The following is a 71,788-nucleotide window of genomic DNA, read 5'->3' as shown; positions in this document are numbered from 1 at the left end:
ACTGTTATTATGGGGCACTGTGGATATCACTGTTATTATGGGGGCACTGTGGATATCACTGTTATTATGGGGGCACTGTGGATATCACTGTTATTATGTGGGCACTGTGGATATCACTGTTATTATGTGGGCACTGTGGATATCACTGTTATTATGGGGGCACTGTGGATATCACTGTTATTATGGGGGCACTGTGGATATCACTGTTATTATGGGGGCACTGTGGATATCACTGTTATTATGGGGGCACTGTGGATATCACTGTTATTATGGGGACACTGTGGATATCACTGATTATGGGGGCACTGTGGATATCACTGTTATTATGGGGGCACTGTGGATATCGCTGTTATTATGGGGCACTGTGGATATCGCTGTTATTATGGGGGCACTGTGGATATCACTTTATTATGGGGGCACTGTGGATATCACTGTTATTATGGGGCACTGTGGATATCACTGTTATTATGGGGGCACTGTGGATATCACTGTTATTATGGGGGCACTGTGGATATCACTGTTATTATGTGGGCACTGTGGATATCACTGTTATTATGTGGGCACTGTGGATATCACTGTTATTATGTGGGCACTGTGGATATCACTGATTATGGGGGCACTGTGGATATCACTGTTATTATGGGGGGCACTGGGGATATCTCTGTTATTATGGGGGCACTGTGGATGTCACTGTTATTATGTGGGCACTGTGGATATCACTGATTATGGGGGCACTGTGGATATCACTGTTATTATGGGGGCACTGGGGATATCACTGTTATTATGGGGCACTGTGGATATCACTGTTATTATGTGGGCACTGTGGATATCACTGATTATGGGGGCACTGTGGATATCACTGTTATTATGGGGGGCACTGGGGATATCGCTGTTATTATGGGGGCACTGTGGATATCACTGTTATTATGGGGGCACTGTGGATATCACTGTTATTATGGGGGCACTGTGGATATCACTGTTATTATGGGGGCACTGTGGATATCACTGTTATTATGGGGGCACTGTGGATATCGCTGTTATTATGGGGCACTGTGGATATCACTGTTATTATGGGGACACTGTGGATATCACTGTTATTATGGGGGCACTGTGGATATCACTGTTATTATGGGGGCACTGTGGATATCACTGATTATGGGGGCACTGTGGATATCACTGTTATTATGGGGACACTGTGGATATCACTGTTATTATGGAGCACTGTGGATATCTCTGTTATTATGGGGGCACTGTGGATGTCGCTGTTATTATGGGGACACTGTGGATATCACTGTAATTATGGGGGCACTGTGGATATCGCTGTTATTATGATGCACTGTGGATATCACTGTTATTATGGGGGCACTGTGGATATCGCTGTTATTATGGGGGCACTGTGGATGTCACTGTTATTATGGGGGCACTGTGGATATCACTGTTATTATGGGGGGCACTGTGGATATCGCTGTTATTATGGGGGGCACTGTGGATATCACTGTTATTATAGGGGCACTGTGGATATCTGTATTATGGGGGCACTGTGGATACCACTGTTATTATGGGGACGCTGTGGATATCACTGTTATTATGGGACACTGTGGATATCACTGTTATTATGGGGGCACTGTGGATATCACTGTTATTATGGGGGCACTGTGGATATCACTGTTATTATGGGGGCACTGTGGATATCACTGATTATGGGGGCACTGGGGATATCTCTGTTATTATGGGGGCACTGTGGATGTCGCTGTTATTATGGGGACACTGTGGATATCACTGTAATTATGGGGGCACTGTGGATATCGCTGTTATTATGGGGGCACTGTGGATATCGCTGTTATTATGGGACACTGTGGATATCACTGTTATTATGATGCACTGTGGATATCACTGTAATTATGGGGACACTGTGGATATCGCTGTTATTATGGGGGCACTGTGGATGTCACTGTTATTATGGGGGCACTGTGGATATCACTGTTATTATGGGGGGCACTGGGGATATCTCTGTTATTATGGGGGCACTGTGGATGTCACTTATTATGGGGGCACTGTGGATATCACTGTTATTATGGGGGCACTGTGGATATCACTGTTATTATGGGGCACTGTGGATATCGCTGTTATTATGGGGCACTGTGGATATCACTTATTATGGGGACACTGTGGATATCGCTGTTATTATGGGGGCACTCTGGATATCACTTATTATGGGGACACTGTGGATATCACTGTTATTATGGGGGCACTGTGGATATCACTGTTATTATGGGGGCACTGTGGATATCACTGTTATTATGGGGGCACTGTGGATATCACTGTTATTATGGGGGCACTGTGGATATCACTGTTATTATGGGGGCACTGTGGATATCACTGTTATTATGGGGGCACTGTGGATATCACTGTTATTATGGGGGCACTGTGGATATCACTGATTATGGGGGCACTGGGGATATCTCTGTTATTATGGAGCACTGTGGATATCTCTGTTATTATGGGGGCACTGTGGATGTCGCTGTTATTATGGGGACACTGTGGATATCACTGTAATTATGGGGGCACTGTGGATATCGCTGTTATTATGGGGGCACTGTGGATATCGCTGTTATTATGGGACACTGTGGATATCACTGTTATTATGATGCACTGTGGATATCACTGTAATTATGGGGACACTGTGGATATCGCTGTTATTATGGGGGCACTGTGGATGTCACTGTTATTATGGGGGCACTGTGGATATCACTGTTATTATGGGGGGCACTGGGGATATCTCTGTTATTATGGGGGCACTGTGGATGTCACTTATTATGGGGGCACTGTGGATATCACTGTTATTATGGGGGCACTGTGGATATCACTGTTATTATGGGGCACTGTGGATATCGCTGTTATTATGGGGCACTGTGGATATCACTTATTATGGGGACACTGTGGATATCGCTGTTATTATGGGGGCACTCTGGATATCACTTATTATGGGGACACTGTGGATATCGCTGTTATTATGGGGGCACTGTGGATATCACTGTAATTATGGGGGGCACTGGGGATATCTCTGTTATTATGGGGGCACTGTGGATATCACTGTTATTATGGGGCACTGTGGATATCAGTGTTATTATGGGGACACTGTGGATATCGCTGTTATTATGGGGGCACTGTGGATATCACTGTTATTATGGGGCACTGTGGATATCGCTGTTATTATGGGGCACTGTGAATATCACTTATTATGGGGACACTGTGGATATCGCTGTTATTATGGGGGCACTCTGGATATCACTTATTATGGGGACACTGTGGATATCGCTGTTATTATGGGGGCACTGTGGATATCACTGTAATTATGGGGCACTGTGGATATCAGTGTTATTATGGGGACACTGTGGATATCACTGTTATTATGGGGCACTGTGGATATCACTGTTATTATGGGGGCACTGTGGATATCACTGTTATTATGGGGGGCACTGGGGATATCTCTGTTATTATGGGGGCACTGTGGATATCACTGTTATTATGGGGGCACTGTGGATATCACTGTTATTATGGGGGCACTGTGGATATCACTGTTATTATGGGGCACTGTGGATATCGCTGTTATTATGGGGACACTGTGGATATCACTGTTATTATGGGGGCACTGTGGATATCACTGTTATTATGGGGGGCACTGGGGATATCTCTGTTATTATGGGGGCACTGTGGATGTCACTTATTATGGGGGCACTGTGGATATCACTGTTATTATGGGGGCACTGTGGATATCACTGTTATTATGGGGCACTGTGGATATCGCTGTTATTATGGGGACACTGTGGATATCACTGTTATTATGGGGGCACTGTGGATATCACTGTTATTATGGGGGGCACTGGGGATATCTCTGTTATTATGGGGGCACTGTGGATGTCACTGTTATTATGGGGGCACTGGGGATATCTCTGTTATTATGAGGGCACTGTGGATATCGCTGTTATTATGGGGGCACTGTGGATATCACTGATTATGGGGGCACTGTGGATATCACTGTTATTATGGGGGGCACTGTGGATGTCACTGTTATTATGGGGGCACTGTGGATATCACTGTTATTATGTGGGCACTGTGGATATCACTGATTATGGGGGCACTGTGGATATCACTGTTATTATGGGGGGCACTGGGGATATCTCTGTTATTATGGGGGCACTGTGGATGTCACTGTTATTATGGGGGCACTGTGGATATCACTGTTATTATGTGGGCACTGTGGATATCACTGATTATGGGGGCACTGTGGATATCACTGTTATTATGGGGGGCACTGGGGATATCTCTGTTATTATGGGGGCACTGTGGATGTCACTGTTATTATGGGGGGCACTGGGGATATCACTGTTATTATGGGGACACTGTGGATATCACTGTTATTATGGGGCACTGTGGATATCGCTGTTATTATGGGGGCACTGTGGATATCACTGTTATTATGGGGGCACTGTGGATATCACTGTTATTATGGGGACACTGTGGATATCGCTGTTATTATGGTGCACTGTGGATATCACTGTTATTATGGGGGCACTGTGGATATCGCTGTTATTATGGGGGCACTGTGGATATCACTGTTATTATGGGGGCACTGTGGATATCGCTGTTATTATGGGGGCACTGTGGATATCGCTGTTATTATGGGGGCACTGTGGATGTCACTGTTATTATGGGGGCACTGTGGATATCGCTGTTATTATGGGGGCACTGTGGATATCACTGTTATTATGGGGGCACTGTGGATATCACTGTTATTATGGGGGGCACTGGGGATATCTCTGTTATTATGGGGGCACTGTGGATATCACTGTTATTATGGGGGCACTGTGGATGTCACTTATTATGGGGGCACTGTGGATATCACTGTTATTATGGGGGGCACTGGGGATATCTCTGTTATTATGGGGGCACTGTGGATGTCACTGTCTAGCACAGATCTCGGGTTGCTACAATGTATCAATGTTTGAAAATCTTCAGGATTCCGGATCCTTCTTTACAATGAAGTTGATGTCACTTAGACATTACCACTTTCACCCCCGGATTCCAGCAGACGGCAGCACTGGTCTTTCATGTGAAGTTTTGGTGTTACATTGTGGCTGCATATCTCTATTTGAGCTGACACCATGGCACTATCTGGGCACAGTATGGCTCGTTATGGGTCTTGTATATTGTATCTGCGCAGTGAAGAGGTTTTGTGTACCCATTACTGACAGAAAGCAGTGATCAGTACATCAATATTCTACAACGTCAATGAACTTCATTTACTTGAAATATCACAAATATCGTGTAAAATTAGCAGAAATATCCAGTAGGGGGATTTCTACTACACCAAGCCCAGTTATGGGCTCCATGGGCCGGTGTAAAGCATAGTAGGGTGAAGGCCCACTAGAGCCAAGTGTGAAATCAGGATCCAGTTACAAGCCGCAGGTCAGCTCCCCTCCCCCACATGTGACAATCCCATCACCACCATCATTCCAGTACTTTTTATTACATTCTAAATGTCAGGCAGAACCAATTTTTTTTTTTATTTACATGAAATAAAAAGACAAAATCTAATCTACCATCCACTCGCAGTACAGATACAACATTCTGATCCCCGGGACGAGCGTCAATCTGCTACACGGGAGATCCGGAGATGACAGCGTGAGGTCCTGTAGACATCGGACAGTTCTGACGAAGCCTCATAATCCATGATCATATAGAAAAAGAAGCAGATATACCGCTGAGCTCCACCCACAATCTGGAGGTTACAGGGAGGAGGGTCTCAGAAGAAGCCCGAGGACCCCCAGGGCAGCAACGAGGACGGTGTAGGTGGACCGGACACTGGAGACTCCGCTGAAGTTACACAGGTCCGTGCTGCAGCAGGACACCGACGTGGAGACCACAACGGCATTAAATCCAGTTTCTGTGCAGACTGAGGCACATGTCTTAGTGATGCTGGCACCGGAGAGACTCCCTGCAGAGGAAGAAAGAAGACTCGGAGGTAAGGAAAACAACGGAGTTATGTACTGTAAGGGCGGTCACACTATAGAGCTCTGTACTGTAAGGGCGGTCACACTATAGAGCTCTGTACTGTAAGGGCGGTCACACTATAGAGCTCTGTACTGTAAGGGCGGTCACACTATAGAGCTCTGTACTGTAAGGGCGGTCACACCATAGAGCTCTGTACTGTAAGGGCGGCCACACCATAGAGCTCTGTACTGTAAGGGCGGTCACACCATAGAGCTCTGTACTGTAAGGGCGGTCACACTATAGAGCTCTGTACTGTAAGGGCGGCCACGCCATAGAGCTCTGTACTGTAAGGGCGGCCACGCCATAGAGCTCTGTACTGTAAGAGCGGTCACACTATAGAGCTCTGTACTGTAAGGGCGGTCACACTATAGAGCTCTGTACTGTAAGGGCGGTCACACTATAGAGCTCTGTACTGTAAGGGCGGTCACACTATAGAGCTCTGTACTGTAAGGGCGGTCACACCATAGAGCTCTGTACTGTAAGGGCGGCCACACCATAGAGCTCTGTACTGTAAGGGCGGTCACACTATAGAGCTCTGTACTGTAAGGGCGGTCACACTATAGAGCTCTGTACTGTAAGGGCGGCCACGCCATAGAGCTCTGTACTGTAAGGGCGGCCACGCCATAGAGCTCTGTACTGTAAGAGCGGTCACGCCATAGAGCTCTGTACTGTAAGGGCGGTCACGCCATAGAGCTCTGTACTGTAAGGGCGGTCACACTATAGAGCTCTGTACTGTAAGGGCAGTCACACTATATAGTTCTGTACTGTAAGAGCGGTCACACTATAGAGCTCTGTACTGTAAGAGCGGTCACACTATAGAGCTCTGTACTGTAAGAGCGGTCACACTATAGAGCTCTGTACTGTAAGAGCGGTCACACTATAGAGCTCTGTACTGTAAGAGCGGTCACACTATAGAGCTCTGTACTGTAAGGGCGGTCACGCTGTAGAGTTCTGTACTGTAAGGGCGGTCACACTATAGAGCTCTGTACTGTAAGAGCGGTCACACTATAGAGCTCTGTACTGTAAGAGCGGTCACACTATAGAGCTCTGTACTGTAAGAGCGGCCACACTATAGACCTCTGTACTGTAAGAGCGGCCACACTATAGACCTCTGTACTGTAAGAGGGCTCACACTATAGAGCTCTGTACTGTAAGGGCGGTCACACTATAGAGCTGTGTACTGTAAGATCAGTCACACTATAGAGTTCTGTACTGTAAGAGCAGTCATATTATAGAGCTCTGTACTGTAAGAGCGATCACACTATAGAGCTCTGTACTGTAAGAGCAGTCATATTATAGAGCTCTGTACTGTAAGAGCGATCACACTATAGAGCTCTGTACTGTAATGGCGGTCACACTATAGAGCTCTGTACTGTTAGAGCAGTCATTATAGAGCTCTGTTCTGTAAGAGCGGTCACACTATAGAGCTCTGTACTGTAAGAGCGGTCACACTATAGAGCTCTGTACTGTAATGGCGGTCACACTATAGAGCTCTGTACTGTAAGAGCAGTCATTATAGAGCTCTGTACTGTAAGAGCGATCACACTATAGAGCTCTGTACTGTAATGGCGGTCACACTATAGAGCTCTGTACTGTAAGAGCGGTCACACTATAGAGCTCTGTACTGTAAGAGCGATCACACTATAGAGCTCTGTACTGTAAGAGAGGTCACACTATGGAGCTCTGTACTGTAGGAGCGGTCACACTATAGAGCTCTGTACTGTAGGAGCGGTCACACTATAGAGCTCTGTACTGTAAGAGAGGTCACACTATGGAGCTCTGTACTGTAGGAGCGGTCACACTATAGAGCTCTGTACTGTAAGGGCGGTCACGCTGTAGAGTTCTGTACTGTAAGGGCGGTCACACTATAGAGCTCTGTACTGTAAGAGCGGTCACACTATAGAGCTCTGTACTGTAAGAGCAGTCACACTATAGAGCTCTGTACTGTAAGAGCGGCCACACTATAGACCTCTGTACTGTAAGAGCGGCCACACTATAGACCTCTGTACTGTAAGAGGGCTCACACTATAGAGCTCTGTACTGTAAGGGCGGTCACACTATAGAGCTGTGTACTGTAAGATCAGTCACACTATAGAGTTCTGTACTGTAAGAGCAGTCATATTATAGAGCTCTGTACTGTAAGAGCGATCACACTATAGAGCTCTGTACTGTAAGAGCAGTCATATTATAGAGCTCTGTACTGTAAGAGCGATCACACTATAGAGCTCTGTACTGTAATGGCGGTCACACTATAGAGCTCTGTACTGTAAGAGCAGTCATTATAGAGCTCTGTTCTGTAAGAGCGGTCACACTATAGAGCTCTGTACTGTAAGAGCGGTCACACTATAGAGCTCTGTACTGTAAGAGCAGTCATTATAGAGCTCTGTACTGTAAGAGCGATCACACTATAGAGCTCTGTACTGTAATGGCGGTCACACTATAGAGCTCTGTACTGTAAGAGCGGTCACACTATAGAGCTCTGTACTGTAAGAGCGATCACACTATAGAGCTCTGTACTGTAAGAGAGGTCACACTATGGAGCTCTGTACTGTAGGAGCGGTCACACTATAGAGCTCTGTACTGTAGGAGCGGTCACACTATAGAGCTCTGTACTGTAAGGGCGGTCACACTATAGAGCTCTCTACCGTAAGAGCGGTCACACTATAGAGCTCTGCACTGTAAGAGCGGTCACACTATAGATCTCTGTACTGTAAGAGCGGTCACACTATAGAGCTCTGCACTGTAAGAGCGGTCACACTATAGATCTCTGTACTGTAAGAGCGGTCACACTATAGAGCTCTGTACTGTAAGAGCGGCCCCTATTGGACATTCTATGGGATGTACTTATATTATAATTAGTGATGAGTGAACGTGCACGGTTATCAATTGAGTATCTCGATGTTCGGATGTGCTCGTTATTCGGCGAGTAATGGGCGGTGATCGATGTAAACTCGAGTAACCGCTTCACATCTGTCCTACCTCTTGTGCAACCAATAAACATGCGGCGATTGCCTGCGCATCACTGTAAAGCCATAGCTATCTAGGTTGTGGCATTACTGAGATTGCAGGTCGTGTAACATCATCAGGGGATTATAAAAGGACAGGCGCCACCCGGCTCTGCACACTGACGCCACTGCACAGCTCCGTGACCCTCCGTAGTGGAGGGAGAGATTGCTTGTCCAGGCCTGTGTGTGCACAGTATAATGAATCAGAAGCCTGTAGTGGTGATACTGGTGCTGAAGCTGAACCATCCTAACAGCCCTTCTAAGGGATAATCATTTGTGTCACATACAATCTGCATTTAGCCAAGGGAGAGTCTCAGGAGCAGGGACAGTGACAGAATCCAGTCTGTAGACAGGGATTAGGCCTGTGCAGTCCCTTGCAAAATATTTAGATGCAGAATTTTTGCTTTTTTGTGTGAAAAAAATTGAACATATTGTGATCCATTAAGTATTATGTGCTTTGTGGTACATTTTGTTGTTATAGAACACTCAAATAGTGTTGAAATTTTTTCTGGATTAAATTATTCACCCATACAGTATTCCGTTGTCTCGGGTACATTTCTGTGTTAACTAATACTCAAAAAGTGTTTAAAAAATGTCTGGGTTACATTTCTCAGCAATACAGTATTCCCTGGTCTGGGGCACATACTGTGATATATATAACACTTAAAAAAGGCATTTAAATATGTTGTTGGGTTAAATGTCTCACTCATACAGTATTTATAACACGCCAAAAAAGTGTTAGCGTTTTTTGCTGTACGTTCATTCATACAGTGTAACATGTGGGTGACAAAGATGGCAGAGCCACACTAATCTCCGGAAGAAGTGAACGGAGGACTGTTGGAGCCAGAGGAAGCTGGCAAAACAGCACAGGTGGCAGAAGTCTGTGGTCCAATTTCCCAGAACCGCCAAGGCCCGAAACTAGGGTCAGTCCTTTAATGGTGGGGTTCTTGTGGACTAGAGATCCAGGAACTGGTGAACGGACTTGTGAGGCCTAGGCTGGTCAGAAGAGACAAGGAGGTGAGCAAGAAGCAGGTCTGGAGAAATGTAATTGGGCCCGCTAACAGCATGGTACCGAGAGTTGGCATCACCGGGGGGGTGGTCGATACTTACGATCGTCAGTGGAGAACGGGGTCCATTGAAGAGTTTAGGACCTCGTCTCACATCTCGTTCAACCATCGGGCAGTAGAGATGGAATACTTGCCTCGAAGGCTGCAAGAGCTGATGGCTGCAAACACTGTTATGGTCCTCAAAATGGAGGGGTAACATCGCTGGTATGCAGTGGGTGTGATGCCAGAAGGAAGGAAGCAGGATGAACCCTTCTTGCGAAATGAACAGGCCTGGGAGAGGCTCCTTGAGGCGGCTCAAGACAGGGCTACAACCACCCCGAGAGATTATACTGTCCTTGGAGTTCCCCACATCCTATGCGGGAGTAGGACATGGTGCAGGTGACTCAGGGGTTGATGCCCACTTCTATATGTTAAGGGTTTGGGCACTACCGGAAGCTGGGTCACTTACAGCCCAGGCTATTTCTGGAATCAATTAGTCATCTAATACAGTTTAATGTGGTTATTGGTACAGTGTTATGTAAACTTTAAAAAAAAAAAAAAAGGTAAAAACTTTGGCTGGTTTAAATTTCTCAGCCACACACTATTCTGTGGTCTGGGGTAAATTTTTGTGATACCTAACCCTCGAAAAAACATTCAAAAATTTATCTGGATTCAATTACACATCCATAGAGCATAATGCGTTCTGCAGCACATTTAGTTGGTATATAACCCTCAAAAAAATTGTTCAAAATGTATTGAATTTATATTGCTCACACAGAGTATTATGTGTTCTTGGGTACATTTTGGCGGTATCTAACCCTCATAAATATTGTTCAAAAATGTATCGAATTTATATTGCTCATCCATAGAGTATTACCTGCTCTTGGGTACATTTCGGTAGTCTCTAACCCTCAAAACAAGTTGTCAAATTTTTTTTGGTATTGCTCATCTATACATTATTACTAGTGATAAACGAATATACTCGTTACTTGAGATTTCTTGAGCACGCTCGGGTGACCTCCGAGTATTCTTTAGTGCTCGGAGATTTAGTTTTTCTTGCCGCAGATGAATGATTTACATCTGTTAGCCAGCATAAGTGCATCTGGGGGTTGCCTGGTTGCTAGGGAATCCCCACATGTACTTATACTGGCTAACAGATGTAAATCATTCAGCTGCGGCAAGAAAAACAATCTCTGAGCACTAAAAAAATACTCGGAGGACCCCGAGCGTGCTCGAGAAATCTCAAGTAACGAGTATATTCGCTCATCACTTATTATTACGTGTTCTCGGGTACATTTTAGTGGTGTATAATACTACAAAAAAAAGCAGTGAGAAATGTATCTGGATTCAAAAACTCATCCATACAGTTTTATATTTTTTAAAAATAACCTTGAAAAGATGTTTATGGATTCAATGATTTATCCATACACTAATATACCAGCGAAATGTAAAGAGAACTGCGTTAAACTCACAAAAAAAGCTTCCAAAACTTATTACGGAGTCAGTGATTCATACATTTAGGTTAACATGCTTTGTGTAAAACTACGGTTGGTAAAAAAATTTAAAAAAACGATTGGCTTCGTGCAGTTCACATTATTTTTGGTAAAAAAAAAAAATTGACTGTCATATATACTGTAGAACCTGCTTTGTGTGAAATTTTGTTGGTTTGTAATAAAAACCAAAATTAGTTGCTACAGGTGTACTTTCTTAATATTTTAATGAGGCAGTCCAGTTGGTGCATGTATGACCCTGCTTGTAATTTTTGGCAGGCTTTGCACTTAATGCATAGCCTTTGTGTGTTCAGGAGACCAGTACATGAGAACGTGACCAGAATGTGTATGAGGCCTCCTTTATGTCTAATATAGGGTGTATCTGGGTCCCTCAGTCCCTTATTTTTGGCAGTTCTTGCTTCCTTCACACATTACACTGAAAGATCCAGTTTTTTACTAAAAATTTCAATTTTATAGCTTTTTTTTTTTTTTTTTTTTTAAATCTTTTTTTAAATTTTGTTTTATATACAAGTCATTATACAGGAAAGAATGTTCCTTTACATTTTTTTCCTGTAAAAGAGCCTTCATTGGGGGACACAGGTAACCATGGGTGTATGCTGCTGTTGCAAGGAGGCTGACACTATGCAAAAAAAGGAAAATAGCTCCTCCTCTGCAGTATACACCGACCGACAGGTAGGAAGTACCTCAGTTAGTGTTAAAGCATTAGGAGAAGCAACCAAAACTCATATGTACCAATCCAACAACAGAGGCACATAGACCAAATAATGGTACAACATATGTACCAATCCAACATGAAGACACATAGATCAAATAATGGTACAACATACCAAATAATGGTATCACATCTGTGCCAATGCAACAACAAAGGCTTATTTATGTTACAAACAGTTAGGAAGGGTGCTGTGTCCCCCAATGAAGGCTCCAAGAAAGATTTTACGGTGAGTACCAAAAATCCCTCTTTCTTTATCGCTTCATTGGGGGACACAGGTAACCATGGGACGTCCCAAAGCAGTCCCTAGGGTGGGAAACCGGAAAATTCAAGGAATAAATGGGCTCAGGTCGGTCGGTGCAAAACTGCCACCTGCAGCACCTTCCTTCCCAGGCCTGCATCAGACGAGGCATGGTATGAACCTTGTAAAGACTAACAAAAGAGGGCAAATACCTTACAGTCTGGAAAGCCAAATCCTGGTGACAAACAGCTTAGGAGGCCCCCACCGCAGGGTGGAGTGATCCTTCAGCCCCAGAGGAGACTGCACCGTCGGAAGAGGCTGTTTGTCCTGGAAACGGACTGCCTCACGGCAATAGAGAAACTAGAAGCTAGGAGCCCTTTAAGGCAACCTTCAGAGATGATGAGCAGGGAATCAGATTGACGAAAGGGAGCAGTCCTTGAAAGGTAGACTCGGAGAGCTGTGACGGAATCCAGCTTGTAGAGGGACTTCTCCAGGGGATGGACTGGAGAGACACAGAAGGAAGGACAATGACTTTGTTAATGAGAAAGGAAAAGACCACCTTGGGAAGAAAGGAAGGGCCAGGCCCGAGAACCACCTTGTCCTGACATAGGATCAGGAGCAGGGAACGGCAGGACAATGCCGCTAACTTGGAAACTCTCCTGATGGACATAATTGAACAAAGAGAAATGTCATGTGTTGAATGGGCTAAAACAGGGGCGCGCCTAAGACAAGATTAAAATCCCATGGATTTATCAGAGGACAATAAGGAGGAGCCAGGTGGGCGACTCCTTGAAGAAAACCAAGAATGAAAGGAAAACGGACCTAGGGACCAGACCCTTGTCCATACTCCACCAAAAGAAGGCCTTTCAGTATTTGTAGTAGATACGCAAGGATGCTGGTTTCCCGGTCCCTAATCATGGATATAATGGAACTAGAGAGAGTACAAAGGAGGGCAACAAAATTAATAAAGGGGATGGGAGAACTACAATACCCAGATAGATTAGCGAAATTAGGATTATTTAGTCTAGAAAAAAGACGACTGAGGGGCGATCTAATAACCATGTATAAGTATATAAGGGGACAATACAAATATCTCGCTGAGGATCTGTTAATACCAAGGAAGGTGACGGGCACAAGGGGGCATTCTTTGCGTCTGGAGGAGAGAAGGTTTTTCCACCAACATAGAAGAGGATTCTTTACTGTTAGGGCAATGAGAATCTGGAATTGCTTGCCTGAGGAGGTGGTGATGGCGGACTCAGTCAAGGGGTTCAAGAGAGGCCTGGATGTCTTCCTGGAGCAGAACAATATTGTATCATACAATTGGGTTAGTAACTGGCTTAGTGATAGAAAGCAGAGGGTGGTTATAAATGGTATAGTCTCTAACTGGGTCGCTGTGACCAGTGGGGTACCGCAGGGGTCAGTATTGGGACCTGTTCTCTTCAACATATTCATTAATGATCTGGTAGAAGGTTTACACAGTAAAATATCGATATTTGCAGATGATACAAAACTATGTAAAGCAGTTAATACAAGAGAAGATAGTATTCTGCTACAGATGGATCTGGATAAGTTGGAAACTTGGGCTGAAAGGTGGCAGATGAGGTTTAACAATGATAAATGTAAGGTTATACACATGGGAAGAGGGAATCAATATCACCATTACACACTGAACGGGAAACCACTGGGTAAATCTGACAGGGAGAAGGACTTGGGGATCCTAGTTAATGATAAACTTACCTGGAGCAGCCAGTGCCAGGCAGCAGCTGCCAAGGCAAACAGGATCATGGGGTGCATTAAAAGAGGTCTGGATACACATGATGAGAGCATTATACTGCCTCTGTACAAATCCCTAGTTAGACCGCACATGGAGTACTGTGTCCAGTTTTGGGCACCGGTGCTCAGGAAGGATATAATGGAACTAGAGAGAGTACAAAGGAGGGCAACAAAATTAATAAAGGGGATGGGAGAACTACAATACCCAGATAGATTAGCGAAATTAGGATTATTTAGTCTAGAAAAAAGACGACTGAGGGGCGATCTAATAACCATGTATAAGTATATAAGGGGACAATACAAATATCTCGCTGAGGATCTGTTTATACCAAGGAAGGTGACGGGCACAAGGGGGCATTCTTTGCGTCTGGAGGAGAGAAGGTTTTTCCACCAACATAGAAGAGGATTCTTTACTGTTAGGGCAGTGAGAATCTGGAATTGCTTGCCTGAGGAGGTGGTGATGGCGAACTCAGTCGAGGGGTTCAAGAGAGGCCTGGATGTCTTCCTGGAGCAGAACAATATTGTATCATACAATTATTAGGTTCTGTAGAAGGACGTAGATCTGGGTATTTATTATGATGGAATATAGGCTGAACTGGATGGACAAATGTCTTTTTTCGGCCTTACTAACTATGTTACTATGTTAATTATTAGGTTCTGTAGAAGGACGTAGATCTGGGGATTTATTATGATGGAATATAGGCTGAACTGGATGGACAAATGTCTTTTTTTGGCCTTACTAACTATGTTACTATGGTCTGAATGACCAGCCGGGAAAAAACCAGCCTCCCCCAGGACTATGGCCTCAACGGCCATGCTGTTAAAGACAGAGACTATGAACTCTGGTGGAAGAGGGAGCCTTGAGAGAGAGGATCTGGACGGCCTGGAAGCTTCCAAGGGGCGTCTATGAATATATTCACCGGGCCTTTCTTGACCAATCCGAAGATAACAGGAATATAAGGATCCCTTCTTCCTTTATCCTTTTCACAACTATCGGGCCGAGGGGAGAGACGGAAAAGGAGAGAGCAGATGGAATTGTGACTACGATATTACTAGAGCATCGTAACAGGTGGCTAGCAGGTCCCGGGATCTGGCTACAAACCAAGGAACCTTGTAGTTTATCCAAGACACCACGAGGACAACGTCCGGAGAGCCCCATTTCAGCATACAGTATATGGATGAAGACAGAAGGGCTGAGCTATTGGCTGCCCGAAGCGAGACCCAGATGGCTCAGAAAATCGATTGCCCAGTTTCCTACCCTCGGAATGTGCATGGCTGATATGGCGGAAACATTACCCTCTGCCTCTCGCAGAATCCTTGTTAACTCTGACTTCACTTGTTTGATGCCAGTACCGCCTTAACGGTTTATGTAAACCTCGGCCATGGCATTGTCTCTTGGTTCTCCAGTGTCTCTGTGCTGTGTGACGAAGAAAAAACGGCTCCGCAAAAGAGGAGACTGGCGTTGTTGGTGAAAACCTGCCACTAGAGAGGAAAGAGGAACTTCCTTTATAGAACTGATGTCGACGGCGTCACCAGATGAAACACTGCCTCACTCAGAGGAAGAAGCACAGGATTGTCCGTGGAGACGACCAGAGAGCCCGCTGAAGGGGATGGGCATGGAACTGGGCAAAAGGAACGGTTTCTGAGGCCACAATCCATTTCCCCTAAAACTCCTATGCAGGACCATAGGAGAAGAGAAGCTGATCGCTTTAGAGTACAGAAACCCCTGGCAGAGGGATGAAAAACCTTCTCCATTGGGAGGAAGAGACGGGCTTGGGTCATGTCGAACCCATACCTAGAAACACCAAGTACTGAGCAAAGGTGAGTGGACTTTTCTCTGTTTATAATGTAGCTGAGATGGACCCGAATATGTAGAGTAAACTGAGGACTCTTATTGCAGTCACAGAGAGACGGCTCATTGATCAGAAGATCGTTTAAGTAGGGAAATATGAAAAATCCCTTAGATAGAAGAATGACCCTGACTGCTGCCATGACGTAAATAGTCTGGGACCAGAGGCTAGGATGAAGGGGAGGGCCGTGAGCTGATAAGGACCCTCCTAGATCGCACATCATAGGAGCCTCTGAAGCTAAACACAAACAAGAATGTGAGGAAAATTCTCCCGAGTCCATGAAAGTGATTACCGAACTTAGTTACATCGTCCTGAAAAGACAGGACCGAACGTGACCGGTAAACCGCTCAAGGACTAAAAACAGAGGAGCGTTCTATTCTTTCTTAGTCACGAAGAAAGGCGGAATAGAACCCCGAGCACAGTACGTTCCTGGGGACGGGTACAAACACTTCTGTGAATGGCAGGTAAAGACTGCCTGAAGAACTGCTGGGGCCTGCGACGTATGTCTTGACGGGCGAAAAAACAAAAGGAACTTCTTCCTGGGGGAGAAGAACGGTCGATATTGTAGCCGGAAGTCGCTATCTCTCTCGAGGTTGAAGCAACCTATTCCTATTAAAAGGACATTAGGTTTGGACTGGAAAAGCGAGGTGTTTTTCCCCGCCAGTGGCATCCAAAACTGTTGATCCAGCTTGGATCCAAAAGATCTAGAGACTTGGAAGGCAAAACCAGGGAGGCCAGAGAATGCGACGTATGGCAAAGATGCTGCCGGTAGTCGTGACAGAACAACCAGCCGCATCAAAAGGGGAGCGGACATGAGATATTTGCTGGCATGGACAATCTGATCAGCCAGATCTGGCATCCCATCCGGAGGAGCGGCCGCTAGAATACCTTGACAAAAAGTATTCTTGCCCCGACAGACATGGAATTTGACACCCAGGTGTAGGCAAATCTGGGACAGAGAGAGAGGGGCGCCAGCTGCCTCCAAGGCTGACTTAACCAAGGATTCAATCTATCTGTAGAATCCTTAAGGGATGCACTGATCAGTAGAGACAAGGCTGCATAAGAAGACCGGCGAGAAGCAGGCGGATCTACCTTAGGCATTCTGCCCATTTATCAAGAAGGCCTGGTCTAAAGGGGTAGAGGACGTGTAGCTTTCTCCTACCTGGGAGGCGCTTTTCAGAGTTTTCCGAGTGTTTAGACATAGCCATGACAAGTTCCCTGATCAGGCAAAATTCCGGGAAAAACATTTTTACCCATTTGAAAGTAACGGAGTGCTCGTGAGCAGGAGCCTCATCCTCCCGTAGGTTTAGAAATTTGGTATTTTGCCAAGATGAGGTTATTGAGCATAACTTGCATCTTTCAGGTCTGGTCCATATCGGACTCAGACTGGGAATCCATATCCGACCCAAAAACCGCCTCCGAGGAGGGGCATGGGATGAGGAATGCATCCAGGAGAAAGTAGAGGGACCAGCCGGTTCTTTTGCTTTGTACGCAATCTGTCCCTGTGAAGGTCGCGGTAAGGTGCGTGCGAATCACCGTGAGAGGTGTTCAGAGCACTGGTGGCAGAAGACAAACGTGAAAGACGCTCCAGGACCTGGACCAGGGATTGTGAGAGTTTGGTCAGATCTGAGACCGACTGTGACCTGGCAACAGCCCACTCCGGAAGGAGGGGAGTGCTCTCATCCCAGGTGTTAGAGGGTTTATCTGAATGCCACAAGCATCGCAGAATATAGGGACAGGAATGGGCCTCCCTGAGATTGGGCGTAAGTAGTAGGCTAGGGCTACAGCGTGGAGAGTTAAGCCCTTGTGAAGAGAGAAAATAACCAGTCTGAGCTGGTCGTACCTGATAACAGAGACCGCTGTCAATGTTCAGGCTGCAGTGTCCTCAGAACCAGTAGGTTAATGATGGACGCCTTTTGTGCCCTTCGGAAGGCGATTGTGGCTGCACGATTCTTCATACGGTTTCGAATCTTCACTCAACCCGAGATACACTATGTCCCCCTTCCCTGTGGGGGGGCGTGAATCGGGAGAGAGGGATAGAGAAAAAACACTCTCTCATTAGGCCAAGAGACGGGGCCTCAGCGTACGGCGTCCCCTAATGAGCAGAAAGTCCCGTAACAGGGCATGGCTAAGCGGAAGGCGACCGCGGCTACACAGAGTCTGGGGAAAAGGCCCCAACGCCGGGGGCTAAATTAACGGGTACATATAATTATGCGAAGCCTCCACACCGACAATGACAGGACCGGAAAATGGCATTAAAGAAGGTCCTAGTCCGGTATGAAAATTGGCTACGTCTGACAGTGTCAGGAAGTGGGGGCCCCAAAGTTGGGGACTAAAATAGAAAAGGACATGGAATTATGTGCAGGGCCGGTAAATGAAGGTCCTAGTCTGCGTCTGGTGGGAGTAGGGGCCCTTCCATGGACTGTGCCACCAGAGGAGTGGACCGGGTAGGGGGGAGGAGGTCCCTTGATAGGGAGAAAAGCGCGCCATAAATATGCGCGCTTAATGCGGAGGGCGTTAAAGCACTAGCTGAGGAAAAGATGGCCGTTGTTGTTCAGTGACGTAATGTTCTCTGCAGCGTTCCGCGGGTAAACGGTGAGTCAGGCGGGTAGATACCAGGGACAGAGAAAAGGACATACCTGAAAAAGGTGAGTCCCGAATCCCTCTTCACTGACGAGGATCACATCAGGAGCCCTCAGGAAGGGTGAGGGTCACTGGAAACCGGGATCCTCCTTCTCGCACCGTCTCCGGATGGTGCAGAAGACGGCATCAACCCCTTACAAGGGGGAGGCCACCACTGGTGACCACCGTCTTCCTCTCAGCCCTCTCCGAGGAGAGGGGTGAGGAGGGAAATGGCAAGGACTGGCCCCCGGAATCAGCCCTGGAGCACCCGTGAAGGTGACAGGGGATAAAGTCCTGCCAGCGGGCCTGAGAGTTGCGATGTGGGTGACACCACACTGCTCGCTCAGCCGCCTAATATGGGAAGGCAGGGTGAGAAATTACACCCTGTTTCCCTGAAACTGTATCTGAAAGACAAAGGGAAATTGTTAATAAAACACAACACCTGTAAGGAAAAAAGGATTAGCTGCGGATCTGGGAACAGATCCAGGTCTGCCTCCTACAGACACTAAGCTTAAAGGGAACCTGTCACCCCCCTCAGGCGTTTGTAACTAAAAGAGCCACCTTGTGCAGCACTAATGCTGCATTCTGACAAGGTGGCTCTTTAGTTACGAATGCCTGCACACGCTGAAATAATCACTTATAAAATTTGCCCCCACATACCCTGAATCCATCCGGGAGGCGTGACTTTACTTTCTAATGAGACGGAGCACAGCAGTCACTTCTGGCTTGTGGGCGCCGCCTCCTCTTCCTGCATTATAGTTCCTGGCGCCTGCTCTGTAAGTACGAAGGGCAGCGCAACTGCGCATGCCCAGAAAAAAAACTTATAGAGTAGGCGCCAGGAACGATAATGCAGGAAGAGGAGGCGGCGCACAAGCCAGGAGTGATGGCTGTGCTTTGTCTCATTAGAAAAGAAAGTCACGCCTCCGGGACGGATTCAGGGTATGTGGGGGCAAATTTTATAAGTGATTATTTCAGCGTGTGCAGGCGTTTGTAAGTAAAGAGCCACCTTGTCAGAATGCAGCATTAGTGCTGCACAAGGTGGCTCTTTTAGTTACAAACGCCTGAGGCAGGCGACAGGTTCCCTTAAGGATATGTGCACATGTTCAGGATTTCTCGCAGAAAATTCCTGAGAAGTCCGGACATTTTCTGCAAGAAATCCGCAAGAAAACCGCATGTGTTTTTGCCGCGGTTTTTTCCGGACACTTCCCAATGCATTTTGGAGTGGGAAATCCGCAAAAAAACGGAAAATTAATGAACATGCTGTGGTTTTTACCGCGATGCGTTTTTTTCGCAGAAAAAAACGCATCATGTGCACAAAACATGCAGAATTCATTCTAAATGATGGGATGCTTATTGTATGCGTTTTTTTTGCGGTTTTATAGTGTTTTTATCGGAAAAAAACGCGAAAAAAACGCAACGTGTGCACACAGCCTTAAACTGAGGTACTTCCTGCCTGTCGGTCGGTGTATACTGCAGAGGAGGAGATATTTTCCTTTTTTTGCATAGTGTCAGCCTCCTACCGACAGCAGCATACACCCATGGGTACCTGTGTCCCCCAATGAAGCAATAAAGAAATGCAATTTCTCATGGGTTTGGAATGTTTTTTTTTGTCAGTCCTTAAAGTGGAGTAAAAGTGTGACCCCAATAATCTCAGCAATGATCTGGGGGTCAGAGATGCTTCCAGGGGTCTTCCCCATGCTGTTCTCCTTCCATTCTGCACTTTTTCCATCCATTTGAACACTTTTACTGTCCGCCAGACCTCTCTGTAGGGTCAGCCTGCGAGTATTAGGAATATTCTCGATTCGAGTAACGAGCTCCCGAACATTCTGCTGCTCGCTCATCTCTAATTATCATGGATCATTACTATTTGACAGCGACGAATCCTGTCATTTCCTTCACACCCGTATAGTTCCCTGTGGATATATATTTTGGGTGGATTATAAATTCCCACTCACCGATCCCGCCGGCCACCACGGAGGTCATGCAGTAGGTGCTGGTGGAGGAGCAGTTGGTCGCCGTCATGCAGTTGGTGTTGCTGCTTTGTCCATTGCACGTGTAGCAACTTAAGGAGTAAACTAAGGGGAACAAGCACGTTGTCTCATTAATGATCATACATCATCCAATAGGAAATGTCCTGGACTAGAACCCCCAGTATCCTGGCTATGAAGCCCAGTAATACAATGTCTCACTATATTAAAGGGCTCACCTGTGCCAGCACAGAGGGCAGCGACCAGCAGGAGGCTTGTGTAGGCGGCCATAGCTGTGAGCTGAGATGCACTGTGGATACCGCCTGACAGCTCCTTATATACACACCCGTAATTACAGGTCAGTATAGAGGTCGCTGGGAGCAGCACTGGGGGCTGGTGGTGTTGTGGTAACTGCATCACACAAGGGATCACCGACAATCACAGTACAAGACTGAGACGCTCATCAGCGGGGGAACGGGTCTTAAGGAAAAAAAAATTAAATAATGACTCGTGGCCCAAAAAAACACTCCTCAGCTTGGGCCACATGATCAGTTGCAGCGATCCCCAGTGATGGCGCCAATCTCACCCCAAGTACCACAATCTATAGAGGCACCAATCAACCCCCAGGATGGGCAACGGAGCCATGGCCATGAATGACGAGGAGCAAATCTGGGGGCTGCAGTGGTAAAGTGTCCACTTGGTACCCCCAGAGTCAAGCACAGAATCAGTCACGTACACTGGTGTAACTTTCCTGACACCCACTGCTCCAGAAACAAAGTAGAAAACTATGGCATTCCGAGGGAACTCGGGGCAGGTAGTCAGCGGGTGGATCAGCCGGAGGGTCGCCAGCGGCCAACGTTTTGGTCAGATCCATACCTTTGTCAAGGTCCAAGTGAACATGTGTAACTGTCTCCATGAGTCTTCTTGGCACCCACCGAAACGTCCTGACACCTACTAAAATCCCCGAGTCGTGCCGACACCCTCTGCTCCAAATTCTGACACCCACTAATTCCTTTACAATCCCGACACCTTCAGACTCAACGGAACATCTTATTTGGAGTCTTTCAGCTGCTATTGAGGACCTCTTGAGATCCGTCACCCACTTAACCCTTTCCCTATTAGAATCTCACAAAAAAAAAAAAAGCTACAATAAAATACAACATGATCCCAGCAATCAATCAGTGCACCCCCCCAATCACACCTCTGTCCGGTCTGCGGCTCACCGGATCGGTCATCCTATCAAAGCCTCTTACGGAAAGAGAAAATACAGAATAAAATAAGGAAAGACACCCATAAAAAAATTAAAAAAAAGAAAAAGAGGCGGACATGTTACATTCCCCAAAATAAAGAAAAAGAAGCTCTGCAGAAAGTTTTGAGAAACTGTCACCGACTACAGTCCAGGACCTCCTGATGGACGATGGAAACAGAACGTTCCGCCGAGTTCTCTCATATCTATATCACCCATTCTGACTCCATCTGGCGGAATCTCTCTGTATCCATCTCCTCCATTCATTCTACAATCACTACTTTCTTTATAACCCCTAGCCCGCATTCTCCGTGTCCCTCCTCAGAGGCCGTCCGCCTCGCTCACATCACAACGCTGCTGTGGTCTCCGGGCGGTGACAGACCTGTTGGGAACTTGTCCTGTCATCTTCTGTTCTGGAGATTACAGGTGTCCACACTTTCTTTGTCCAGTTGTGCTGTCTTTGGTCACCAGGACGCCGACACACAAACATGACGGGGCCGGGAGACGCTGCTGCATCTTCACAAAGATGAAAGGAGTCATCGGCCTGTGACGCTTTCCTGAGTAAATAAGTGGCCTCCATTCATGTATTGTGGAGGCTTTTCCTCCCCTGATCTCATTGAGAACTGTGTAATACCTTGTGTCACCTGTGGGGGTGCTGCAGGGAAACTTACAGCCCGCAAGCACCAGCGATCACAAATTATACTTTTTTTTTTAATTCTTTAAATGTGCAGCGAAGTTTAGCCCCATTTGTTCCAGGATTTACTTTTTTCCTCCACTTCTCACTGGCAAGAAAAAAAAAAAAAAAAATCACAGACTCGGTCCGGCAGATTCATTGCCCTAAGCTGAACAAGAAACAAGGCGCAAAACATCTGCAAATAAGCAATGTGCAGTGTTCTATGGGGGGACGGCGATACTTTAGGTTTCATTAACAGCTCCAACCCAGTAAAGCCGGTTTCATGGCTCCAGGTTTGGTTTTGTGATCTGGACGGACCGGGGGTCTCCTGACCTGAACTTTTCAGGTTCATTCATGCCTGAGGCTGCCGAGTCTTGGTCAGGAGACCACCCTACCTGTCCTGATGGCAGCACACAGAGGTATGAACCCCACCTTACTGAAGTGCATTCCTATAGGTCTGCGCACACATTCTTGCACCCAGTATAATAGTAATGAACGTCCCATGGCGGAGACAATCAGCAAGAAACAGGAGGAAAGTATGGGGATGGCTGAGAGAGCCAGAGCTGAATGCCTCCTAGTAACACTTCTGCACAACACTATCACTAAGTGCAGGATTAAATAATACCAAGGCCTAGAGCAGCCGAAACATTAACCCCTTCACCCCTGAGACATTTTCCATTTTGGCGCTTTCATTTTTTTTTTTTTGCTCAACTTCTACTCAGAGCCATAACCTTTGTTTTTTCCCATGAATATGTCTGTGTGAAGGCATGGACTGGGAAAGAAAAAAGGAAAAAAAAAATTTTGTGTGCCGAAACTGAAAAAAAAAAAGTGCCATTCCAGAATTGTTTTTTGGGATTTTTTTTATTTTATTTACCATGTTCTGTACATGCTAAAACTGACCTGCCGTTATGAATCGCCAGGTCATTTCGAGTTTGCAGACACCAAACACGTCTAGGTTGTTTTTTCAAGTGGTAAAAAAAAAAAATTCTGAAGTTTCCAAAGACGCCAAATTTTCCGAGCTTTTGTTGTCTCCATGTTTCGTGATCTGAGGCTGGGTGAGGGCTTATTTTTTGTGTGCCAAGATGACGTGACATGACCTACGATGTACATATATGTCATTTGTCATTAAAGGGTTAAGACCACTTAATATCCTGTAGGTAGTCGGAGGCATCACCTTGATTCTTAGACCATTACCAGACGCAAAAAATGGATGAAAAATTAAGAAATACACAAATATATTCATTGTATTTGCCCACAGCACAGAGAGAACAAAATAAAGAACAGAAATAAATTAAAGCAATGGCCGTCGGCACAAAAACATATTAAGATTTCATCTGCATAATAAACAAATGGATTCTCACTTCTGCAGAAAACGTAGAATGTGAGTATAAAAAAAAAAAAAAAGACTTGGAAATCCCTGAGATCCAAGAGATCTACAAATGATCCCCCATGATCAGAAACCCTCGCATCTTCCTCTTATGCCAGCATGTAAAGCAGTCCTATCTGCTCCTGGGAAAACTGGGTGATAATCCTCTAATACGGGAAGTGTGACGTAGCTTATCCAGCAGGCAGGACGCTAAAACTCGAAGTCCTCATTGGTCATGTCGATGGCCCAGGCAAACTTCTCTCTCTGCGTCTTGTTGTAAATCTTCTCGATGGGCACGCCGTACTTCTTACACCTGCAGAGGACGGAAAAGGTGCGATGTGGTGTAATGACTCACGGCAGCCACAGTCGTGGTACAAGGTAAATTACATACATCCAACAGGTTAATCGTGGGTTAATTAGCTCTTAAAGGGGTTGTTTATGACGGATATATAAATGGCCTTGCCTTGGGATAAGTGGGGATCAGACACCTGGGACCCCCGATGATCTGCTAATACCTGGTGCTGTGGACCCCAGATATACAATGGAGAGAGTCGAAGTGGCACAACGCCATACACCATAGTGGCCATTCTCCGGTAATGCACTCTGTGGAGATGGGGATGGTGGACCCCAGTGTCACATAAGAACCTATCAATTACTTACTTTGTATGGGTGACAAAGATCAGCCCACTTCATCGTCGACTTCTGCCCATTACATCACATATATGGGGCTGAGCTGTAATACCACACACAACCACACAGACCAGAGTGGCGCTGGACGAGTCACATATGGAGGTGCAAGTGCGTACGATGCTAGGCACCGCATGGACTTACCAGGCCACAGTAATCCTCGGGTCCAGATAGTTAAGCTTGGACGTGCCCAGAGCAACCTGCTTGTTCTCCTCCTTGTCGGTTGCCTGAAGCTTCAGTTTCATGAGCTGCTCCTCCAGCCTCTCGCGTTGCTTCTTCTTCTTCTCCATCTCCCTGGGGAAAAATAATCCCATCTCAGCGCAAAATATATAAAATTTTAGTCACATCCAGAGTGGCATTCACGATTCTGCAGTTTTATACTCCTGTCACATACGGAGCTGCAATCTCAATTTTAAGTAGTATTTTACTCCAGTCCTATCCAGAGCTGCAATCACAATTCTGTAGTCTAATACTTCAGTTCCATCCAGAGCTGCAATAGAAGTCCTTACTACTGTCAGTACAAAGGCACTAACCAGCTTTGGATGTGACTAGAGAATATGAGGTCCGTTGAGGAGCAGAAAGTTGAGCTCAGCCCTTACTTTTTGGTGCGGTCGAGATTCTTTGCCTTGTGGTCGGCTTTCGCTTTCTTCAGCTCCTTCTTTGCCTCTTTTACTTGCAGCTCCTTTGCGTCAATCTAGAATGATTAGTGCAGGGTAAGGCAGGATGTGATATCAGGTCTCGGGTGATAGGACCGGTTCCCCGCAGACAGGCCCCTCCGGATCACACATCTTTTTTGTACCTTGGCCTGTAGATTTTGCATGGATTTTTCAAAGGTCTTCGGTAGCGCCCTCTGATGGTTACACAGAAGCGCGACGGCTCGATTTGCGCGGTTGTAGGACAGGATCTTGGCTGCGACGTTGTCTTCCTCTGGAGAGTGAAACAAGACAATGGATCAAGTCCTGTCTGTCTGAGCAGAATCACAGTTACATGCAGAAGGCACCGGACTCATCTCTTTCCTCCCATTAAGGGTTGTCTACTACAATTATATTCTATTCCCAGCGTAAAATAGAAGACATACTGCTCCCCCGCACCGATGCCATTCCAGTGATGCCGGGGCTCGTGTGACACTGGCTGCAGTGATTGCCTAGCATCATAATAATGTGTCACACAAGCCCCGCAGTCAGTGCAGCAGCGCTGATGAGGTGGGAGGACAGTATGTGATATTTTTATTCTATACTGCAGAATATAGAAGAGAAAAACATTGCTTTACGGATTATTCTGGTTTCTTATATTGTATAGTGGTGGCTGAAATTTTTTTTTATCAACGCCATGATGGAAAGCAAATCTTAAACCTCTCAAGAGAAACCCCCGATTACATGACCTGGCGGGGTTATAGACTACCTGTGGGCACGTACCGTTCGTGAGCGCCTTCAGCTGGTCCTGGAGGGTAATGGAGGCGTTGTACGTCCTGAACACTTTTGCTGTCAGTCCGTCCATCAGGTCTTGGAGGTGTTTGTTTAGATTGGAGGTCTGCGGGAAAAGACATGTTTTATGTTTATAGCTGAATAAAGGATCTCTTCTGGTGGGGGGAATGCAAGAGGCCGGCCGGTGGGGGAGAGCGGAAAAAGAGGTGACCAGAAAAGGGGGCGAGGAGAGAAGCAGGAGCCTGAAAGAACATGGATGGGGTGCAGAGAAAGCCAGAAAAAGGGAGAAGACGAGAGCGGCAGCAGCTGGTGACCCTCTTCCGGCTGACAACATATGCACGACTCGGCTGAGTCCAGTTGTCGGCCACACAGACACTGCTGCAGGTCTCGCCTTCCGTGTGTGAACACGACATATACTCACGTTCAGTCTATCAAACAGGTCGTCATCCGGGTTCTTATTCTCCATAAAACGCTTCAGGTTCTTGAACACCTGAAAAGAGATTTACGTCAGACTCGTGTCCAACATCTGCACAGAGACCGGATGCGGCCAACAACCAGTGAAGGGTTCAATGTAAATCCTAATTATTTCGGTCACTTTCTGCCATACTTTGTGCTACCACTTGTCTTTGTTTCCAAGATCCCTGAAGCTGCCAGCGAATTGGAACAATGCTTACATGGCTTTTAGTCACTGGATGTAGAGACCTTTTCACAGCGGAAAGCCTGCGACAATGTGTCAGTGTAGATCACAAAGGACTGTCTAGGCCGATACACTGGCAGGTGAGGAAACTCGCCCATCAGAGAATGGTCTGCAGTAAACCCTCCGCTGTGAGAAGATTTGGACCAGTACAGGGCGACACGAGGAAGCTTCTCACAGCAAGCGGAGATCTTGACATACAAAGTATAATGAGAACGTGATAAAACCTAAGTTCCGGCAGGATGAGGCCTAGGGCTGCACACATCTAGAAGACAACACGAGCGGGTCCGGCCGTTACCTCCTTCTCCACGGGGACCTTGTTGTAATATCGGATTGAATCTTTTCCCAAGAAGTCAAACTCCACCACGTAGTGCTGGCCGTCCATCTCCGGGTACAGCTGGATGTGCTCCACCCTCAGGGAGCAGCAGCCCACCGTGTCCGCAGTCTCGCCCTCCTCCTTCTCGTTGCCCGCTCTAAGGGCCAGCTGTGGAGGGAAGATAACGGTCACCCCATCTTCATACATTTAATAACTCACAAGTCACAGATTAATAAAATAACAAAGGGACATAAAAAAATGGCACGGGATATTAGCAGTGTACCTTATCAATGAAGTACAGCGCCACCGCTCTCTGCCGCTTCTTCATCTCCCGGGATTTCCAGTCCAGGCGATACTGGGATCGGATCTGAGTGACCACGCTCTTCAGGCGGCGCGCCGTCTCGTATTTCTGCCAGTCCTTCTCCCCCTGCAGCAGATAAAGGATCTACATACACGGCACTGACAACAGACGCACACGGTTTACATCACTGCATTTTGAAAGCAGCGACTTTTTCCGTTGACGCAACTGTAGATTTTGTTTTTTGTGGCATAAGTTTGTTGTTTTTTTTATATAACATTTCAGATATTCTTAAAAAAAAAAATTTCTTTTAACTAAAAAAAAAAAAAAGAAGAAAATTTGCCTATTTCCCCCCATCCACAACTGTCTGCAGCATCATACATGGGCACGAGACACTAGGAGATGCCCACACCTGTTACTGCCCAGGACTCCCCCTGGTTGATTACTCTAGGTCAGAGCCAGGCCGTCAGGTACATCAACCAGAAGCTGAAACCCAGACCATAAATTTGACTCTTTAATCTACTCCTACATCAAGTGGAAAAAAAATAAATAAATTTTGGGCCATTGCGACTCCTCCCGAAAAAAAACAAAAAAAATAAAAGCAGCTAAACCATTGCACATAGCCCAAAAATGGTACAATAATACATATCGTTCGGCTTACAAAAGACAAATACGGAATATGGAAAATAGCGACAAATTATTATTTTTTTAACCTCTTAGAAATTAAAAAAAACCTTACAGGTTTGATATCACTGCTTATGTTCTGTGCGGGAGAATCCCGTCACCAGGTCATAGTTACTGCAAAATGCCATAAAAATGAAACCTAAAAAACAATGGTGGAACTGTGTTTTGGGGGGTTTTATTCTCCACCATTTCTTTTCTACAGTAAAGTGAATGGTGTCCTTCTAAACTACAGGCTTGTACTGTAAGAGACAAGCTTCATACAAGGGAGGACGATGGAGAAAATAAAACGTTATGGCTCTTGGGAGAAAGGGGAAAAAGTGAAATGCGAAGGTTAAAATTGGCTGACGGAAAGGGGTTAAAATGCACATTCACCACGAGGCGCACATAGCCGGTCGGTAAGGTTTCAGCCATACCAAATGTGTGTCTTTTTTAGGTTGCTACTTTTTTTTTCCAATCCCAGCTGTCTTTAATGCCACGACCCTCCACCGCTGGCCAATTGCAGGCGGATGTTGGCAGTATATTACAGCTGGCACGGTTCATCTCCTGTGCCCAGGCTCCCCAGGAATTTTAGGTCCATGGTCCGCACCTGCAGGCGACTGCTCCGGAGCCGTAGTATTCAGATTGCTGGGAGTGATTATTAGGGAATATTTACAGCACAGACCAACGATAAATTCTGCGTTTCTCACCTTCAGTTTGGAGCTTGGATTCAGCATAATGTACTTGATGGATCCCTGAATGTTCTCCGTCCAGGATGCCAGCCAGGTGACCGCGTTGTCGAAGCGCACTTCCTTCCACTTGTGACCGGGGGGAGGCTCTGGGATCTTGGCATCTCTGTAGTGATGAGAGGAGACGCACTCATTTTTTAAGCTGTATAATATAAGTCCTCTAGCTCGTCACTTGCAAAACTACAGGTTCCAGCATGCCTAGACAGCCTCACAGGAAGGCTGGGAGCCGTAGTTTTGCAATGGCTGCCGAGAACAGACTAACTGTCACTCACTTGCTGCAGTTTATGATGACGTCCTCCGGCCTTATCCGCAGCTTTAACATTCCCATTTTGGGGTGATCTCCTCGGCCTCGGAACAGTCCGGGAGGCTCAATCTTGAAGTTTCCAATCTTCTCTCGATGCCCGTCCAGGGTGCAGTACCCATACTCCTCCTGAATCTTATTTGTCTCTTCTTTCAATTTCTTGAAAAATTTAAAGAAAAATATAAGAACTTTATGATTTAGACCTCAGACGACTGACAACACAGATCCAGCTACAAAAGCTCCAGACAAGCAATCATCCAAGATGACACCACCGCTGCCGGCAAACATACACGTGGCCACAAATCTGATGTCGGTTTCTGGTGGCTTCTGGGTCTTTGTGCATCACCTCACCACCTGCATGCTCGACCCACATCCCCTCCCACCTCATCCCTAGCCTTTCCATGGTCTTCGTCCCAACCCTAATGCACCTCTTCAACCTCTCACTCACAACAGGTGTCTTCCCCTCATCCTTCAAGCATGCCAAGATCACACCCATCCTCAAAAAGCCCTCCCTCGACCCATCCTCTGTGTCCAGCTATCGCCCGATATCTCTTCTCCAAATGCCTCCAAATTGCTGGAGCAACACGTCCATCTTGAACTGTCCTCCCACCTCTCCTCCTGCTCCCTCTTTGATCGGTTACAATCAGGCTTCCGTTCCCATCACTCAACTGAAACTGCCCTAACTAAAGTCACCAATGACCTACTAACTGCCAGGAGCAAGCGACACTACTCTGTCCTCCTCCTCCCGGACCTGTCTTCTGCCTTCGACACTATGGACCACTCCCTACTGCTACAGATCCTCTCATCTCTTGGCATCACAGACTTGGCCATATCCTGGATCTCATCATACCTAACAGACCAAACATTCAGTGTCTCCCTCCCCCACACCACCTCCTCACTTCGCCCCTTGTCAGTCGGTGTTCCTCAAGGCTCTGTTCTAGGACCCCTACTCTTCTCCATCTACACTTTCGGCCTGGGACAGCTCATAGAATCCCACGGTATGCAGTATCATCTCTATGCTGACGACACGCAGATCTACCTATAGGGACCTGACCTCACCTCCTTACTTACCAAAATCCCACACTGTGTTATCTCGGCCTTCTTTTCTGCTCGCTTTCTACAACTGAACATGGAGAAAACAGAATTCCTCATCTTTCCCCCATCTCACTCTACCCCTCCACCAGACCTAACCATCAATGTCAATGGCTGCTCACTTTCCCCAGTCCCACACGCCCGGTGCCTCGGGGTGATCCTCGACTCTGCCCTCTCTTTCAAGCCATATATCCAAGCCCTTGCCTCCTCCTGTCGTCTCAAACTCAAAAATGTTTCCCGGATCCGTGCTTTCCTTGACCGCAACACCGCAAAAACACTAGTGCATGCCCTTATCATCTCCCGCCTCGACTACTGCAACCTCCTACTCCCTGGACTCCCCTCTAGCACTCCGACACCCCTCCAATCCATCCTACACTCTGCTGCCCGACTAATCAACCTGTCTCCCCGCTATTCCCCGGCCTCTCCCCTGTGTCAAGCCCTTCACTGGCTTCCTATCGCCCAGAGACTCCAGTTCAAAACCCTCACACTGACATACAAAGCCATCCACAACCTGTCTCCTCCATACATCTGTGACATGGTCTCCCGATACTTTCCTACACGCAACCTCCGATCCTCTCAAGATCTCCTTCTCTACTCCCCCCTTATCTCCTCTTCCCATAACCGCATCAAAGACTTCTCCCGTGCTTCCCCATACTCTGGAACTCTCTACCCCAACACATCAGACTCTCGCCTACCATAGAAACCTTCAAAAAGAACCTGAAGACCCACCTCTTCCGACAAGCCTACAGCCTGCAGTGATCCTGAAGTTACTGAACCGCCGCACAACCTGCCCTACCGTCTCCTAGCGTATCCTCACCCACCCCCTGCAGACTGTGCACTCGCGGGCAGGGTCCTCCCTCCTTATGTACTCATGTGCCTTGTTATCGGCTCATGTTTACAGGTGAATACGAGGCAAAATAGACAAATACATTAAAGCGCCATGGAATAAATAGCGCTATAAAAATGTATAATAATAACAATAATACATAATCACTCCTTCCTGCTTAATGACGTATACATCCGTCACAGTGTCGGTAGATGGAGCAATCTCAGGACCCGTGTTATACAGACAGCACCTGCCTCTAACAGCAGCGATCAGCGCTACCTCCCATCGCTGCTGTCAGACACTGACAGGAGGATTAAGGTGGAGAGATCGCGAGATGCGACCATTCTGCCGTCCTTCTACCCCTCAGCTACATATAACTGCAGGGACTGCCAAAGCAGCCAGAGGCCTACAGAAGGCTCCCACCATCTTTATATTCCTAGGATTCATGGGACATCGTTATTATATTATATACTGCAAAACAGAATGCCGATAGCTTGTATACCGAACAATCACCTCCTTTTCCCCCCAACTTAAAAGTAAAGAAATGTTAATTATGTCTCCTGGAAGAAAGAAATGAAAAAATATTCCGGTAGTGAAGGAGATACAGAGCTTTCCCACAATAAACACTTAGCTATCATATATGACAGGTAAGCGGATCGTAGCGCCCAGCTCTTTGCCCATGAAACGACACCCTCTATACACATTTTCATAGTGGTCCCTCTCACGCAGGACAAGTATGAAGGTGTACATCAAAAAAGTGCTGTGCCCACAAAACACTCCAGGAAAAAAAAAAAAAAAAAATCAGAAGCGAAGGGAGAAAAAGAAGAGCCGTGGTGGAGAAGAAAATGAGAGAAGTGGTCGTGGAGGATTCCTACTGAGAGGATCAGAAGCCACTGTCTGCAGACCAGACATCACCTCAGGAGAAGTGTGAGGTCTTCTAGTGCCAAAATCAAAGACGTGTCTGATAACATAAGAATGTATTTACCCTCTCTAGCTGACAACTTTATCTTTCAAAAGGTAGAAGAGAGAACAAGAGGATCTGCAATCATGGACCTAATTCTTAGGGTACCGTCACACTATACGATTTACCTACGATCACGACCAGCGATATGACCTGGCCGTGATCGTAGGTAAATCGTAGTGTGGTCGCTGGGGAGCTGTCACACAGACAGCTCTCCAGCGACCAACGATGCCGAGGTACCCGGGTAACCAGGGTAAACATCGGGTTACTAAGCGCAGGACCGCGCTTAGTAACCCGATGTTTACCCTGGTTACAAGCGTAAAACTAAAAAAATACAAACAGCACATACTTACATTCTGGTGTCCGTCAGGTCCCTTGCCGTCTGCTTCCCGCACTCACTGACTGCCGGCCGTAAAGTGAAAGTGAAAGCACACGTCACCGCTGTGCTCTGCTTTCACTTTACGGCCGGCAGTCACAGTGCGGGAAGCAGACGGCAAGGGACCTGACGGACACCAGAATGTAAGTATGTGCTGTTTGTTTTTTTTTTAGTTTTACGCTTGTAACCAGGGTAAACATCGGGTTACTAAGCGCGGTCCTGCGCTTAGTAACCCGATGTTTACCCTGGTTACAAGCGAACGCATCGCTAGATCGCATCGCTAGATCGGTGTCACACACACCGATCTAGCGATGCCAGCGGGAGATCCAGCGACAAAAGAAAGTTCTAAACGATCTGCTACGACGTACGATTCTCAGCAGGATCCCTGATCGCTGCTGCGTGTCAGACACAGCGATATCGTAACGATATCGCTGGAACGTCACGAATCGTACCGTCGTAGCGATCGAAATGGCAGTGTGTGACGGTACCCTTACCGACAGGGAGGAAATGGTTGAGGAAGTAAAGGTGACTGGGAATTTAGGAGGCAGCGATCGATCGTAATATCCTCAAATTTTGCATTACAAAAGGAGGAAGACCAGCGAGGACTCACAGGCAGATTTGAATGAACTCAGAAAAAAGGTCCAATGGTCGGATGTTCCAAAGTATGGAAAGGTCCAAGAAGAATGGAGATTATGCTAAGTGAAATTCTCACGAATTGGCAACAATCCCAAAAAGAAAGAAGAATTGGAAGCATTTAAAGAGACCAGGATGGATGAACACAGAACTTAATCACTTGTGAAAAAGGAAAAAAATGTATATCAGATGGAAAGAGGGGCAAATCTAAAGAAGAATATAATGCGGTCTGCAGGGAATGCAGCACAAGAGTTAGAAGAGCAGTAATGAAGTGAGGCTTGCAAGGGAGACCAAAGTCAGCAAAAAAGGATCTTGGGGGTTTGTCAAAAGCAAAAGAAAAGGCAAAGAAGCGATAGGATTTTTACAGGATGACAAGGGTGAAGTGGCCAAAAATGATGTTGAGAAGCCAAACATTTTCATTACTATTTTGCATCTGTGATCTCTAAGAAAGCAAATGCAACATCAACTGATCTTCATGGTGCCATCAAAGGAATAAAGGAATCCACACTATCCATAAACCAAGAGATTGGGAGGGAACACAGATAATTTACATCTCCTGGTCCAGATGAATTATATATAAAGATCTGTGAACAAATTGTGTGCAAGTACTTGGATAAGAATACAGTAATTATCCAGAGCCAGCATGGGTTTGTAGCAAACTAACGGGCTTATATAAGAAGAGATCAGGACTGGTCCCGAGATTTATGAGGAGAGCGACAGGTAAATGCCCCTTGTGTAGAGACGGTGACCTGAGCTGCGGACCCCATAGCTGCAGACAGAGCGGTGGGCCTCACCTGCTTCTCCTCTTTGGGTAAAGCTTTCCGAGCCTCGTTCTTATCGTAGAAATACTTGTGTATCTCGGAGAAGTCGCACTTGTACAGCTGCTTTATGGTCTTCTTCTCTTCTTTGCTCATTTGCTAAAACCGGAAAAAGTAAATATTTTATAAAACAAGCTGCAATGTTGTATATATTACAGCTGTACGCTGGTCCTGCAGACACATTATAGTCCACAGGCACCGGACTAGAGCCTGCGAACATCCCAGCGCCTTCCATCATCAATGGCTACTTTCATTAGTCGGACCAGCGAACGTCAAGTGTGGAATGACAGGACTACTAATCAGAAGGACCCAGGACACCAGCAGTTAGGACGCTGTCCGCAGGGATCAGTATGGTGGCCACAGACTACCAATGGGGCAGCAGGGGTCAGTAAGGTGGCCACGGACTACCGATGGGGCAGCAGGGGTCAGTAAGGTGGCCACAGACTACCGATGGGGCAACAGGGGTCAGTAAGGTGGCCACAGACTACCGACTGGGCTGCAGGACCTGTGCACCAACCTATCTATATACTTTCTATGCGGCACATCCGGTATACTGCCACAATGAGGAAACACGCAGAGTCCTGCATGGAGGATGCTGCGAGTCCTTGCATTACAGATATCCCAGGCAAGTTCATGGTTCCTTCTCCTGGTGCCAATAACCAGCACAACCCCCACCTATAGCCTGAATTGGGCTACAGATATCAGGATATGCATATTAGACGGTCACAGGAGACTCACTGTTTTCCAGTCGGTGAAGAAGTTCTTCTGGAAAATCTCCTTTGTGGTGTATTCGTGATCCAGCATCTTCCCATAGAAGGTGGCCACTTCCTCAGCTTCCAGGCTCAGCTTCATGGGCTCTCCTGGATCCGGAGAACAGTGAAACGTGTCATATCTTATGTGTTCTGAGAAGCCATGTGTAAGATCAATGCACACTGGACAATCGGTGACACCAAGTCATCAGATAGACGGGAGCTACAGCCGACAATCCAGTAGTTACACCTATGCTCCTATGGGTCACGTATAAAGAATATGTCAGTAATGACAGCAGTAAAATAACGGGGAACGTGACACGCACACCCTGCAGGTCACCAATGATTTGGGGGACTGTCATGCAGAAATAAATGGTCTTTAGCAGCACACCTTGGGCATGTCGGACCCCTGTCTCGGTATCACTCATGCACTTTACTTGTATGAGGTTGCATTTCGGGGCAGGATTTTCACTTTTTGCACAAGGCTGGGTAGAGATACTGTGAGATTTATTAACATCGCTTTCCTCACAATTTGTGTACCGGGGGCCATGCTTTTCTATATTTGTAGTGGGTGGCTAAAACCAAACTGATAGATTTGATCTATACTCCTGGAATATTCCTGGTGTAGAGAGAAAAAAATAGGCCTCTAATGTAATGCGATAAGGGCTAGAAAAAAAGATTTACTCACCTTCCTCAGGTCCAGTGCTGAGTCTCCACTGCTGTTGTCTGCAGTGTCATGTTGACGGCTCTGCAGCCAATCGCTGTGCTCATGTAGATGTCACGTGTCCCTATCCTCAGAGATTGGCTGCAGTGCTGTAGACGTGACACCAGCGCTGCAGATGAACAAAAATGCAACAGTCGGCGCTGAAACTGGGGAGGGCAAGAAATCTTTTTTTCCTTAAAGCTACTAAAGTCTATAAAAGTTTTCTGGAAGGCGACAACCCCTTTAATGCCTCCCGTACAAATGCCTGCTGGAGGGGTGCAGGTAAGCAGTCTCCGGAGACGACCCCCCGCAAGTGTGGGCTCCGCTTACCATCGTACAGAAAGCGCACGTCGTCTGGCAGCGGCTCGTACCCCGGAGCGAAGTAGGGTCCTCGATGCTCCAGAAACTTCCATTTCACGCCGTCCTCATAATTCTTCTCCTCCCACCTAGGACACAAGAGTTACACATCAGTCATAAAGAAGGAGATCGGTTTGTGTAAATGGGTCTCGATATTGGGGTGCACACGCTGCTTGTTGCTGCTAGGTTGTTACAATGTATCAGTGAACCCTGGAGAGAAATTCCTGCTGCTTCTGAACTGTAACAAGTCCATCAGCTGCTGGTAAAGGACGAGGTTTGGTTGCTGAATGAAAATAAAGAGATCTTTTCTCCCAGGAACAAAGCAGGGTCTTAGTTTTCACTTCTCACTGATTATTAAGTAGTGAAAAGTTGCAGAATTGAGCACAGACCGTGCTCAGACACGGAGCACATCCTCACCAGGGTCTGACCGCCGGCTTTCTGCTCCGCACCGGCAGCGTAGTCACAGTCAGGAGCCTCCATCCAGGCGGCAGCGTGCAGCAGGGCCCGAGGGCGAGCCGCAGCCGGCAGCCATTGCTGAGCATGTCCCACACATGTCTGCAACATCCAGCAATGACCTCTCTCCGGGGAAAGAGGCTTCCTGGAAAGCAACCAATCAGCTCACAGCTCTGCAGAAGGCATGATGGGAAATGTAGTTTTGTGGTGTGAGGCCGCACATGACCCAACAGCAGGGACAGTACAGGATGAGGAGCAGGAATATCAAGTTAACCCCTTCCTGTACAAAAATGGAAGCGGGTGTTTAAATTCTATACAAAGGCTGAGGACCCCTCAGTTATTACTGTGCAGTAAATACGACCTGAGGACAATTCTTCACGTCAGGGCAATTTAGTGGTTAAAAATTATTTTTGTGCGTCACCATTTTCTGAGAATTTTTATTCCCTATAACTTCTAAAACTTTGTTTCTTTTACTCCATTTAGTCTTCATAGGTTACTTGGACCTGAAATACTACAGTATATAGTAAAATGACAAATCCATGTGGCGAGCCATGGGGTGGATTTTATAGGAGCACCGAGATGGCAGTGACGGGACATGGCAAACCCAGTAATGGCATAAACGGGACATGGCAAACCCAGTAATGCCATAAACGGGACATGGCAAACCCAGCAAGGGGAGGCTGATGAGCGCCATAACAATGAAAATGCAGAGGTCATAGATTGGCAATTAAATGGTTAAGCAGCAGCGATCGGAGCCGTCAGTGGCAGGCGCCACCTGTGTGACACGACCTGAGCCGGCTCCGTACACCCACATGTGATCTACACACACCAGGCACCGGTCTCGTGGCAGATTCCAGGAGCCCAGAGGGGCAGATCTGTGCCCGATAACAGCGTGGTGCAGGCTGTCTGCAGCATTCCCACCATCGTAGGCTGTCTGCAGCATTCCCACCATCGTAGGCTGTGCACAGAGCGCGGCGGGTCCCTTCAGTACGAGGCCTCTCCCTCGTAGGTGCTGGACGGCAGCCAGGAGAGGGATGATGATTATCTTACAAGGTGTGAGCACCCGGAGGTATACAGGCCCCCGGGGACTCTCCTGTAAGCTCAGGATCGTGCTCGCAGCTCACACTATCTGCAGATATCAACCACATCCGGGCTAGAGTTACGGAAACTGCGGCTCCACCATGCCGATCTCACAAGGGAAGGATTTCTCCCAGCGCAGGAGAGAAGGGATCCCTGATCCGCCAGAACCAGGTGCAATAACCTGGAGGACAGTGACACCGGTGACGCTGCATCTCCAAAACCCGGCCGCTTACAGTGCGTGCCCTATACTCAGGAGTAAGCGGGTGCACATCGTTGGCAGACGTCCCAGCACACAGGACGTTATTAAAGGTTTATTCATGAAGTGAGGGCAGTGATAGTGAGGACACGAATTAAATCCACCCAGAAAAAGGCAGATCTTGTGCTGAGAGACAATCCCGTGATCACAATGTCCATCACCGCTGCTGACAGGATGTGACCACCAATAGTATGAGATCACCCTGGTGGAGTCCTGCAGCCGCAATAACCTACAGATGTGAAACTACAACTCCCAGAACGCACCGACACCACTGCTCACTCACCATTTCCACTTGGAATCTTCTTCCTTCGTCTTCTTGGCTTTGGTTTCGTCCTCCTCGTCCACATTCTTCCTCTTTTTGCTCCTTGTTTTTCCTTTCTCCTCCTTCTGGGTCGTCTGATCCTTCTCAGGATCCTGCTTTGCCTTCTTGTGGCCGGCCTTGGAGTCCTCCTCTTTCTGCGATTCTTCCACTTCCCGCTTTATTCCTTTAGTTTCCTCCCTTTCACATTCACTTTGTCTTTTGGAGTCTTTATCGTCGCCCTTTTTCTGCTTGTCCTGCTTTTCGTCAGATCCCTTCTTATCCCGGGACTTGCTCTTGGACTTCTGCTTCTTGTCTTCGAATAGATCCAGGTCCACCAGGGTCATCTTCAGGACACTTCCGTTCTCTTTTGGAGGCGCCTCGGTGTCTCGGGTCTCCTTTTTTACCTGATGTTCTTGTTTGCTTTTTCCTGAGCGGCCCTCCTTAGATTTGGAGGAGTCTTTGTGCTTCTCATCATTCTGTTTGCTCTTCTTGGGGACGTCGCTCCTTGTCTTCTGGTCCCTGTCTTTATCCTTAGTCTCCTTTACCTTGCCCTTCACTTTCTCCTCTGTTTTGCTCTTCTTGGGGACGTCGCTCTTTGTCTTCTGGTCCTCGTCTTTATCCTCAGTCTCCTTTACCTTACCCTTCACTTTCTCCTCTGTTTTGCTCTTCTTGGGGACGTCGCCCTTTGTCTTCTGGTCCTCGTCTTTATCCTCAGTCTCCTTTACCTTACCCTTCACTTTCTCCTCTGTTTTGATCTTCTTGGGGATGTCGCTCCTTGTCTTCTGGTCCTCGTCTTTATCCTCAGTCTTTTTTACCTTGCCCTTCACTTTCTCCCGTGCTTTGCTCTTTTCGTGATCCGCCTTGTCTTTTCTCTCATGATGATCCTTTTTCTTTACTTCTTCATTATGCTCCTTGAGCTTTTTGTCGGCTCTTCCATGCTGATCCCTTTTCTTAGACACATGCCCCATTTTCTCAGCACGGTTCTCTTTTTCCTTGAGGGCTTTGGTGCCGCTGTTATTTTCAGAAATTCCAGAGCTACGCGACTCACCAGTATAATCTCCGTGATCCTTTGGTAGATCCTTGTGATCGTTTTCTCCATTAGTGCTCTCAACAGGCAGATCATCAGGTATGTGATGGAGTTGTTGGGCATCACTTTTGTGCTCAGAAATCCTAGAGCTACGTGACTCCCCGGCCTGATCTCTGTGATCCTTTGGTAGATCCTCGTGATCTTTTTCTCCATTAATGCTCTCGACGGGCAGATCATCAGGTAAGTGGTGGAGTTGTTGGGCATCACTTTTGTGCTCAGAAATCCTAGAAGACGCCAACTGGAAAAGAAAAGCATTGGATGAAACCACAAACATTTTGGCTCTGGTTCTACAGCGAATACTGGACCTTAAACCCAATAACCCTAAAGCCGCCAGTCTCATTAGGGAGAGACATCTGCATCACTCTCTGCTAAGGATTTACAGGAGGCGTCAGAGGGTCGGACATACTCCCAAGATACCAAACCTAACGGGACGGCGTCTGCTGCGTGGCGAAGTTGTACCACAATGTATTTGCACGAATTTGGCCACAATGTGAGTTGTGCTGTGTAAGCTGCGACATCAGACCACAGCTGACGACGCCACATCCGACATCCAGCCGGTTGCACAAGCAGAACATCACAAATCTACTATATAATTGTCTAAGAGTCACTTCCGTCTGTCTGTCTGTCACGGATATTCATTGGTCGCGGCCTCTGTCTGTCATGGAAATCCAAGTCGCTGATTGGTCGTAGCAAAACGCCCACGACCATTGCCACAACCAATCAGCGACGGCCATAGTCTGGCAGTGGCCGCTGCTTTACTGCCCTGCAGTCAGCGCTGAGCGCTCACACAGGGTTAATGCGGCATCAATAGTAAAACGACCTAATGTTACAAATAATAATAATAAAATTTTAAAAAAAAAGTTATTCTCACCCCCCGATGTCGCGCTGTCCTTGGCAGTGCAGGCGGCAAGTTCCGGTGCCAAGGATGCTATGCGAGAAGGACCTGCCGTGATGTCACGGTCATGTGACCACGACGTCATCACAGGTCCTGCGCTCATACCAACCCTGGGATCGGAAGGTGCAGCATGCACCGTACATAGGCGCCAGGAATTCAAGGGGCCCTCGGAGCGTGAGTATATGTTTTTTTTTTTTATTTGAAGTCTTTTTTAACCACGCATATAGTGCCCACATTGCTATATACTACGTGGGCTGTGTTACATACTGTGTGGGCTCTGTTATATACTACATCTCTGCAATATACTATGTGGCTGTGTCGGTTCTGTTATACACTACGTGACTGGGCAATACACTACGTGGCTGTGCAATACACTACGTGGCTGTGCAATACACTACGTGGCTCTGCTATATACTACATCGCTGACCAATATACTACATAGCTGTGCAATACACTATGTGACTGTTATATACTACATGGCTGTGCAGTATAGTATGTGCTTGTGCAATATACTACGCGGCTCTACAATATACTATGTGGCTCTGCTACATACTACGTGGCTGACCAATATACTACATACCTGTGCAATACACTACGTGGCTATGTTATATACTACTTACCTCTGCTATATGCTACGTACGCTGTGTTACATACTACGTAGCTATGTTATATACTACGTCACTGTACAATATAGTACGTAGCCTGTGCTATATACTACCTACATATTCTAGAATACCCGATACGTTAGAATCAGGCCACCATCTAGTTAGAAATATTGCTTTAGTGCTGCTCCTTCATGTTTTTTTTTCTGCTTGCTATTCTAAACAATGAATTAGGATTGTCCGCCATGCCGTCTACCGCAATCTACAAAGTACGTGTGAGGGGCGACCCAGCAATGGAAACAAAAGGTCCCACGTACCGCTTGCTCCTTGTCAGGTTCATTCTCCGAGATGTCACTCTGCCTGGAAATTAAAACACAACAGTGAATAACCAATCTATATAAATACTAAAAACGGGACCGATCGTTGTGAGATCAACCTCGGGTAAAGGTGACTTCTAGTGTTATGGAATTAAACCTTATTCAGTGAATTTGTGAAAATCTCAAAACTTAAGAATCTGCGCTTCAGTTCTTTACAAAATCTCTGCTTGCAGCCAGTGAATGAGGACACCCCATTTGACATCTGCAGTAAGCCCGTCCACATTGAGTCCTGCTCTCAGCATACACAATGCTCGGATGTATCCGGACTAGCAGAGACTTGTGCGACTGCTGCCGCCCATATGTTCCACTCAGCGAAGAGCAAGACTAGATATGTCCAGAGTTTACAGAAGTCACAGACTCAGTCACTGACAGCAAGCGGAGGTTCAGAATATAGTGAGAAATGGAAAGACAACGCTTAGGCCGGGTTCACACTGCATTAGCAGCAGCCCGTTCAGCACATACGCTAGCGAGCTGCTGTAACGTAAGTGCCGACGTTACATCGCGCTAGCGCAGACAGAGCATCTGCTAGCTCTATCTGCGCTAGCAGTGACGGACAACGCTGCAGTCCGCGTCTCAGGGTCCGTCACTCAATGACGGCACATCCCTAGCGCACGCCCATTGTGAGTGTGCGCTAGCGATGCGTCCGACATTGCAGTCAGTGGCGGCCGTAACGGACTACGTTACACCGCATTTATGCCGCGGTGTAACGTAGTCCGTCTAACGGACTGCTTAGACGCAGTGTGAACCCAGCATTATTAGCAACTTCTCATTTAGAACAGATGACATTTTATTAATATAAAACCCCTTTAATGGGTGGAATGAGGGCGGGAAGAGTTTTCCCCCCTCCTTAAAACCTTGTGAATTCCAATTGTAGAAATAAAATGCTATATATGCTCCAGAAACATTTTACATTGCCAAGGTACAAGAACACATACAATTGGGGAATATTCGTATACATGGCACCAACTTATCTGAAAAGTATTGACAAATAGGATGCGACTAAAGCCCCCCCATACACATTATTTGGGCTCACGACTGCAATAGTCGAGGCATGAGGCCACAGTACGCTCGTGTGCATTAGCCCTTACTCTTACAGGTAGGGAAGATTTGGTAACTACGACACCAGATCTGCTCTATGTAAAGCACCACCAGCAAGTCATGTGCAGGATGATTGATCACTCTGCAAGAATCCTATCATGGGAAGACACTACTAGACTATTGTAGTTATTAAGGTTGAAGGAAGACTATAAGTCCATCTAGTTCAACCCATAGCCTAACGTAACATGCCCTAACATGTTGATCCAGAGGAAGGCAAAAAAACCCATGTGGCAAAGAGTAAGCTCCACTTTGGTGAAAAAAATTCCTTCCCGACTCCACATACGGCAATCAGACTAGTTCCCTGGATCAACGCCCTAACAAGGAATCTAGTGTATATACCCTGTAACATTATACTTTTCCAGAAATGTATCCAGTCCCCTCTTAAATTTAAGTAATGAATCACTCATTACAACATCATACGGCAGAGAGTTCCATAGTCTCACTGCTCTTACAGGAAAGAATCCACGTCTGTTATTATACCTAAACCTTCTTTCCTCCAAACGCAGAGGATGCCCCCTTGTCCCTGTTTCAGGTCTAAGATTAAAAAGATCATCAGAAAGGTCTTTGTACTGTCCCCTCATATATTTATACATTAACATAAGATCACCCCTTAGTCTTCGTTTTTCCAAACTAAATAGCCCCAAGTGTAATAACCTATCTTGGTATTGCAGACCCCCCAGTCCTCTAATAACCTTGGTCGCTCTTCTCTGCACCCGCTCTAGTTCAGCTCTGTCTTTCTTATACACCGGGGACCAGAACTGTGCACAGTATTCTAAGTGTGGTCGCACTAGTGACTTGTATAGAGGTAAAATTATGTTCTCCTCATGAGCATCTATGCCTCTTTTAATGCATCCCATTATTTTATTTGCCTTTGTAGCAGCTGCCTGACACTGGCCACTGAACATGAGTTGGTCATCCACCCAGGTCTTTTTCATTGACGGTTTTGCCCAGAGTTTTAGAATTAAGCACATAATTATACATCTTATTACTTCTACCCAAGTGCATGACCTTACATTTATCCCCATTAAAGCTCATTTGCCATTTATCAGCCCAAGCTTCTAGTTTACATAAATCATCCTGTGATATAAAATTATAACAACAGACTTCGCCAGGTACCGATTTTCAGATTCCTCTTGCAGTACGTTGTGGTTTTCATCTATGCTGGAGGTTGTCACTGGCAGCCTAGGACAGAGGGAAAGAGGATTATTTCTGCAATATTAAACATGGCAGCCGGCTTTGGCAGTGCGCCCTCTGGAGAGCTGAACTTTGTGGTCACAATGCAGGATTATTGTGCTGACAAAAAGGGCTTCATATGTTCCCAGAGAAATATATATTTTTGGTGAACGTGAACATATATACACACACATACATGCACATCTACTATATAATTGTCTAAGGGTCACTTCCGTCTTTCTGTCACGGATATTCATTGGTCGCGGCCTCTGTCTGTCATAGAAATCCAAGTCGCTGATTGGTCGTGGGCATTTTGCCACGACCTTTCAGCGAAGGACACAGTCCGGCGGAAAAAAGGCTGCTCCTTCCTCCCGTCCCTGCAGTCAGTGCCCGCTCCATACTTGCCTCCAGTCAGCCCTCACACAGGGTTAATGGCAGCGTTAATGGACCGCGTTATGCCGCGGTGTAAGCACTCCATTAACGCAGCTATTAACCCTGTGTGACCAACTTTTTTACTATTGATGCTGTGTATGCAGCGTCAATAGTAAAAAGATCTAATGTTACAAATAATAATAATTAAAAAAAAGGTTATTCTCACCCTCCGACGTCGCCCTTTCCTCGGCAGTTCAAGCGGCAGGTTCCGGTGCGAAGGATGCTATGCACGAAGGACCTTCCATGACGTCATGGCCATGTGACCGTGACATCATCACAGGTCCTGCGCTCATACCAACCCTGGGACCGGAAGCTGCTGCGTGCACCGCACACAGGCGCCAGGACTACAAGGGGCCCTCGGAAGGTGAGTATATGTTTATATTTTTATTTTAAGTCTTTTTTAACCTGTTACATACGTGTCTGGGCAATATACTACATGGCTCTGTGCTGTATACTACGTTGCTGTGCAGTATACTACGTGACTGGGCAGTATACTACGTGGCTCTGTGCTGTATACTACGTGGCTGGGCAATATACTACGTGGCTGGGCAATATACTACGTGGCTGGGCAATATACTACGTGGCTGGGCAATATACTACGTGGCTGGGCAATATACTACGTGGCTGGGCAATATACTACGTGGCTGGGCAATATACTACGTGGCTGGGCAATATACTACGTGGCTGGGCAATATACTACGTGGCTGGGCAATATACTACGTGGCTGGGCAATATACTACGTGGCTGGGCAATATACTACGTGACTGGGCAATATACTACGTGGCTGGGCAATATACTACGTGGCTGGGCAATATACTACGTGGCTGGGCAATATACTACGTGGCTGGGCAATATACTACGTGGCTGGGCAATATACTACGTGGCTGGGCAATATACTACGTGACTGGGCAATATACTACGTGACTGGGCAATATACTACGTGACTGGGCAATATACTACGTGGCTGGGCAATATACTACGTGGCTGGGCAATATACTACGTGACTGGGCAATATACTACGTGACTGGGCAATATACTACGTGGCTGGGCAATATACTATGTGGCTGGGCAATATACTACGTGGCTGGGCAATATACTACGTGACTGGGCAATATACTACGTGACTGGGCAATATACTACGTGGCTCGGCAATATACTACGTGGCTCGGCAATATACTAGTAGGCGGAGCTAGCGGCGGAGGTGCAGCCGAGGGCGAGGCTTCACGGAGGTAGTCCAAAGCTCCTCAAAACGCTAATGTGAAACCGGCCTTAGTCCAGGTCTGGTAGGAGATCCCTCAGGGTATCATCCGCCACCTCATCAGGAGTAGACCCAGGCATTGTGGGGAGGTCATACAGGCACGTGGAGGCCACACACACTACTGAGCATCATTTCCTTGTCTTGAGGCATTTCCACTGAAGTTGGATCAGCCTGTAATTTAATTTTCCATTTTGATTTTGAGCATAATTCCAACTCCAGACCTCCGTGGGATATTAGTTGTGATTTACTGTGCATTGATCATTGGTTTATTGTTCTCAACACATTCCACTATGTAATGATTAAAGATTTACAACTAGAATATTTCATTCAGAGATATCTAGGATGTGGGATTTTAGTGTTCCCTTTATTTTTTATTTGAGCAGTGTATATGTACACATCCAGCCAGGAACATACAATGGGGAAATTAAGAATCTGATCCACTGATGATTTTGCAAGTTTTCCCACCTACAAAGAATGGAGAGGTCTGTAATTTTTAGCGTAGGAACACTTCACCAGTGAGAGACAGAATCTAAAAGTATAATCACACTGTATGATTTTTAAATAATTTGCATTTTATTGCATGAAATAAGTATTTGATCACTGACCAACCAGCAAGAATTCTGGCTTTCACAGAGCTTTTCATCTTTCTTTAAGAAGCCTCCTACTCTGCTCTCATTACCTTTATTAATTGCACCTGTTTGACCTCGCTACCTGCATTAATGACACCTGTCCACACACAATCACACTCCAACCTCTCCACGATGGCCAAGACCAAAGAGCTGTCTAAGGACACCAGGGACAATATTGTAGACCTGCACAAGGCGGAGATGCACTACAGGACAATAGGCAAGCAGTTGGTGAGAAGGCAACAACTGTTGGCGCAATAATTATACAATGGAAAAAACAGATGACAATCTTCCTCGGTAGGTTTGGGATTCCATACAAGATCTCGCCTCAAGGGGTAAGGAGGATTCTGAGAAAGGTCAGGAATCACCTCAAAACTACAAAGGAGGACCTGGTCAATGACCTGAAGAGAGTTGGGACCAGAGTGTCAAACATTACCGTTAGTGACACACAGGGATTATAATTCTGCAGGGCATGCAAGGTCCCCCTGCCCACCCCAGTACATGTCCAGGCCCGTTTGAAGTTCACCAATGACCACCTGGATGATCCAGAGGAGGCATGGGAGAAGGTCATATGGTCAGTGGAGTCAAAAATAGAAGTTTTTGGTATCAAATCCACTGGCCGTGTTTGGAGGAAGAAAAAGGATGAGTACAACCCCAAGAACACCGTCCCAACCGTGAAGCATGGTGGAGGAAACATCATACTTTGTGAGCGCTAATATGCAAAGGGGACAGGACGACTGTATCATATTGAAGGGAGAATGGAGCATTGAAGATGGGTCGTGGCTGGATCTTCTAGCATCACAAAGACTCAAAACACACAGTCAGGGCAACTAAGGAGCGGCTCCATAAGAAGCATTTCAAGATCCTGGAGTGGCCTAGCCAGTCTCCAAAACTGAACCCAATAAAGAATCTTTGGAGGAGCTGAAACTCCATGTTGTCCAGCGACAGCCCCAAAACATGAAACATCTGGAGAAGATCTGTATGGAGGAGGGGGCTAAAATCGCTGCTGCAGTGTGTGCAAACCTGGTCAAGAGATACAGGAAACATCTGACCTCTGTAACTGCAAACAAAGGTTCCTGGACCAAATATTAAGTTCTGTTTTTCTATTGCATCAAATAATTATTTCCTGCAAATTATGTAAAAATCCTACAATGTGATTTTTCTGAATTGTATTTTTACATTCTGTCTCCCACAGTTGCAGTGTACCTACGATAGACAGACTGCGGAGACCCTTGTGTCGTAACCAGTGCCTTCCCCCCTTCCCCTGATCCCGAAAAGACAACACGAGCAGGCCTAGATGGGTTGAACGAGTCGGTCACAGATTATTAATTTGATAAGCAGGGAGGGGCAATTACATTTCACAACAGGCTCACAGCCGTGCGCCCAGTCTGCGACCGACGGGCGGGCAGCCAATGAGCAGCTACGAAGCTTCGCCCCTCCCTCCACTTCCGCTGTGACTTAATAATAACAGTATTATCATCATCAGTTTTAAATTTCAAATCTGAAAACATTTTCCTTTATCCTAACAGCACGAAACATCAGTGAATATTTAAGGGAGGGAGGGTGGGACAATTGCTTCAGAAGGTCAGGCGGGGAGAAAGAGGAAGGTGCTGACCCCGACACCTGGATTTACCCCTTGTGGGTGTGGCCGGATGCCCCTTCCTCTCTTCCCATTGGTCAGCTTGGCGTCCCAATTAGTGCATCACCTGGCGGAGTAGTGTGAGGGGGGAATAGGCCCTGCACATTTCCCTACTAGCTTTCCATAGGGGCTCCGCAGTCCGAGGCACATTCCCTATGCATTACATATATGTCCAGCTCAGGAACTGCTGAGATCAGGAAGTTTGGACTCCATTAATGTGACCCTGGAATACATACCCGTCTTCCTCTGCGGGGTGATGCGTCTTCATTGCACATTCAGAGTTTCGAGCAGAATCCAAAAATTGTTCAGAGGTGCTAAAAGGAATAGTAACATAGTAACATAGTTAGTAAGGCCGAAAAAAGACATTTGTCCATCCAGTTCAGCCTATATTCCATCATAATAAATCCCCAGATCTACGTCCTTCTACAGAACCTAATTGTATGATACAATAATGTTCTGCTCCAGGATGACATCCAGGCCTCTCTTGAACCCCTCGACTGAGTTCGCCATCACCACCTCCTCAGGCAAGCAATTCCAGATTCTCACTGCCCTAACAGTAAAGAATCCTCTTCTATGTTGGTGGAAAAACCTTCTCTCCTCCAGACGCAAAGAATGCCCCCTTGTGCCCGTCACCTTCCTTGGTATAAACAGATCCTCAGCGAGATATTTGTATTGTCCCCTTATATACTTATACATGGTTATTAGATCGCCCCTCAGTCGTCTTTTTTCTAGACTAAATAATCCTAATTTCGCTAATCTATCTGGGTATTGTAGTTCTCCCATCCCCTTTATTAATTTTGTTGCCCTCCTTTGTACTCTCTCTAGTTCCATTATATCCTTCCTGAGCACCGGTGCCCAAAACTGGACACAGTACTCCATGTGCGGTCTAACTAGGGATTTGTACAGAGGCAGTATAATGCTCTCATCATGTGTATCCAGACCTCTTTTAATGCACCCCATGATCCTGTTTGCCTTGGCAGCTGCTGCCTGGCACTGGCTGCTCCAGGTAAGTTTATCATTAACTAGGATCCCCAAGTCCTTCTCCCTGTCAGATTTACCCAGTGGTTTCCCATTCAGTGTGTAATGGTGATATTGATTCCTTCTTCCCATGTGTATAACCTTACATTTATCATTGTTAAACCTCATCTGCCACCTTTCAGCCCAAGTTTCCAACTTATCCAGATCCATCTGTAGCAGAATACTATCTTCTCTTGTATTAACTGCTTTACATAGTTTTGTATCATCTGCAAATATCGATATTTTACTGTGTAAACCGTCTACCAGATCATTAATGAATATGTTGAAGAGAACAGGTCCCAATACTGACCCCTGCGGTACCCCACTGGTCACAGCGACCCAGTTAGAGACTATACCATTTATAACCACCCTCTGCTTTCTATCACTAAGCCAGTTACTAACCCATTTACACACATTTTCCCCCAGACCAAGCATTCTCATTTTGTGTACCAACCTCTTGTGCGGCACGGTATCAAACGCTTTGGAAAAATCGAGATATACCACGTCCAATGACTCACCGTGGTCCAGCCTATAGCTTACCTCTTCATAAAAACTGATTAGATTGGTTTGACAGGAGCGATTTCTCATAAACCCATGCTGATATGGAGTTAAACAGTTATTCTCATTGAGATAATCCAGAATAACATCCCTCAGAAACCCTTCAAATATTTTACCAACAATAGAGGTTAGACTTACTGGCCTATAATTTCCAGGTTCACTTTTAGAGCCCTTTTTGAATATTGGCACCACATTTGCTATGCGCCAGTCCTGCGGAGCAGACCCTGTCGCTATAGAGTCACTAAAAATAAGAAATAATGGTTTATCTATTACATTACTTAGTTCCCTTAGTACTCGTGGGTGTATGCCATCCGGACCCGGAGATTTATCTATTTTAATCTTATTTAGCCGGTTTCGCACCTCTTCTTGGGTTAGATTGGTGACCCTTAATATAGGGTTTTCATTGTTTCTTGGGATTTCACCTAGCATTTCATTTTCCACCGTGAATACCGTGGAGAAGAAGGTGTTTAATATGTTAGCTTTTTCCTCGTCATCTACAACCATTCTTTCCTCACTATTTTTTAAGGGGCCTACATTTTCAGTTTTTATTCTTTTACTATTGATATAGTTGAAGAACAGTTTGGGATTAGTTTTACTCTCCTTAGCAATGTGCTTCTCTGTTTCCTTTTTGGCAGCTTTAATTAGTTTTTTAGATAAAGTATTTTTCTCCCTATAGTTTTTTAGAGCTTTAATGGTGCCATCCTGCTTTAGTAGTGCAAATGCTTTCTTTTTACTGTTAATTGCCTGTCTTACTTCTTTGTTTAGCCACATTGGGTTTTTCCTATTTCTAGTCCTTTTATTCCCACAAGGTATAAACCGCTTACACTGCCTATTTAGGATGTTCTTAAACATTTCCCATTTATTATCTGTATTCTTATTTCTGAGGATATTGTCCCAGTCTACCAGATTAAGGGCATCTCTAAGCTGTTCAAACTTTGCCTTCCTAAAGTTCAGTGTTTTTGTGACTCCCTGACAAGTCCCCCTAGTGAAAGACAGGTGAAACTGTACAATATTGTGGTCGCTATTTCCTAAATGCCCAACCACCTGCAGATTTGTTATTCTGTCAGGTCTATTAGATAGTATTAGGTCTAAAAGTACTGCTCCTCTGGTTGGATTCTGCACCAATTGTGAAAGATAATTTTTCTTGGTTATTAGCAGAAACCTGTTGCCTTTATGGGTTTCACAGGTTTCTGTTTCCCAGTTAATATCCGGGTAGTTAAAGTCCCCCATAACCAGGACCTCATTATGGGTTGCAGCTTCATCTATCTGCTTTAGAAGTAGACTTTCCATGGTTTCTGTTATATTTGGGGGTTTGTAACAGACCCCAATGAGAATTTTGTTACCATTTTTCCCTCCATGAATTTCGACCCATATGGACTCGACATCCTCATTTCCTTCGCTAATATCCTCCCTTAAAGTGGACTTTAGACAAGACTTTACATAGAGACAAACCCCTCCTCCTCTCCGATTTTTACGATCCTTTCTAAACAGACATGACTGACAGCCCGGGAGCCTGTAGACCGCACCCATCCTCTTCTGAATTTATAAGTATCGGGACAGCAGGCATTCACTAGCAGCTGCTGCAGGACCATCACTCGGGGTACATACCGCCAGAGGACCGGATGCTAAACTCATCCTACCGGCACCCGCCCGGATCCTGCGCAGGCCGCTCAGTCATCAGAAGCGATGGTGTCAGTGTTCTACCAACCGCCGGACTGCTGCGGCCTATGATTGGCTACCGCGGTCAGGTGACTTGGGAAGCGCTTCATAGACCGTTATTAATGACAAGCTGCTCAGTCACATGAGCCCTGCAGCCAATCACAGGCCACAATGATCTGCACCTTGTCTCTGCGGAGAATGCAGAGCGGCCTGTGCTGGACCCAGGTGGGGGCCGCGAGGTGACGATGACTGAATGTATGTTTTATATAAGTAATCCCATGTTTTGCCTGCAAAAATACTCTTTTATAAAAGCTAATACCATTGAGAACTAAGCACTACACGTAGTAGGGCCCGAATTTACAACTAAATGCAGAAGAGCCAGAACTCAAGCTTAAGAAGGCGCAATTAAAGGGCATTAATAACTGACATTTAAAGGGGAAGGTCCAATGGTGAACATTGGGGTCCAACTAGAAACCCCTCAGTGGCATCTTTAGCTTTCATCCTACCTGACGTCATGTATGATCTTATCAACAACCACAATACAAATGTCAGTGTCACAGTCCTCAGCACAAAGGGTCATTAACAGGATTCATCACTTGTTCCCTCAGATGGTGGGCTCAAAAATCAGACCCCCAACAATCAGAATTACGGCGCATTCTAGAGCAGGGGTGTCAAACTGCATTTCTCGAGGGCCGCAAACCATGCGCATTTTCAAGATTTCCTTAACTTTGCACAAGGTGCTGTAATCATTATGTGTGTAGGTGATTAAATTATCACCTGTGCAGTACAAGGAAATCCAGAAAACATGACCTGTTTGCAGCCCTCGAGGAATGCAGTTTGACACCCCTGCTCTAGAGAACCACTATGAAAGTTTGCATGCAGTGAGGCCTTACCAAGACACAAAATTTTCCTGGATCAGCTTCTCAGAGGATGCAGCTTGTTCAACCTACAGATATAAAAGAGAAAAAAAAAATAAAATATGCAGGTGCTCCGCGTGCCGTCGCCCCGGCGCTCCGCGTGCAGTCACTAATAACCTATTAAATGGACATCAATGGTTTCCACAAGCTCTTCTCCCCTACAGTGTCCGCACTAGTATGTGTGAATATATTCTCTCAAGAACAGGGCCTTGTCTACCTCAGCCAAGGACACAGAGGTGGCAGTGCACGTGCGGCTGTCTCCTCCATGTCGGCACCTGTGCATTGGGCCAGGATGGTGGTCAGCATCATGTCCTCACAGCACTGGGATCCCCGCTATGGTGGTCAGCATCATGTCCTCACAGCACTGGGATCCCCGCTATGGTGGTCAGCATCATGTCCTCACAGCACTGGGTTCCACGCTATGGTGGTCAGCATCATGTCCTCACAGCACTGCGATCCCCGCTATGGTGGTCAGCATCATGTCCTCACAGCACTGGGATCCACGCTATGGTGGTCAGCATCATGTCCTCACAGCACTGCGATCCCCGCTATGGTGGTCAGCATCATGTCCTCACAGCACTGCGATCCACGCTATGGTGGTCAGCATCATGTCCTCACAGCACTGGGATCCACGCTATGGTGGTCAGCATCATGTCCTCACAGCACTGCGATCCCCGCTATGGTGGTCAGCATCATGTCCTCACAGCACTGGGATCCACGCTATGGTGGTCAGCATCATGTCCTCACAGCACTGGGATCCACGCTATGGTGGTCAGCATCATGTCCTCACAGCACTGGGATCCACGCTATGGTGGTCAGCATCATGTCCTCACAGCACTGCGATCCACGCTATGGTGGTCAGCATCATGTCCTCACAGCACTGGGATCCACGCTATGGTGGTCAGCATCATGTCCTCACAGCACTGCGATCCCCGCTGCACAAACTTTCCATCTCCTCCCACCCTGAATAGGTGACCCGATAGGAAACTTAGGGTTGCGATACAGTGAAGGACGATGAGGTTTGTACAGCGCTGCAGAATATGTCGGCGATATATCAACAGTAGGAAATATCTCTATACAAGTAGGAAATAGCTCTATACACTTTTTTTTTCATCTTTGGAGGGAGCCGTTTTCTCACGCAGGACATAAAATAAATAAATAAAACCAGCATTTCCAGGTTGCTGAAAACACACAGCTTTGATTCTTTTTCGGCCAATTCTGGATTCCGCCCTTCCACAGGCAGCACGTGGTCACGGGTCTGCCCTGCCATATATGTAACCCGTCAGGTGTGAACGCGGCTGTACAGTTTGGAGGTCCCTCCTCCTGTAACATTACACAGAATCTCTCATTGCTTACTTCCATACGCTCATTGTGTGACTGGTGATGAGAAGAGGCTCCGTTCTTTTCTCCGGGTTCTTCTTTACCGCGGTCTCTTTTTTGGTCTCCGTTAAACTTTTGCTTCCTAAACACAAGAGAAACTAAATGAGCTGGGAGCGCCACCTGCAGACTTAAATGTGGCAGTGCAGGCATTAGGTAAAAAAAAAGACTATAGAGTGCAGTGAAAAGCAGCAATGGAAAGAGATTAACCACTATTTCACAAACTTGGAGATCGCCCCATGGGATAAATAAGTGACCTGTCAGCAGTGGGGGATCTGCCTCTTGATAGCAGGCATCTCGTCCGATCTAACCTAACAGCTTTGCTGGGATGTTTCTGACTCTGCAATATACAAACAGTTAGTGACTTAAAGGGGCGCTCCGCTGTGGACAATCCTTTACATCAGGAAGGACCAATGACAATAGTAAAATTAGAGGAAAGCTGCTGCCAGGACCCAGAGATCAGCAATAATCTGAAAAACCAAACAGATGCTTAATAACCCTGCACCATCCCTGCAGGGAGGATGAAGCATTGCATCTGTTCCTGGGTAATGAGCAGTTTTTATATGAAAAATATATATATATATATTTTAAGTGCTTTGGGTTGAACAGAGCAGGTCACAAGCAACTGCCTCCCAGATTTGTCTGCCCGCCCATTGTCGCCTCCTTGACTTGACTGACAGCTCATCACTCTCTGATTTCCTTGTGTCTTCACACAGGCTGTTAATCCAGCTAAAGAGGCCGGTGCTGGGAGGGAAACAACCTCAGGAGGCAGAGGATCGGGAAGTGGTCTGTAATGAGCAGACCCCACATCCCCTGTGAATCTACGGAACCGAACTTACAGCTCAGAGAGCTCTGCAGCGATCTTGGCCAAATTCACACTGATGACACTGCGTGCATCAAAGGGGACGGAGCCCACTGTCAATGAGCAGCCAACACAAAGGGCACTATACCAGTTTTAGATCCTCCGATTTCTGGCACAGAACTTCCTCAGCCACCATTATCTAAAAGAAAATAAAAACACACAGTCACAATTCAGTTTTTTACCTTGTCAATAGACATCTAAGGCTGATGGATAACAGGGAGGGAGCCCAGGGGGCCGCAGAGCTTCTCACCCCAGTCAGTGTGAGGCTATGTGAGCACGTTCAGCATTTACTTGCAGAAGTTTCTGCATCTCTTAGCAGGAAAAACGCTGCTGAAAAAAAAAACTACTGCAAAAACTTAAGGAAAATTACTGTAATGGCTGATAACAGGGAGTAATAGATTGTAATCACCTCCCCCAGTAATGGCTGATAACAGGGAGTAATAGACTGTAGTAACCTCCCCAGTAATGGCTGATAACAGGGAGTAATAGATTGTGGTCTCCTCCCCCAGTAATGGCTGATAACAGGAGTAATAGTCTGAAGTAACCTCCCCAGTAATGGCTGATAACGGGGAGTAATAGATTGTAGTCTCCTCCCCCAGTAATGGCTGATAACAGGGAGTAATAGATTGTAGTCTCCTCCCAGTAATGGCTGATAACAGGGAGTAATAGATTGTAGTAACCTCCCCAGTAATGGCTGATAACAGGGAGTAATAGATTGTAGTCTCCCCCAGTAATGGCTGATAACAGGGAGTAATAGACTGCAGTCTCCTCCCCAGTAATGGCTGATAACAGGGAGTAATAGATTGTAGTCTCCCCCCCAGTAATGGCTGATAACAGGGAGTAATAGATTGTAGTCTCCTCCCCCAGTAATGGCTGATAACAGGGAGTAATAGACTGTAGTAACCTCCCCAGTAATGGCTGATAACAGGGAGTAATAGACTGTAGTCTCCTCCCCAGTAATGGCTGATAACAGGGAGTAATAGATTGTAGTCTCCTCCCAGTAATGGCTGATAACAGGGAGTAATAGATTGTAGTCTGCTCCCCAGTAATGGCTGATAACAGGGAGTAATAGATTGTAGTCTCCTCCCCAGTAATGGCTGATAACAGGGAGTTATAGATTGTAGTCTCCTCCCCCAGTAATGGCTGATAACAGGGAGTAATAGATTGTAGTCTCCTCCCCCAGTAATGGCTGATAACAGGGAGTAATAGATTGTAGTCTCCTCCCCAGTAATGGCTGATAACAGGGAGTAATAGATTGTAGTCTCCCCCCCAGTAATGGCTGATAACAGGGAGTAATAGACTGTAGTCTCCTCCCCAGTAATGGCTGATAACAGGAATAATAGACTGTAGTCTCCTCCCCAGTAATGGCTGATAACAGGGAGTAATAGATTGTAGTCTCCTCCCAGTAATGGCTGATAACAGGGAGTAATAGACTGTAGTCTCCTCCCCAGTAATGGCTGATAACAGGGAGTAATAGATTGTAGTCTCCTCCCCAGTAATGGCTGATACCAGGGAGTAATAGACTGCAGTCTCCTCCCCAGTAATGGCTGATAACAGGGAGTAATAGACTGCAGTCTCCTCCCCAGTAATGGCTGATAACAGGGAGTAATAGATTGTAGTCACCTCCCCCAGTAATGGCTGATAGCAGGGAGTAATAGATTGTAGTCTCCTCCCCCAGTAATGGCTGATAACAGGGAGTAATAGACTGTAGTCTCCTCCCCAGTAATGGCTGATAACAGGGAGTAATAGACTGTAGTCTCCTCCCCCAGTAATGGCTGATAACAGGGAGTAATAGATTGTAGTCTCCTCCCCAGTAATGGCTGATAACAGGGAGTAATAGATTGTAGTCTCCTCCCCAGTAATGGCTGATAACAGGGAGTAATAGATTGTAGTCTCCTCCCCCAGTAATGGCTGATAACAGGGAGTAATAGACTGTAGTCTCCTCCCCCAGTAATGGCTGATAACAGGGAGTAATAGATTGTAGTCTCCTCCCCAGTAATGGCTGATAACAGGGAGTAATAGACTGCAGTCTCCTCCCCCAGTAATGGCTGATAACAGGGAGTAATAGACTGTAGTCTCCTCCCCAGTAATGGCTGATAACAGGGAGTAATAGACTGCAGTCTCCTCCCCAGTAATGGCTGATAACAGGGAGTAATAGACTGCAGTCTCCTCCCCAGTAATGGCTGATAACAGGGAGTAATAGACTGCAGTCTCCTCCCCAGTAATGGCTGATAACAGGGAGTAATAGATTGTAGTCTCCTCCCCAGTAATGGCTGATAACAGGGAGTAATAGACTGTAGTCTCCTCCCCAGTAATGACTGATAACAGGGAGTAATAGACTGTAGTCTCCTCCCCAGTAATGGCTGATAACAGGGAGTAATAGATTGTAGTCTCCTCCCCAGTAATGGCTGATAACAGGGAGTAATAGATTGTAGTCTCCTCCCCAGTAATGGCTGATAACAGGGAGTAATAGATTGTAGTCTCCTCCCCAGTAATGGCTGATAACAGGGAGTAATAGATTGCAGTCTCCTCCCCAGTAATGGCTGATAACAGGGAGTAATAGATTGTAGTCTCCTCCCCAGTAATGGCTGATAACAGGGAGTAATAGATTGTAGTCTCCTCCCCAGTAATGGCTGATAACAGGGAGTAATAGACTGTAGTCTCCTCCCCCAGTAATGGCTGATAACAGGGAGTAATAGATTGTAGTCTCCTCCCCAGTAATGGCTGATAACAGGGAGTAATAGATTGTAGTCTCCTCCCCAGTAATGGCTGATAACAGGGAGTAATAGATTGTAGTCTCCTCCCCAGTAATGGCTGATAACAGGGAGTAATAGATTGCAGTCTCCTCCCCAGTAATGGCTGATAACAGGGAGTAATAGATTGTAGTCTCCTCCCCAGTAATGGCTGATAACAGGGAGTAATAGATTGTAGTCTCCTCCCCAGTAATGGCTGATAACAGAGAGTAATAGACTGTAGTCTCCTCCCCCAGTAATGGCTGATAACAGGGAGTAATAGATTGTAGTCTCCTCCCCCAGTAATGGCTGATAACAGGGAGTAATAGACTGTAGTCTCCTCCCCCAGTAATGGCTGATAACAGGGAGTAATAGATTGCAGTCTCCTCCCCCAGTAATGGCTGATAACAGGGAGTAATAGATTGCAGTCTCCTCCCCCAGTAATGGCTGATAACAGGGAGTAATAGATTGTAGTCTCCTCCCCCAGTAATGGCTGATAACAGGGAGTAATAGATTGTAGTCTCCTCCCCCAGTAATGGCTGATAACAGGGAGTAATAGATTGCAGTCTCCTCCCCCAGTAATGGCTGATAACAGGGAGTAATAGATTGCAGTTTCCTCCCCCAGTAATGGCTGATAACAGGGAGTAATAGATTGCAGTCTCCTCCCCCAGTAATGGCTGATAACAGGGAGTAATAGATTGCAGTTTCCTCCCCCAGTAATGGCTGATAACAGGGAGTAATAGATTGTGGTCTCCTCCCCCAGTAATGGCTGATAACAGGAGTAATAGTCTGAAGTAACCTCCCCAGTAATGGCTGATAACAGGGAGTAATAGATTGTAGTCTCCTCCCCCAGTAATGGCTGATAACAGGGAGTAATAGATTGTAGTCTCCTCCCAGTAATGGCTGATAACAGGGAGTAATAGATTGTAGTCTGCTCCCCAGTAATGGCTGATAACAGGGAGTAATAGACTGCAGTCTCCTCCCCAGTAATGGCTGATAACAGGGAGTAATAGATTGTAGTCTCCCCCCCAGTAATGGCTGATAACAGGGAGTAATAGATTGTAGTCTCCTCCCCCAGTAATGGCTGATAACAGGGAGTAATAGACTGTAGTAACCTCCCCAGTAATGGCTGATAACAGGGAGTAATAGACTGTAGTCTCCTCCCCAGTAATGGCTGATAACAGGGAGTAATAGATTGTAGTCTCCTCCCAGTAATGGCTGATAACAGGGAGTAATAGATTGTAGTCTGCTCCCCAGTAATGGCTGATAACAGGGAGTAATAGATTGTAGTCTCCTCCCCAGTAATGGCTGATAACAGGGAGTTATAGATTGTAGTCTCCTCCCCCAGTAATGGCTGATAACAGGGAGTAATAGATTGTAGTCTCCTCCCCAGTAATGGCTGATAACAGGGAGTAATAGATTGTAGTCTCCCCCCCAGTAATGGCTGATAACAGGGAGTAATAGACTGTAGTCTCCTCCCCAGTAATGGCTGATAACAGGGAGTAATAGATTGTAGTCTCCTCCCAGTAATGGCTGATAACAGGGAGTAATAGACTGTAGTCTCCTCCCCAGTAATGGCTGATAACAGGGAGTAATAGATTGTAGTCTCCTCCCCAGTAATGGCTGATAACAGGGAGTAATAGACTGTAGTCTCCTCCCCAGTAATGGCTGATAACAGGGAGTAATAGACTGTAGTCTCCTCCCCAGTAATGGCTGATAACAGGGAGTAATAGATTGTAGTCTCCTCCCCCAGTAATGGCTGATAACAGGGAGTAATAGATTGTAGTCTCCTCCCCCAGTAATGGCTGATAACAGGGAGTAATAGATTGTAGTCTCCTCCCCCAGTAATGGCTGATAACAGGGAGTAATAGATTGTAGTCTCCTCCCCCAGTAATGGCTGATAACAGGGAGTAATAGACTGCAGTCTCCTCCCCAGTAATGGCTGATAACAGGGAGTAATAGACTGCAGTCTCCTCCCCAGTAATGGCTGATAACAGGGAGTAATAGATTGTAGTCACCTCCCCCAGTAATGGCTGATAACAGGGAGTAATAGATTGTAGTCTCCTCCCCCAGTAATGGCTGATAACAGGGAGTAATAGACTGTAGTCTCCTCCCCAGTAATGGCTGATAACAGGGAGTAATAGACTGTAGTCTCCTCCCCCAGTAATGGCTGATAACAGGGAGTAATAGATTGTAGTCTCCTCCCCAGTAATGGCTGATAACAGGGAGTAATAGATTGTAGTCTCCTCCCCAGTAATGGCTGATAACAGGGAGTAATAGATTGTAGTCTCCTCCCCAGTAATGGCTGATAACAGGGAGTAATAGACTGCAGTCTCCTCCCCAGTAATGGCTGATAACAGGGAGTAATAGACTGCAGTCTCCTCCCCAGTAATGGCTGATAACAGGGAGTAATAGATTGTAGTCTCCTCCCCAGTAATGGCTGATAACAGGGAGTAATAGACTGCAGTCTCCTCCCCAGTAATGGCTGATAACAGGGAGTAATAGATTGTAGTCTCCTCCCCAGTAATGGCTGATAACAGGGAGTAATAGACTGTAGTCTCCTCCCCAGTAATGGCTGATAACAGGGAGTAATAGATTGTAGTCTCCTCCCCAGTAATGGCTGATAACAGGGAGTAATAGATTGTAGTCTCCTCCCCAGTAATGGCTGATAACAGGGAGTAATAGATTGCAGTCTCCTCCCCAGTAATGGCTGATAACAGGGAGTAATAGATTGTAGTCTCCTCCCCAGTAATGGCTGATAACAGGGAGTAATAGATTGTAGTCTCCTCCCCAGTAATGGCTGATAACAGAGAGTAATAGACTGTAGTCTCCTCCCCCAGTAATGGCTGATAACAGGGAGTAATAGATTGTAGTCTCCTCCCCCAGTAATGGCTGATAACAGGGAGTAATAGACTGTAGTCTCCTCCCCCAGTAATGGCTGATAACAGGGAGTAATAGATTGCAGTCTCCTCCCCCAGTAATGGCTGATAACAGGGAGTAATAGATTGCAGTCTCCTCCCCCAGTAATGGCTGATAACAGGGAGTAATAGATTGTAGTCTCCTCCCCCAGTAATGGCTGATAACAGGGAGTAATAGATTGTAGTCTCCTCCCCCAGTAATGGCTGATAACAGGGAGTAATAGATTGTAGTCTCCTCCCCCAGTAATGGCTGATAACAGGGAGTAATAGATTGTAGTCTCCTCCCCCAGTAATGGCTGATAACAGGGAGTAATAGATTGTAGTCTCCTCCCCCAGTAATGGCTGATAACAGGGAGTAATAGATTGTAGTCTCCTCCCCAGTAATGGCTGATAACAGGGAGTAATAGATTGTAGTCTCCTCCCCCAGAAATGGCTGATAACAGGGAGTAATAGATTGTAGTCTCCTCCCCCAGTAATGGCTGATAACAGGGAGTAATAGATTGTAGTCTCCTCCCCCAGTAATGGCTGATAACAGGGAGTAATAGATTGTAGTCTGCTCCCCAGTAATGGCTGATAACAGGGAGTAATAGACTGTAGTCTCCTCCCCCAGTAATGGCTGATAACAGGGAGTAATAGACTGTAGTCTCCTCCCCCAGTAATGGCTGATAACAGGGAGTAATAGATTGTAGTCTCCTCCCCCAGTAATGGCTGATAACAGGGAGTAATAGATTGTAGTCTCCTCCCCAGTAATGGCTGATAACAGGGAGTAATAGATTGTAGTCTCCTCCCCCAGTAATGGCTGAAAACAGGGAGTAATAGATTGTAGTCTCCTCCCCCAGTAATGGCTGATAACAGGGAGTAATAGATTGTAGTCTCCTCCCCAGTAATGGCTGATAACAGGAATAATAGACTGTAGTCTCCTCCCCCAGTAATGGCTGATAACAGGGAGTAATAGATTGTAGTCTCCTCCCCAGTAATGGCTGATAACAGGGAGTAATAGATTGTAGTCTCCTCCCCAGTAATGGCTGATAACAGGAGTAATAGACTGTAGTCTCCTCCCCCAGTAATGGCTGATAACAGGGAGTAATAGATTGTAGTCTGCTCCCCCAGTAATGGCTGATAACAGGGAGTAACAGATTGTAGTCTCCTCCCCAGTAATGGCTGATAACAGGAGTAATAGACTGTAGTCTCCTCCCCCAGTAATGGCTGATAACAGGGAGTAATAGATTGTAGTCTCCTCCCCCAGTAATGGCTGATAACAGGGAGTAACAGATTGTAGTCTCCTCCCCAGTAATGGCTGATAACAGGAGTAATAGACTGTAGTCTCCTCCCCAGTAATGGCTGATAACAGGAGTAATAGACTGTAGTCTCCTCCCCCAGTAATGGCTGATAACAGGGAGTAATAGACTGTAGTCTCCTCCCCAGTAATGGCTGATAACAGGAGTAATAGACTGTAGTCTCCTCCCCCAGTAATGGCTGATAACAGGGAGTAATAGATTGTAGTCTCCTCCCCAGTAATGGCTGATAACAGGAGTAATAGACTGTAGTCTCCTCCCCCAGTAATGGCTGATAACAGGGAGTAATAGATTGTAGTCTCCTCCCCAGTAATGGCTGATAACAGGAGTAATAGACTGTAGTCTCCTCCCCCAGTAATGGCTGATAACAGGGAGTAATAGATTGTAGTCTCCCCCAGTAATGGCTGATAACAGGAGTAATAGACTGTAGTCTCCTCCCCCAGTAATGGCTGATAACAGGGAGTAATAGATTGTAGTCTCCTCCCCAGTAATGGCTGATAACAGGAGTAATAGATTGTAGTCTCCTCCCCCAGTAATGGCTGATAACAGGGAGTAATAGATTGTAGTCTCCTCCCCCAGTAATGGCTGATAACAGGGAGTAATAGACTGTAGTCTCCTCCCCAGTAATGGCTGATAACAGGAGTAATAGACTGTAGTCTCCTCCCCCAGTAATGGCTGATAACAGGGAGTAATAGATTGTAGTCTCCTCCCCAGTAATGGCTGATAACAGGAGTAATAGACTGTAGTCTCCTCCCCCAGTAATGGCTGATAACAGGGAGTAATAGATTGTAGTCTCCTCCCCCAGTAATGGCTGATAACAGGGAGTAACAGATTGTAGTCTCCTCCCCCAGTAATGGCTGATAACAGGGAGTAATAGATTGTAGTCTCCTCCCCCAGTAATGGCTGATAACAGGAGTAATAGATTGTAGTCTCCTCCCCAGTAATGGCTGATAACAGGAGTAATAGATTGTAGTCTCCTCCCCCAGTAATGGCTGATAACAGGAGTAATAGATTGTAGTCTCCTCCCCCAGTAATGGCTGATAACAGGGAGTAATAGATTGTAGTCTCCTCCCCCAGTAATGGCTGATAACAGGAGTAATAGATTGTAGTCTCCTCCCCCAGTAATGGCTGATAACAGGGAGTAATAGATTGTAGTCTCCTCCCCAGTAATGGCTGATAACAGGGAGTAATAGATTGTAGTCTCCTCCCCCAGTAATGGCTGATAACAGGGAGTAATAGATTGCAGTCTCCTCCCCCAGTAATGGCTGATAACAGGGAGTAATAGATTGCAGTTTCCTCCCCCAGTAATGGCTGATAACAGGGAGTAATAGATTGTAGTCTCCTCCCCAGTAATGGCTGATAACAGGGAGTAATAGACTGTAGTCTCCTCCCCAGTAATGGCTGATAACAGGGAGTAATAGATTGTAGTCTCCTCCCCAGTAATGGCTGATAACAGGAGTAATAGACTGTAGTCTCCTCCCCCAGTAATGGCTGATAACAGGGAGTAATAGATTGTAGTCTCCTCCCCCAGTAATGGCTGATAACAGGGAGTAATAGATTGTAGTCTCCTCCCCCAGTAATGGCTGATAACAGGGAGTAATAGACTGTAGTCTCCTCCCCCAGTAATGGCTGATAACAGGGAGTAATGGATTGTAGTCTCCTCCCCAGTAATGGCTGATAACAGGGAGTAATAGACTGTAGTCTCCCCCCAGTAATGGCTGATAACAGGGAGTAATAGATTGTAGTCTCCTCCCCAGTAATGGCTGATAACAGGGAGTAATAGATTGCAGTCTCCTCCACCAGTAATGGCTGATAACAGGGAGTAATAGACTGTAGTCTCCTCCCCCAGTAATGGCTGATAACAGGGAGTAATAGATTGTAGTCTCCTCCCCAGTAATGGCTGATAACAGGGAGTAATAGATTGTAGTCTCCTCCCCAGTAATGGCTGATAACAGGGAGTAATAGATTGTAGTCTCCTCCCCAGTAATGGCTGATAACAGGAATAATAGACTGTAGTCTCCTCCCCCAGTAATGGCTGATAACAGAGAGTAATAGATTGTAGTCTCCTCCCCAGTAATGGCTGATAACAGGGAGTAATAGATTGTAGTCTCCTCCCCAGTAATGGCTGATAACAGGGAGTAATAGATTGCAGTCTCCCCCCCAGTAATGGCTGATAACAGGGAGTAATAGATTGTAGTCTCCTCCCCAGTAATGGCTGATAACAGGGAGTAATAGATTGTAGTCTCCTCCCCCAGTAATGGCTGATAACAGGGAGTAATAGATTGTAGTCTCCTCCCCCAGTAATGGCTGATAACAGGGAGTAATAGACTGTAGTCTCCTCCCCCAGTAATGGCTGATAACAGGGAGTAATAGATTGTAGTCTCCTCCCCAGTAATGGCTGATAGCAGGGAGTAATAGATTGTAGTCTCCTCCCCAGTAATGGCTGATAACAGGGAGTAATAGATTGTAGTCTCCTCCCCCAGTAATGGCTGATAACAGGGAGTAATAGACTGTAGTCTCCTCCCCCAGTAATGGCTGATAACAGGGAGTAATAGATTGTAGTCTCCTCCCCAGTAATGGCTGATAACAGGGAGTAATAGATTGTAGTCTCCTCCCCCAGTAATGGCTGATAACAGGGAGTAATAGACTGTAGTCTCCTCCCCCAGTAATGGCTGATAACAGGGAGTAATAGATTGTAGTCTCCTCCCCAGTAATGGCTGATAGCAGGGAGTAATAGATTGCAGTCTCCCCCCCAGTAATGGCTGATAACAGGGAGTAATAGATTGTAGTCTCCTCCCCAGTAATGGCTGATAACAGGGAGTAATAGATTGTAGTCTCCTCCCCAGTAATGGCTGATAACAGGGAGTAATAGATTGTAGTCTCCTCCCCAGTAATGGCTGATAACAGGGAGTAATAGATTGTAGTCTCCTCCCCCAGTAATGGCTGATAGCAGGGAGTAATAGACTGTAGTCTCCTCCCCAGTAATGGCTGATAACAGGGAGTAATAGATTGTAGTCTCCTCCCCAGTAATGGCTGATAACAGGAATAATAGACTGTAGTCTCCTCCCCCAGTAATGGCTGATAACAGAGAGTAATAGATTGTAGTCTCCTCCCCAGTAATGGCTGATAACAGGGAGTAATAGATTGTAGTCTCCTCCCCAGTAATGGCTGATAACAGGGAGTAATAGATTGCAGTCTCCTCCCCCAGTAATGGCTGATAACAGGGAGTAATAGACTGTAGTCTCCTCCCCAGTAATGGCTGATAACAGGGAGTAATAGATTGTAGTCTCCTCCCCAGTAATGGCTGATAACAGAGAGTAATAGATTGTAGTCTCCCCCCCAGTAATGGCTGATAACAGGGAGTAATAGATTGTAGTCTCCTCCCCAGTAATGGCTGATAACAGGGAGTAATAGATTGTAGTCTCCTCCCCCAGTAATGGCTGATAACAGGGAGTAATAGATTGTAGTCTCCTCCCCCAGTAATGGCTGATAACAGGGAGTAATAGATTGTAGTCTCCTCCCCAGTAATGGCTGATAACAGGGAGTAATAGATTGTAGTCTCCTCCCCAGTAATGGCTGATAACAGGGAGTAATAGATTGTAGTCTCCTCCCCAGTAATGGCTGATAACAGGGAGTAATAGATTGTAGTCTCCTCCCCCAGTAATGGCTGATAGCAGGGAGTAATAGACTGTAGTCTCCTCCCCCAGTAATGGCTGATAGCAGGGAGTAATAGACTGTAGTCTCCTCCCCCAGTAATGGCTGATAGCAGGGAGTAATAGACTGTAGTCTCCTCCCCCAGTAATGGCTGATAGCAGGGAGCCAATGCTACAGTCCAGGCCTCTTCCCCAGCACATACCCGCCGCCCTCGGCTTCTCACCTCTCCGTCCCCGGGGGCGGAGGTCTCGGTCTCTCACGGACGCGTCGCCCGCTCTCCTGTTCTCCCACTCTCGGAAGCTCAGCCTCTGCGGGGCGTGACGTCACACGCGCTCGCACTACTTCCTGTCATGCGTGGTACCTGGCGCCAGGCCGGAAACTGAATTACGTCATTACGTTGCCACCAAGATTCCTTACACGAGCGTCGGGGCTGAAACTCCAGAGTGTGCGGAGGAGGCGGAGCTACGTGTGTAGGCTGCTGGGTGCAGTAGTGCATGTCCCAGCATGCATCTGAGGGTTACAAATAGCTGCTGGGCCTTGTAGTGCCGCTGGTGTCCAGTCAGGTGCTGCACTGATCTGAGGACAGGCCCCGGCGCTGTGCCTGCAGATGTGAGCGCCCCCTGGAGCTGGAGTAGGTCAGCTGATCGACAAGGAGGCCTGTGATTGGCTGCAGCGGTCAGGAGACTAGAACGTGACATCATCCAAGGTATATGACGCTCTGTTCCAGGCATCTGACCGCTGCAGCCAATCCCAGGCCTCCTTGTGGATCAGCTGACCTAAGGACAGGACGCCATTGCCACCTATGGTAGAGGAGACCCCCGGAGCGCCCTGTGTGGGGTCCACACTGCTGACAGGTCATAGCTCCGCCTACAGCTGTCACATTTAAAGGGGTCTCCTGTCCTGTGTAACCTCTGGCTGCAGTTTGTTTCAAAAACATAAATAACCATTACTCTTCTCACCCTCCCTAGGTCCAGCACTGAGCCTCCGACACTGCTCCCCATCTGTTATTGCTAATAACTGCGGTCTAATCAGGCAGAGCCGCTGAGTGCACTGACTGGCTGCAGCGGGATCGACGGGACGTCAGCACTGCCAACAACCGAGACCGTAGCGGAAACTGCTGGACCTGGGAAGGGGGAGAGAAGGACAGTTTGTGTTTAATATCAAATTACACCACGGGAGGGGGAGTACAAGCAAGTTCTCCGGAGCTACAACACAGCTGGAAACAGACTGGTGGGGGGCTCTGTGTCTGGTGATGTGTATGGGGGGCTCTGGTGATGTGTATGGGGGGCTCTGTGTCTGGTGATGTGTATGGGGGGCTCTGTGTCTGGTGATGTGTATGGGGGGCTCTGTGTCTGGTGATGTGTATGGGGGGCTCTGGTGATGTGTATGGGGGGCTCTGGTGATGTGTATGGGGGGCTCTGTGTCTGGTGATGTGTATGGGGGGCTCTGTGTCTGGTGATGTGTATGGGGGGCTCTGTGTCTGGTGATGTGTATGGGGGGCTCTGGTGATGTGTATGGGGGGCTCTGGTGATGTGTATGGGGGGCTCTGTGTCTGGTGATGTGTATGGGGGGCTCTGGTGATGTGTATGGGGGGGCTCTGTCTGGTGATGTGTATGGGGGGGCTCTGTGTCTGGTGATGTGTATGGGGGGCTCTGGTGATGTGTATGGGGGGGCTCTGTATCTGGTGATGTGTATGGGGGGCTCTGTGTCTGGTGATGTGTATGGGGGGCTCTGTGTCTGGTGATGTGTATGGGGGGCGCTCTGTGTCTGGTGATGTGTATGGGGGGGCTCTGTGTCTGGTGATGTGTATGGGGGGCTCTGGTGATGTGTATGGGGGGCTCTGTGTCTGGTGATGTGTATGGGGGGCTCTGGTGATGTGTATGGGGGGCTCTGTGTCTAGTGATGTGTATGGGGGGCGCTCTGTGTCTGGTGATGTGTATGGGGGGCTCTGTGTCTGGTGATGTGTATGGGGGGGCTCTGTCTGGTGATGTGTATGGGGGGCTCTGTGTCTGGTGATGTGTATGGGGGGCTCTGTGTCTGGTGATGTGTATGGGGGGCTCTGTGACTGGTGATGTGTATGGGGGGCGCTCTGTGTCTGGTGATGTGTATGGGGGGCTCTGTGTCTGGTGATGTGTATGGGGGGCTCTGTGTCTGGTGATGTGTATGGTGGGCTCTGTGTCTGGTGATGTGTATGGTGGGCTCTGTGTCTGGTGATGTGTATGGGGGGCTCTGTGTCTGGTGATGTGTATGGGGGCGCTCTGTGTCTGGTGATGTGTATGGGGGGCTCTGTGTCTGGTGATGTGTATGGGGGGCTCTGTGTCTGGTGATGTGTATGGGGGGCTCTGTGACTGGTGATGTGTATGGGGGGCTCTGTGTCTGGTGATGTGTATGGGGGGCTCTGTGTCTGGTGATGTGTATGGGGGGCTCTGTGTCTGGTGATGTGTATGGGGGGCTCTGTGTCTGGTGATGTGTATGGGGGGCTCTGTGTCTGGTGATGTGTATGGGGGGCTCTGTGTCTGGTGATGTGTATGGGGGGCTCTGTGTCTGGTGATGTGTATGGGGGGCTCTGGTGATGTGTATGGGGGGCTCTGTGTCTGGTGATGTGTATGGGGGGCTCTGGTGATGTGTATGGGGGGCTCTGTGTCTGGTGATGTGTATGGGGGGCTCTGTGACTGGTGATGTGTATGGGGGGCTCTGTGACTGGTGATGTGTATGGGGGGCTCTGTGTCTGGTGATGTGTACGGGGGGCTCTGTGTCTGGTGATGTGTACGGGGGGCTCTGTGTCTGGTGATGTGTACGGGGGGCTCTGTGTCTGGTGATGTGTATGGGGGGGCGCTGTGTCTGGTGATGTGTATGGGGGGCTCTGGTGATGTGTATGGGGGGGCTCTGTGTCTGGTGATGTGTATGGGGGGCTCTGTGTCTGGTGATGTGTATGGGGGGCTCTGTGTCTGGTGATGTGTATGGGGGGCTCTGTGTCTGGTGATGTGTATGGGGGGCTCTGTGTCTGGTGATGTGTATGGGGGGCTCTGTGTCTGGTGATGTGTATGGGGGGCGCTCTGTGTCTGGTGATGTGTATGGGGGGCTCTGTGTCTGGTGATGTGTATGGGGGGCTCTGTCTGGTGATGTATATGGGGGGCGCTCTGTGTCTGGTGATGTGTATGGGGGGCTCTGTGTCTGGTGATGTGTATGGGGGCTCTCTGTGTCTGGTGATGTGTATGGGGGGCTCTGTGTCTGGTGATGTGTATGGGGGGCTCTGGTGATGTGTACGGGGGGCTCTGTGTCTGGTGATGTGTATGGGGGGCTCTGTGTCTGGTGATGTGTATGGGGGGCGCTCTGTGTCTGGTGATGTGTATGGGGGGCTCTGTGTCTGGTGATGTGTATGGGGGGCTCTGGTGATGTGTACGGGGGGCTCTGTGTCTGGTGATGTGTATGGGGGGCTCTGGTGATGTGTACGGGGGGCTCTGTGTCTGGTGATGTGTATGGGGGGCGCTCTGTGTCTGGTGATGTGTACGGGGGGCTCTGTGTCTGGTGATGTGTATGGGGGGGCGCTGTGTCTGGTGATGTGTATGGGGGGCTCTGGTGATGGGTATGGGGGGCTCTGGTGATGTGTATGGGGGGCGCTCTGTGTCTGGTGATGTGTATGGGGGGTGCTCTGTGTCTGGTGATGTGTATGGGGGGCTCTGTGTCTGGTGATGTGTATGGGGGGCGCTCTGTGTCTGGTGATGTGTATGGGGGGCTCTGTGTCTGGTGATGTGTATGGGGGGCTCTGGTGATGTGTACGGGGGGCTCTGTGTCTGGTGATGTGTATGGGGGCCTCTGTGTCTGGTGATGTGTATGGGGGGCTCTGTGTCTGGTGATGTGTATGGGGGGCGCTCTGTGTCTGGTGATGTGTATGGGGGGCGCTCTGTGTCTGGTGATGTGTATGGGGGGCTCTGTGTCTGGTGATGTGTATGGGGGGCTCTGGTGATGTGTACGGGGGGCTCTGTGTCTGGTGATGTGTATGGGGGGCTCTGTCTGGTGATGTGTATGGGGGGCTCTGTGTCTGGTGATGTGTATGGGGGGCGCTCTGTGTCTGGTGATGTGTATGGGGGGCTCTGTGTCTGGTGATGTGTATGGGGGGCTCTGGTGATGTGTATGGGGGGCTCTGGTGATGTGTATGGGGGGCGCTCTGTCTGGTGATGTGTATGGGGGGCGCTCTGTGTCTGGTGATGTGTATGGGGGTGCTCTGTGTCTGGTGATGTGTATGGGGGGCGCTCTGTGTCTGGTGATGTGTATGGGGGGCGCTCTGTGTCTGGTGATGTGTATGGGGGGCGCTCTGTGTCTGGTGATGTGTATGGGGGCGCTCTGTATCTGGTGATGTGTATGGGGGGCTCTGTGTCTGGTGATGTGTATGGGGGCGCTCTGTGTCTGGTGATGTGTATGAGGGGCTCTGGTGATGTGTATGGGGCGCTCTGTATCTGGTGATGTGTATGGGGGGCGCTCTGTCTGGTGATGTGTATGGGGGGGCTCTGTGTCTGGTGATGTGTATGGGGGGCGCTCTGTGTCTGGTGATGTGTATGGAGCGCTCTGTCTGGCGATGTGTATGGGGGGCGCTCTGTGTTTGGTGATGTGTATGGGGGCGCTCTGTGTCTGGTGATGTGTATGGGGGGCTCTGGTGATGTGTATGGGGGGCGCTCTGTGTTTGGTGATGTGTATGGGGGCGCTCTGTGTCTGGTGATGTGTATGGGGGGCTCTGGTGATGTGTATGGGGCGCTCTGTGTTTGGCGATGTGTATGGGGGGCTCTGTGTCTGGTGATGTGTATGGGGGGCGCTCTGTGTCTGGTGATGTGTATGGGGGGCTCTGGTGATGTGTATGGGGGGCGCTCTGTATCTGGTGATGTGTATGGGGGGCGCTCTGTCTGGTGATGTGTATGGGGGGGCTCTGTGTCTGGTGATGTGTATGGGGGGCGCTCTGTGTCTGGTGATGTGTATGGAGCGCTCTGTGTCTGGTGATGTGTATGGGGGGCTCTGTGTCTGGTGATGTGTATGGGGGGCGCTCTGTGTCTGGTGATGTGTATGGGGGGGCTCTGTGTCTGGTGATGTGTATGGGGGGCTCTGGTGATGTGTATGGGGGTTCTCTGTATCTGGTGATGTGTATGGGGGGGCTCTGTGTCTGGTGATGTGTATGGGGGGCGCTCTGTGTCTGGTGATGTGTATGGGGGGCTCTGTGTCTGGTGATGTGTATGGGGGGTTCTGTGTCTGGTGATGTGTATGGGGGGTTCTGTGTCTGGTGATGTGTATGGGGGGCGCTGTGTCTGGTGATGTGTATGGGGGGCTCTGGTGATGTGTATGGGGGGGCTCTGTGTCTGGTGATGTGTATGGGGGGCTCTGGTGATGTGTACGGGGGGCTCTGTGTCTGGTGATGTGTATGGGGGGCTCTGGTGATGTGTACGGGGGGCTCTGTGTCTGGTGATGTGTACGGGGGGCTCTGTGTCTGGTGATGTGTATGGGGGGGCTCTGTGTCTGGTGATGTGTATGGGGGGCTCTGTGTCTGGTGATGTGTATGGGGGGGCTCTGTGTCTGGTGATGTGTATGGGGGGCGCTCTGTGTCTGGTGATGTGTACGGGGGGCTCTGTGTCTGGTGATGTGTATGGGGGGGTGCTGTGTCTGGTGATGTGTATGGGGGGGTGCTGTGTCTGGTGATGTGTATGGGGGGCTCTGTGTCTGGTGATGTGTATGGGGGGCTCTGTCTGGTGATGTGTACGGGGGGCTCTGTGTCTGGTGATGTGTATGGGGGGGCGCTGTGTCTGGTGATGTGTATGGGGGGCTCTGGTGATGTGTATGGGGGGCTCTGTGTCTGGTGATGTGTATGGGGGGCTCTGTGTCTGGTGATGTGTATGGGGGGCTCTGTGTCTGGTGATGTGTATGGGGGGCTCTGTGTCTGGTGATGTGTATGGGGGGCTCTGTCTGGTGATGTGTATGGGGGGCTCTGTGTCTGGTGATGTGTATGGGGGGCGCTCTGTGTCTGGTGATGTGTATGGGGGGCTCTGTCTGGTGATGTGTATGGGGGGCGCTCTGTGTCTGGTGATGTGTATGGGGGGCTCTGTGTCTGGTGATGTGTATGGGGGGCGCTCTGTGTCTGGTGATGTGTATGGGGGGCTCTGTGTCTGGTGATGTGTATGGGGGGCTCTGTCTGGTGATGTGTATGGGGGGCGCTCTGTGTCTGGTGATGTGTATGGGGGGCTCTGTGTCTGGTGATGTGTATGGGGGGCGCTCTGTGTCTGGTGATGTGTATGGGGGGTGCTGTGTCTGGTGATGTGTATGGGGGGCTCTGGTGATGTGTATGGGGGGCTCTGTGTCTGGTGATGTGTATGGGGGGCTCTGTCTGGTGATGTGTACGGGGGGCTCTGTGTCTGGTGATGTGTATGGGGGGGCGCTGTGTCTGGTGATGTGTATGGGGGCTCTGGTGATGTGTATGGGGGGCTCTGTGTCTGGTGATGTGTATGGGGGGCTCTGTGTCTGGTGATGTGTATGGGGGGCTCTGTGTCTGGTGATGTGTATGAGGGGCTCTGTGTCTGGTGATGTGTATGGGGGGCTCTGTGTCTGGTGATGTGTATGGGGGGCTCTGTGTCTGGTGATGTGTATGGGGGGCGCTCTGTGTCTGGTGATGTGTATGGGGGGCTCTGTGTCTGGTGATGTGTATGGGGGGCTCTGTCTGGTGATGTGTATGGGGGGCGCTCTGTGTCTGGTGATGTGTATGGGGGGCTCTGTGTCTGGTGATGTGTATGGGGGGCGCTCTGTGTCTGGTGATGTGTATGGGGGGCTCTGTGTCTGGTGATGTGTATGGGGGGCTCTGTCTGGTGATGTGTATGGGGGGCGCTCTGTGTCTGGTGATGTGTATGGGGGGCTCTGTGTCTGGTGATGTGTATGGGGGGCGCTCTGTGTCTGGTGATGTGTATGGGGGGCTCTGTGTCTGGTGATGTGTATGGGGGGCTCTGGTGATGTGTACGGGGGGCTCTGTGTCTGGTGATGTGTACGGGGGGCTCTGTGTCTGGTGATGTGTATGGGGGGGCTCTGTGTCTGGTGATGTGTATGGGGGGCGCTCTGTGTCTGGTGATGTGTATGGGGGGGCTCTGTGTCTGGTGATGTGTATGGGGGGCTCTGTGTCTGGTGATGTGTATGGGGGGCTCTGTGTCTGGTGATGTGTATGGGGGGCTCTGTGTCTGGTGATGTGTATGGGGGGGCTCTGTGTCTGGTGATGTGTATGGGGGGCTCTGTGTCTGGTGATGTGTATGGGGGGCTCTGTGTCTGGTGATGTGTATGGGGGGCTCTGTGTCTGGTGATGTGTATGGGGGGGCTCTGTGTCTGGTGATGTGTACGGGGGGCTCTGTGTCTGGTGATGTGTATGGGGGGCTCTGGTGATGTGTACGGGGGGCTCTGTGTCTGGTGATGTGTACGGGGGGCTCTGTGTCTGGTGATGTGTATGGGGGGGGCTCTGTCTGGTGATGTGTATGGGGGGCGCTCTGTGTCTGGTGATGTGTACGGGGGGCTCTGTGTCTGGTGATGTGTATGGGGGGGCGCTGTGTCTGGTGATGTGTATGGGGGGCTCTGGTGATGTGTATGGGGGGCTCTGTGTCTGGTGATGTGTATGGGGGACGCTCTGTGTCTGGTGATGTGTATGGGGGGTGCTCTGTGTCTGGTGATGTGTATGGGGGGCTCTGTGTCTGGTGATGTGTATGGGGGGCGCTCTGTGTCTGGTGATGTATATGGGGGGCTCTGTGTCTGGTGATGTGTATGGGGGGCTCTGGTGATGTGTACGGGGGGCTCTGTGTCTGG

At 47.6% G+C, this 71,788-nt stretch overlaps 2 protein-coding genes across 6 annotated transcripts; both read right to left on the bottom strand.

Annotated features, from left to right (window-relative positions):
* Positions 1-5,525: 5,525 nt before the first annotated feature.
* On the bottom strand, positions 5,526-21,069 carry LOC138641531 (lymphocyte antigen 6E-like). 2 transcript variants are annotated; one of them, XM_069729000.1, is made up of 3 exons: positions 21,018-21,069; positions 20,767-20,886; positions 5,526-5,998 (listed from the first exon to the last, which is right to left on the bottom strand). In XM_069729000.1, the coding sequence occupies exons 1-3, from the start codon at positions 21,067-21,069 to the stop codon at positions 5,790-5,792; spliced, it is 381 nt and encodes a 126-aa protein (XP_069585101.1). In that variant the 3' UTR covers positions 5,526-5,789. The 2 variants fall into 2 exon arrangements, 1 of the variants encoding a protein (XP_069585101.1); XR_011313907.1 differs by lacking the exons at positions 20,767-20,886; positions 21,018-21,069 and adding an exon at positions 18,829-19,203 and having other exon boundaries at positions 5,866-5,998.
* Positions 21,070-23,915: 2,846 nt separating this feature from the next.
* Positions 23,916-64,310, bottom strand: TOP1MT (DNA topoisomerase I mitochondrial). Of its 4 annotated transcripts, none has more exons than XM_069732018.1 (22): positions 64,197-64,310; positions 53,463-53,513; positions 52,770-52,852; positions 52,492-52,597; positions 51,112-51,164; positions 47,221-47,298; positions 42,973-43,038; positions 40,699-40,741; positions 37,780-39,122; positions 35,681-35,796; positions 34,637-34,758; positions 33,875-33,997; positions 29,164-29,351; positions 28,853-28,997; positions 27,468-27,611; positions 27,167-27,352; positions 26,596-26,664; positions 26,166-26,280; positions 25,550-25,677; positions 25,350-25,444; positions 24,895-25,044; positions 23,916-24,376 (listed from the first exon to the last, which is right to left on the bottom strand). In XM_069732018.1, exons 2-22 carry the CDS (start codon positions 53,508-53,510, stop codon positions 24,274-24,276), a joined length of 3,504 nt encoding a protein of 1,167 aa, XP_069588119.1. In that variant the 5' UTR covers positions 53,511-53,513; positions 64,197-64,310; the 3' UTR covers positions 23,916-24,273. The 4 variants fall into 4 exon arrangements, with proteins under 4 accessions (XP_069588119.1, XP_069588120.1, XP_069588121.1 ...); XM_069732019.1 differs by having other exon boundaries at positions 53,352-53,513; positions 64,197-64,286; XM_069732020.1 differs by lacking the exons at positions 52,770-52,852; positions 64,197-64,310 and having other exon boundaries at positions 53,352-53,482.
* Positions 64,311-71,788: the final 7,478 nt, after the last annotated feature.

This window comes from Ranitomeya imitator, chromosome 6 (assembly GCF_032444005.1).
Source record: "Ranitomeya imitator isolate aRanImi1 chromosome 6, aRanImi1.pri, whole genome shotgun sequence".
In the NCBI taxonomy this organism is placed as follows: domain Eukaryota; kingdom Metazoa; phylum Chordata; class Amphibia; order Anura; family Dendrobatidae; genus Ranitomeya; species Ranitomeya imitator.
This window is presented reverse-complemented; position numbering and strand designations above follow the sequence as displayed.

Excerpts from the sequence above, each read along its gene's own strand:
- LOC138641531 (XM_069729000.1), bottom strand. The coding sequence starts at position 21,069 with ATGGCCGCCTACACAAGCCTCCTGCTGGTCGCTGCCCTCTGTGCTGGC. Across the intron at positions 20,887-21,017 it reads TGCCCTCTGTGCTGGCACAG|TTTACTCCTTAAGTTGCTAC; the intron begins GTGAGCCCTTTA and ends TGTTCCCCTTAG. Across the intron at positions 5,999-20,766 it reads CGTGGTGGCCGGCGGGATCG|GGAGTCTCTCCGGTGCCAGC; the intron begins GTGAGTGGGAAT and ends CTTCCTCTGCAG.
- TOP1MT (XM_069732018.1), bottom strand. The coding sequence starts at position 53,510 with ATGGTGGCTGAGGAAGTTCTGTGCCAGAAATCGGAGGATCTAAAACTG. Across the intron at positions 52,598-52,769 it reads AGATCCCCCACTGCTGACAG|GAAGCAAAAGTTTAACGGAG; the intron begins GTCACTTATTTA and ends TCTTGTGTTTAG. Across the intron at positions 25,445-25,549 it reads TGCAAAATCTACAGGCCAAG|ATTGACGCAAAGGAGCTGCA; the intron begins GTACAAAAAAGA and ends TAATCATTCTAG.